General features: G+C 35.6%; 6 protein-coding genes across 6 annotated transcripts; 3 read left to right on the forward strand and 3 right to left on the reverse strand.

Moving 5' to 3' along the window:
* The first annotated feature begins 838 nt into the window (after nucleotides 1–838).
* Nucleotides 839–1,159, forward strand: LOC109004335. Its single transcript, XM_018982858.2, has one exon. The coding sequence runs from the start codon at nucleotides 839–841 to the stop codon at nucleotides 1,157–1,159; it is 321 nt and encodes a 106-aa protein (XP_018838403.2).
* Nucleotides 1,160–9,660: 8,501 nt separating this feature from the next.
* On the forward strand, nucleotides 9,661–10,793 carry LOC109004324. The gene is made up of 2 exons (XM_018982849.2): nucleotides 9,661–10,597; nucleotides 10,753–10,793. The coding sequence occupies exons 1-2, from the start codon at nucleotides 9,661–9,663 to the stop codon at nucleotides 10,791–10,793; spliced, it is 978 nt and encodes a 325-aa protein (XP_018838394.2).
* Nucleotides 10,794–22,309: 11,516 nt separating this feature from the next.
* LOC109004437 (growth-regulating factor 4-like) lies at nucleotides 22,310–27,429 on the reverse strand. The gene is made up of 4 exons (XM_018982984.2): nucleotides 26,933–27,429; nucleotides 25,669–26,026; nucleotides 22,666–23,075; nucleotides 22,310–22,590 (listed from the first exon to the last, which is right to left on the reverse strand). The coding sequence occupies exons 1-4, from the start codon at nucleotides 27,189–27,191 to the stop codon at nucleotides 22,583–22,585; spliced, it is 1,035 nt and encodes a 344-aa protein (XP_018838529.1). The 5' UTR covers nucleotides 27,192–27,429; the 3' UTR covers nucleotides 22,310–22,582.
* A 17,141-nt stretch (nucleotides 27,430–44,570) lies between these two features.
* LOC118344782 (protein FAR-RED ELONGATED HYPOCOTYL 3-like) lies at nucleotides 44,571–45,455 on the reverse strand. The gene has a single exon (XM_035686176.1). The coding sequence runs from the start codon at nucleotides 45,453–45,455 to the stop codon at nucleotides 44,571–44,573; it is 885 nt and encodes a 294-aa protein (XP_035542069.1).
* Nucleotides 45,456–45,534: 79 nt separating this feature from the next.
* LOC109004316 (protein FAR-RED IMPAIRED RESPONSE 1-like) lies at nucleotides 45,535–46,809 on the reverse strand. Its single transcript, XM_018982838.2, has 2 exons — nucleotides 46,233–46,809; nucleotides 45,535–46,130 (listed from the first exon to the last, which is right to left on the reverse strand). Exons 1-2 carry the CDS (start codon nucleotides 46,807–46,809, stop codon nucleotides 45,535–45,537), a joined length of 1,173 nt encoding a protein of 390 aa, XP_018838383.2.
* A 20,751-nt stretch (nucleotides 46,810–67,560) lies between these two features.
* LOC109004307 (protein CDI-like) lies at nucleotides 67,561–69,404 on the forward strand. Its single transcript, XM_018982828.2, has 2 exons — nucleotides 67,561–67,794; nucleotides 68,332–69,404. The coding sequence occupies exon 2, from the start codon at nucleotides 68,361–68,363 to the stop codon at nucleotides 69,129–69,131; it is 771 nt and encodes a 256-aa protein (XP_018838373.2). The 5' UTR covers nucleotides 67,561–67,794; nucleotides 68,332–68,360; the 3' UTR covers nucleotides 69,132–69,404.
* Nucleotides 69,405–72,089: the final 2,685 nt, after the last annotated feature.

Consider the following 72,089-nt stretch of genomic DNA (forward strand, 5'->3'; position numbering starts at 1 on the left):
AGCCAGGGGAAGTCTTGGACCTGTACCTATCAGTCTCACCACTTGTGGTGTCCTCAGTATTAGTTCGAGACGAAAGGGCAAACAAAGGCCAGTTTATTACACCAGCAGGACTTTTCAGGGAGCCGAGGTGACATATCCACGCATAGAAAAACTCATCTTTGTGTTGGTTAGAACAGCCTGACTACTGTGGTCATACTTCCAAACTCACCCCATACGTGTCCACATGGAGGCACCTGTAAAGAAAATCCTTCAGAGGCCAGAAGTATCAAGTCGATTGGTCAACCGAGCTAAGGAGGTAAGTGAATTTGGCATCGACTACGTGCCAAGGATCACTCTGAAGGGGCAGGTGTTGGTAGACTTCATGTCTGAGTTTACTGGGTTCCCAAAGGAGCCACAATATGAACTATCCTTGAAGCCCTGACATGTCTTTGTAGAAGACTCGTCATGCCGGGTTGGAGGGGGAGTGAGGGTGTATATTATTTCGAATGAAGGAGTGGAGTACGACTACACCATCTGACTGGCCTTCAAAACTACCAACAATGAAGCAAAGTATGAGGCATTCTTGGCTAGATTGATAGTCGCAGTATCCCTCAAGGTCGGTGAAATAGAGGTGAAAGCAGATTCACAAGTCGTGGTCAATCAGGTGGAAGGAGAGTTCGCAGAAAAAAATGAAAGACTGAAAAGGTACTTGCAGGAAGTCGAAAGAAGACGTGCCCACTTTTAATACTTTCAAATTCAGCAGGTGTCGATGGACAAAAATCATAATGCCGATAGACTGGCTAGAGCAAGATCAAAATAGGAAGAATATTCCTTGCCTGAGGAAATTGTAGTTAGAACTATGGAAGTGCCCACAATAGGAGCTGAAGCTTTGGAGATAAATGCAGAGATACCTGGTTGGGCTGAAGAGATAGTCAGGTATTTAGAGGCCAGCAAGTTGCCAAAAGATAAAGGGGAAGAGAGGAAAGTTAGAAATAGAGCAATATGGTTCACCCTGGTGAACGTTGTGTTATACAAGCGGGGTTACTCAAATCCCTTCTTGAGATGTGTATCACAGGAGGAAGCGTTGTACATATTGATAGAAGTGCATGAAGGAGTGTGTGGGAACCATTTTGGTGAAAGATCATTGGCGGTGAAAGTGATGAGGGTGGGGTACTACTAGCCCTCACCCTTAAAGATGCAAAAGAGTTTGTCCAAAAATGCCAGAAGTGCCAAGATTTTTCCCCAATACCTCACTGTCCGCCCGAACAACTTACGCTTATGACATTGCCCTGGCCTTTTATGCATTGGGAAATCGATTTGATTGGGCCTTTTCCCCTGTGAAAGGCGGGGTGAAGTTTGTGGTGATAGTGGTAGATTACTTCACCAAGTGGGTGGAAGCTGAATCCCTGGACGGAAAACAGCACCACACGCTTCTTGTGGAAGGTTGTTGTGTGTAGATTCGGGATTCTCCAGGTAATTATATCAGATAATGGGCGGTAGTTTGATTGAGGTCACTATCGAGGTTGGTGCTGGGAGCTAGGCATTGAGGTCAGGTATTCTTCGCCAGGACATCCACAGTCTAACGGGCAAGCCAAGGCTACTAACAAGGCTCTGCTCGACATCCTAAAAAAGAAGCTAGCGATAGAAGGGAGAATGGCCTGAGGAGCTTCCAGGAGTATTATGGGCTTACCGAACCACGGTAAAAACCCTGACGAGGGAACCCCCCTTCTCCCTTACCTATGGGCATGAAGCTATCTTGCTCGTGGAAATAGGGATAACCACATATCATGTTCAGCATGTTGACCCAAAAGCCAATGATGCTAGGTTAGAAGGTGAACTCAAGTTTTTGGAAGAAAGAAGGATGGAGGCAGAAATAAGAACTGCGGCCCATAAGAGGAAAGTATAGCAGAGCTTCAATCAGTGCATCCGACCACGATTCTTCAAAGTGGGGGATTTAGTGCTCAGGGAGACAGGAACGATGAGTTAAGGATGAAGAAAAACTTGGGCCACGGTGGGAAGGGCCTTACGTAGTCGCAACCAATAATTGGTAGGGGTCTTACCAACTCAAAGATGCAGAGGGAAAAGAGTTACCCCATCCCTGTAACACATAGCATCTATGGAAGTTTTTTAGTTGAAAATGAAAAGATATTCTAAACTGATGTGCTTAATCGAGCGAAATAGTAATGAAATCTTTTAACACTTTATTTGTGTCCATTTTTTTGTTTTCTTCAATAAAGATTAAATAAAATATATGATCAACGAGAAGACCAGGGGAGCCAAGTACCATGTCTTCACGGACTTGCCTCAACCCTTGCCTCAGTCTTTGAGGTCGACGAGAACACCAGGGGAGCCAAGTACCCTGTCTCCACGGACTTGCCTCAACCCTTGCCTCAGTCTACGAGGTCAATGAGAAGACCAGGGGAGCCAAGTACCGTGTCTCTACGGACTTGCATCATCCCTTGCCTCAGTCTACGAGGCTAAGGAAAAGACTAGATGAGCCAAGTACTATGTCTCCACGGACTGACCTCAACTCTTGTCTCAGTCTACGAGGTCGATGAGAAGACCAGGGAGCAAAGTACTGTGTCTCCACGAACTTGCCTCAACCCTTGCCTTAGTCGCGATCGACGAGAAGACCAGGGGAGCTAAGTACCGTGTCTCTGCGGACTTGCATCAACCCTTGTCTCAGTCTATGAGGTCAGTAAGAAAACCAGGGGAGCCAAGTATCGTGTCTCCCAGGCCTTGCCTCAACCTTTGCCTCAATCTACAAGGTCGACGAGAAGACCAAGGGAGCCAAGTACCATGTCTCCACAAACTTACCTCAACCCTTGCTTCATTCTATGAGGTCGATGAGAAGAGCAGGGGAGCCAAGTACCATGTCTCCACGGACTTGCTTAATCCCTCGCCTCAGTCTACAAGGCCAACAAGAAGACCAAGGGAGCCAAGTATTGTGTCTCAACGAACGTGCCTCATCCCTTGTCTCCGTCAACAAGGTTGACGAGAAGACCAAGGGAGCCAAGTATCATGTCTCCATGAACTTGCCTCAGTCTACGAGACTGGACCAGAGGATCAGGGGAGCCAATTACTGTGTCTTCACGGACTAGCCTCATCCCTTGCCTCAGTCTATGAAGCCGACAAGAAGACTGGGGGGCCAAGTACCGTGTCACCACGGACTTGACTTATCCCTCTGATTAGGTCCACCAGGACGACAAAAGGAAAATCAAAGGAAAAGGAACAGCGAAAGGAGAAACAAACATCCAAGGCCAATCAACAAGGGAAAAAGATAATTTCATTGATAGTAAAATGTACACAAAGTGTAAGCAGATAGCCGCAAGGATGTCTAAAGATACTTGGATAGGGGTCTTTTGCAAGGAAAGGAAATAATATATATAACTTTACAATAGAGAAACATAAATAGAAGCTAAGGCGTAGGAGCGTTAAGATCTGGCTTGGGCGCATTAGGCCCGTGATCGGGGGCATTAGAGTCAGGAGGGAAGGCGTCGGGAAGCATGTCTCTACCTAGGGTACAACCGTGCTCAAGCACGTCAGGGTCTGGAGGGAGATCAAGGGGTCGAGGGCTATTAAGTGTGCCTCGAGGGCTCTTAAGTCTGCTTGAGGGTTTTCCAAAATGTGGTCTCGCATCCTCTTAAGGCCTTCAATGTATCCGTACGACCAAGCCTTGTCGTGAATGAACACAACCGACCTCAGCTGCCTCTGTAAGCGGGGAACAACCTCCTAAACTTGAGATAGGTTGATTAGTATATCTTCAATGACCACATTCTGGGTGACTAACCTTTTTCTCAACTCCTTTTAACTCTTCAGATGTTTGGTCAATAGCAGTCTGGGCAGCTACCAAAGAATCTTCCCGTCCTTTCAAAGCTTCTGAAAGGGACTGGTGATCTTTGTCCAATTGCTCAAGTTGCTGAGCCTCAGAGTCTTGATGGCCCCTCAACTCAACATTCTCCCCCCGCAACTGGCTCAACGACTTTTCAAAAGCTGCCACCTTCGTAGCCAATTTATCAACCGACTCCATGGCCGAGCTCCTCACCGCCGACGCAGTCAAGACATCATTGCGAGCTCGGCCTACTCCGTCACCATGGCCAGCTTGGTTTTTAATATCTCCCGCCAGTGATGAAGCTGCTTGATTTAATCCTGGCTTTTTCTGTGAAAGTGCTGGGCTTTCACCAGCTCCAGCGCATTGCAGGGCTCACTGTGCCAGAGAGCAAAGGGTTTGGTGCTCTCATTCAACTGCTTCCTGGCCATTTACAATGAAAGCAACCAGTTGAGATGCACCTTATCTCCAACAAAAACAAACACGGGAATAGTCAGTATAGGATTCCAAATCAATAAGAGGGTAGAAAACAATAAACAAGTGGGAGAGATCTCGAAGAAGAAGTCCATCAAGGACTTGGTAACCCGTTCTAGAGATTCTGCTTGAGCTCCTCCCGCCTTAGATCAAGTGGAGAGAGGAATGGCCTAGGCTTTCTTCGAGGGATGGCCGGGTAGCTGTCTCCACATCTTCAACTGTGCCTGCGACCCTCTCTGTAGGTCTGATGGCAGGTTGGGAAATAAGGTGGCCCTCAGTGGTAGAAGAAAGCTCCTCACTAGGACTTTGAGGCCTCTTCCTCTCATTGGGGCTACGCAGACTCTCTCCCTTAATCCTCGACTCCACGGTCATCTCAATTTCAGCGGCAGGAGACCTCACAACAGGTAAGGGACAGAGGGGAGCATTCGTCTTCTTGACAACAAGGTAAGGAACCGCGGTCAACTCTGGCTCCACTTCTTCCCCTCTGGAAGTTCTCCCGACAGGCTCCTTGCAAGAGCCACCATGAGCTCGACGACAGCAGTGGCAAAAGCAGGGCCCTTTTTTTTATAGCTGGGGGTGAGGGGACTCAGGGGAAGACACCCTCTCCACATCTGGGTTGAGGCCTTTTGCTCAATCTTCAGCAGCACCCTCGAAAACTTGACCTCCGACGGTGGATTGCACTGTGGATGGAGCAGAAGGGATTATCTCTACGTTCACCTCAGGAGGAAGCTCTACCAGAGTTGACCGAGGAGGAGCCAGCTCTAGGAGGGCCCCATAGAAATGCATTGAGAGCATACTGGCCCCCCAAGACAAACTGAGCAGGCCTATCAGTGTGGTTGGCACTGTAGGGACCATGATCGTGACGAGCTCCGCGATTACGACTGTCTCGAAAGGAGGAGCAGCCGGTGCTTTTGGGATGGCAGGACTCTCTCCCTCTACCTCCTTGGTGGATTCGATGGATGGATAGAGGGGGTTGGCAGTGGGGCAGCCACAGATGGTGGTGGACGTCGTACCTCAATCAGCACTAATGATTGCCTAAAGGAAATCGAGGAGGAGACACTGGGCTGCTGTCGGCCCTAGCAACCTCCACGTGGGGTTTCTTCCCTTTGCCTGCTGGAGGAGGGCTATAGGAATGCTTCCGAATTGGGGTGGCTTTAGACCACACAGGTATGACGTAGTCGTCAAAAATGGTGTGACCTAGAAGAGGTAAAAATTCCCTTATATTTTTCTCCCCAAGAAGAACCTCCGAGAGAACATCGAACAGGTGATTCTTTACTCATTCTTTGACAAGGGCAATATGACGTAACTCCTCGGGAGAGGCCTTCGGCCATATCACTTTATCATCAAGAACTACCCCCCATTTGGCCCGAACGAGGAACTCACGGCAATTTACCTGTCCAACCGGAAATTCTCACACACAACCGGACACGAAGAAAAACTTGGTGGTCTAGTCTTTGACCTTGTAGTAACGATGTTCCAAGGAGACAAGGGCATGCATTGCCTTGAAACTGCAAATGTTCCCCTCAAGTTTTATGAGGTTATAGGTCAGAAGAACTCATAGCCAGTAAGGTCATCGTGCTCCGGGTCTAATTGCAACAAAACTCGCCACCAGAGGACGCAACAACACATCAAGATCCTCTAAGCGTTTGGGTGGAGTTGAGAGGGGGCCCATCCGAGACAAACTAGCATGTCACAGATAGGGCGAAGGAAGGGTAAACTCAACTCGCAAGAGAACATGCTGGGGAAGAGGGGGCCTTCATCAAACTTGGGTAAAATTACAAGAGAGGAAAAGGTGATTGACTCTTTCTAGCCCAGTCTTGCCTGTGAGGCATAACCCTCGTCATCGACATCCCCTTCTCGTGGTCCAGGAGTCTTTAAAACCACCTTTTCCAGGACGTGAAAGGTGGAAGCCAGTGACGGCAAGAACTCTGGGGTGACGTCTGAACGCCAGTTGTAACCAATGTAGAATTGCTCTACGGTGCAAACCTCGGGCTGGTCCAAGACTCCCTTTGAATCTTGGGTTGAACGAACTTCTTGGGAGCCATTGAGATTGAGGTTGAGATAAGTGATGGAGAAGGAAGGGAATCAAACAAAGAGAATGAGAATATTAGAGCACAGAGAGCTGAGGATGTGGTAAAAGGGGGAAAAATAGGGCAGAACCATGTTTATATAAAGGGAAAGTGACGGTTGGCCATCTACACCCATGTGTCAAATGGGGGATGCGGAAGGGTTCAAATATTGTGAAACATATGACACGACGCGACATGGGAACCAAATGGCACATCAAAATAGGTCTAAAGAGTCTAGTTGTTCGGCTGAGAAGGGTAAAAGCGTAAAAAAGGAAAGGAGAAGAGAGAAGAATAGGCAAAATTAAATTCCCATCGAACCAATTCAATGAGAATTAGTGGGTAATGGAGAGGGTAAAGAGGCCCTGTCCAAGAGTCTGAGATCCCACGATCTAAAGGAAGCCCATCGGTCTAGCAAAGTGAAGATAACGGCCTTTGGTGGGCTTGTCCCACCAAGTGGGCTTGTCCCACCAAGTGAGAGGCATGTTCGGCCCGACCAAAGATTAATGAGACACCGATAGAGGTTGCCAAGTGTAACATACGCCAACCTGTCAGCTGCCTTGAATAATCACCAGCATGTGGCTACTAGGAAGTGTGTGGGAGAAGCTATAACCACCGTTCACCTAGGAAAAGCAAGGTGGGCGTCGCCAGGACATGCCAAGAAGGAGCAAACTCCTTAAGTCCCTAGAAAAAAGTTGCTAGGAAGCGTGTAGGAGAGGTAACCATGACTCCTACCTTGAGGAAGGAAAGGTGGGCGCCGCCGCAACAGGATGAAAGGCAACTGAAATGATGGTTGTGAAGCAGTAGCCATGGTAATGCATGCTGAAAGAATAACTATGGCTCTCCCCTCGAAGAGAGATAGGGACTCGTCAGACCTGATTGAGGGGTCACCAAGACATTAGTCAGTGCTCAACGCCACATTAATTATTTTCCTTAGGGTATCACGCCTCCAAACTGATTCACGTGCACGAAGCATGAGGCACAATGGGACAACCCCTTGGGATGAAGCAACAGTACTTCAAACTACCTAGTATAAAAGTCCACTCAAAGTATGATCAAACTCACGAAAGTAATGGGGAAAGAAAACACTTCCTAAAAAGAAAAACTAACTTAAGTATTGGAGGGTCCCCTGACCACCCCCAAGCTCCCTTCTTTATTTGTATGTTTGCAGGTCCTTTAGTTCACCTCCCAACTATCCGAGGAGTCCTCCTAGTATGTACAAAACTCGTCCAAAATAGATATGGATTTTTTTGTCACTTTGTGATGTGTATTCGCTTCAACACAGGGTTTGAGATTGATTCTCTTATGGGTCATGCGTAGATTTTGATATAAATTACATATTGGCGTATTTGACTTGCAGAGCTATTGGGGGATACTTGAGAAAGTGGTATTGCAAATGGAGCATCGAACAGTTCTTGGTGATGGATCTTCTGTGAATTTAGTCAATGAAGAAGATGAGGAAGATTTTAGGAGTTGTTGCGAAGATGAGGAAGTCTGGAAGGAGACTGAAGAATCTGTGAAGGAAGAGTTATAAGACGATCTTGATGAACTTTCGGTGAAGATATTTTAGAGTTTCTAATTTGGGAGAGGGCGGAGTCGTGGACAGGGAGGGAGGGATGGAGGGAACATGAGGGATTGGAATTTGTTGCACAATTAATTATTGTATTTCTCAAAATAAATAAATGTCATACTATAAATGTCATACTTGAGTGTTATTTTTGTTTAATGATTTATTAAGATATATAGTTTTTGTTTAATATATTTTTAAAAAAATGTAAAGAATGAGAGTTTATATGGGACGGAGAGAGCTAGGCTTCTCGTCTGAAATTAGGGAAGAAGGGTTGGGGTTGTGTTTTAGGTTTTTGGACTTTAGATATGAAAATAGATAATGTTACAAATTAGTTTGTGCTTACCAATTGGCCTATAATCTTTTCTTTTCTTTTTTCTTCCAAATTGGCCTATAGCCTATAGGGTTGTGTTTGAATTGAATTGTAACTCTAGTTTTAAAAAAAGAATGGATTGTACATTTTGGTAAAGAAGTAAATCATTTTGGACAACATCATAAAAAAACCTAAACATCTCCTCCATTAATCTCTAGAATGAAACAACGGCATAAACCTTTAAAACCTTCTCTTATCAAACTTTTATGTGTTGTAATTATATAACTAGATAAAATACTGACTTGTATAAAGCTATCATTTTTGTTAACTTTATATTAGGTTTACTTTAAATTCTATAAATCCATGACTTGTTTTAACTTCGTATGAATTTGTTTTCTCACTTTCTCATTTCACATTTATTATCAATTTTATTTTTTATATTTTTACAATTGGGCACGCCCCTTACTAGTATGTATATATATGTGTATACATATATATATGTGCGTACACACATGAATAGTGGATACAATCTATCCTTCAAAGTGGGTTTTCCTTTCTAATAATGATGAGGCAATGTAACACCCGGCCCAGCCAAGCCCGCTTTACAAAAATTTTGAGTTTATAGGTATGAAAAATCCATTTGAAATTTTGAGTAAAATTTTTGGAAGAGAGTATGGGCCTAAACTATTTTTGACGGATTATAATTTTTCTTTTTTGATAGGTTTAAAATCTTTTAATGGACCAAGTAGTTTCTCACTCGAAAAATTTATGGAGCTATTGTAATTTTTTTAAGTTGATTTAAAGTATTAAGAGTTAACTCTCCGGACGTTACAGTTGGTATCAGAGACAGGTTTGAATTCTGTATACTATAAACCTTGGAGGTTTAGATATCTGTGGGATTAGGAAGAAATTTCAGATTTGAGGTTTAGAATTTTTAAAGAATAAAAGATGATGAATGAGAGTTAAGGTTTTAGAATTCTTGTAGGCGCTGGGTCATGACGTTGAGGAAATAATTTTTTCAGAGTTGTGGTGTAGACATTTGTGGGCTATAGGATGTGATTTTTATGGGTATTTAGGGTATTAGAAGTCTCAGGTGTTAGACAAGATATTTATGGAATTTGAAGGGTAGGAATTTTTATAGATATTCTAAGATGTTCATATGGTTTGAGGTTCAGTTCGGTTTTGTAGATCGCACATAAGGCTTTTCACAGGATGAAAGGTTTAGAGTCTGGAGTTTTATAGAGTTACTACTGTTGCTTGTACAATTTTTTTATATGTACTTATGTTTGTTTTAATAATATCACCATTTGCTTATTTTGCACAAACCCTTTATCCTTGTTATATATACATATATATATATATATATATATATTTTTTAATAATCCAAGTTGTCAGGATGCCACCTCGTCGTCGAGAACGAAGTGTATCAGGTATGAATGCGACAAATGATGAATGGGGATGTACCATAGAACAGTTTAATCGAATGCATCCTCCCACCTTCGATGGTCGGGGCGACGCAACCTTAGCAGAAGACTGGATCCAAGATAATGAGGAGATACTCCGCGTTATAAACTGCACGGACGTACATAAGGTTCTATACTCTGCTTTCAAACTAATGGGAGAAGCAAAAAGATGGTGGATTTCTAAAAGAACCATCAGAGAAGCGGAAGGGACGAAAATAGTCCGTTGGCTGCACTTCAAGCAGATCTTTCTGGAACGCTTTTTCCCAACCTTTGTTCGAGACGACAAGGCTATGGAGTTTGCTAATTTGGTACAGGGAGCTATGTCAGTACACCAGTACTCAGCTAGATTCATTGAGTTATCACGCTTTGCTGCATATTTGATCCCTGATGAGGAGAAGAAGGCTCGTAAGTTTGAGCAAGGGTTGAATGAAAAGATTTATGAACGAATTGTGGGCTTTCAAATTCAGAACTTTTTAGAGTTGATGGATAAGGCCACAGTATTTGAGTGGAGCCTTCAAAGAAGCGCAACACTACTGGAACAAAGGAAGAGGACTGCGCCACAAGGGTCTCAATCTGCAGTGGATCAAGGGCCGTGGAAAAAGAGAAATGATGGGAGCAGCTTGGGGCAAAAGCAAATGCAAGTAAATCAATCGAATAGCCTCTGTAAGTTTTGTAATCGTGCACATACTGGAGAGTGCAGAAGGGAAATGGGGGCATGTTTTCGATGCGGTAAGACTGGACATCTTATCAGGGAATGCCCTTTGCTGCTGACAGACAACAAGAAGCCTAACCCACATCCAGGTTCCCAACAAGCGAATCAGGGTAATAATCAACGTAGAATGGGACCGGCCCAAGTGTTCGCACTGACATATGAAGATGCTGAGAATGACAACAATAAGATCACAGGTACCTCACTCTATTTTCTCCTTGAACTCTTTTTATTTGAATCGAGATTAGTTGTGCTTGTATGGAACTGTTCTAATAGGATAGCTTAGAATATTAAAGTTTGTTTGAGAGTAGATTTTCTAAGGATTTGAAATTTATGAATCGAGGTTATTCAGGATTTAAGCTTGGAGCTTTTGATTATACTATATTGTTTTAAGAGTTCTCTGTTAGTTAGTTGTAAATGCGGGGGTTAGTTCTCTTCCGAGGTATGAGATTCAATGTTTTTTAGGATTATAAGTTATTAGAGTGAGCAGCGGAAACGTGGTTTGGTGAGTGATATGATAGTTTGAGATTTTATTTTTTTATATTTGTACGAGGGTCATGAATTTATGTAGAGAGTTAAAAATTGTTTTAGGTTTTTAATTGTATTGTTGAGGTTTATAGTTTAAATATGATCTTTCGAAGTGCAATACAAGGTGCGCAAATAAGTGTGAATGATTAGATATTTGAACTCTGCTTTAGGTGTAGCAAATTTTGAGGACGAATTTTTTTTTTTAGGGGGGGAGGATGTAACACCCGGGCCCAGCCAAACCCGCTTTACAAAATTTTTGAGTTTATAGGTATGAAAAGTCTATTTGAAATTTTGAGTAAAATTTTTGAAAGAGAGTATGGGCCTAAACTATTTTTGACGGATTATAATTTTTCTTTTTTGATAGGTTTAAAATCTTTTAATGGACCAAGTAGTTTTTCACTCGAAAAATTTATGGGGCTATTGTAATTTTTTTAAGTTGATTTGAGGTATTAAGAGTTAACTCTCCGGATCTCTAGGAACGAGACGTTACAGGCAAAGCATTTATCAAAGGAAAATAGGGAATGGGCTACCGAAAGTTTGGTGAAAGCTACGGCCTATGATGTTCATTTTCCCTTCAAATCTCACGGAATAAACCACATGCAAATTTCCATCCTATCTACTCCCTCTATTTTCCTCTTTAATCATAAAAAAAAAAAAAAAAACATATCTCCTACAATTTATGATTAAATCTAAATGTTACGCAAGAAAAACATATAAAGTTACTCACAAAATATTATTTTTCTTCTAGTTAACCATAAAATTAAATTTATTGCTTCTAATTAAATATCGTGAACTTCTAGAGATTGACTTAAGTGATAAAAGTCTTAGTTTTGGTGGTATGCTCTCTCTAAGATTTAAGGTTCGAATCCTCTCGACTACAAACAATCTCTATGAGTTATTAAACTGAAAGATTATTTCCAAATTAGTCAGAACGCTGTTTTCGAGCATTAGTATAGATAAAAGAAAATTTAATATTGTCAATTTGTTTCAATGTGTCACACAGACGTGGAATCCACTCACACATGGTTTTTCTATTTGTTTGCAAGTTCGAAACTGCCTTTTCGGCTATTAAATAACCCTGTCTAGTGGTCCTCGAATTGCCTTATTGATTACTTTGTTAATGTTTGGGTTTACAAGTTAACATCAATATCTTTGAAGTTGATTTATATATATATATTATATATATGAAGACTATTACATTCATAAAAAAATTATACAAAAACAATCTTACAAATTTACGTGACTTTATCTGATTTGTTAGATCTACTTTTCAATAAAAATAACTTTATAATCTGACGAACCATATCAAGTCACGTCAGTTTATGAAATTACTTTTATGTTATCTCTTTGTGACTAGAGTATTTTCCATATATATATATATAAATATATTATATATATCTCCACCCAACAAGCCTTTATATTAGTGATAATTCATATTCTCGTCCTAATAATATATTTATTCGAATCTGTACAAAAATCTTGTATTAATTGTTATAGAAATCACATGACCTGTTTCTCTCTTTTGATTCTTTGAAAACTGATCAACCAAATCCAATTCAGCTAGACGCAAAGCATCTCTATTTCTTCGTCACTTGTTTTCAGTCTTTTTTTTTTTTTTTTCCTCACATTTCATAAATAGATTATTGCGTGTGCGGTTAAGGACGTATTTCGTACCACCACCGATGAACTCAAGTAGCTTGCACCAAAAGAAGTGTAGAGACTTGGTATATTGGAAACATCTCTAATACCTAAGTCAGTATTTATGATAGAGAAATATAAAATCAATAGGGTCGTAAAAGTTACCTCGAATTAGCAGTCAATGTCAACTATATAGACGCTTACTTAACCAATAAGAATCATATAACTGCATAATCTTCTCTGATAATTTTGGATGTTCTAATTTCTTTTCATGTGAGTTTTGTATTTATTTATTTTTTTTAAAGTGACTGAACCATATTTACATACTCATAACTGTAAATATCATTTCTCATCATGTCTTAGATAGGCAATAACCATAGAAGGAAACATCACCATTGGCGAGTATCTCGGATCATCTATCCTTTTTAGGAAGGTCTAGAATTTTCTCGGCGGTTGCATCATAAATCCACAGTTAATAAGGTTGGAATTTATCAACATGGGGTTATACGATGCGGCCCATTATTCCTCATTTGCTAGGCTTGTGATATTGTATTGTGTTCATGGGCCTCTGTAAGATGGATCGGGCCTCGTCCGAATGGGGAGATCTCTGTCCCTCCATTCTAATGCCTCCATTTTCTATTTTTTACATTTAAAAAATTTAGAAAAAAATACACATAAAAGCCCTCAAAGCATTGTACAATTTAGGCTCATAGTCTAAATTATCAATTTTGACAATCACCCTCACAAATTACCAAAAGAGTCGCAACGAATCCCCTTTTTCCAAATTATCTCTAAAAATTTTTGAAAAGAAAATATGATTCTATAATTAAAAAATATTAGGGCGGAAAAAAAAAAAAAACAAAACGTTACTCAAAAGAGAAAAAATATCATTTTTTATAATTTTTTATTTTATTATTTAAATCTTAAATGAAGGGTATTTATGTCAAGTTTTTATCTAGAGGTATATTGAGTTTTTTTTTTTAATTTTGGGGAGTGATAATTGATATTGATAAACTTAGGAGATGAGTGCAACATGTACTATAGTTTGAAGGGATTACACAATTGTTTTAAAAAACTTAAGTTGGATATGAAAAGTAAGGTCTTCATTTATATTGTTGTCATGGGAATTTAGTATCGATGCTTATTGTAGTTTCAACTTCAACTTTTCCACTTTAATCCATAAATAGTTGAATGTTTTCACTAGAAATTTTATGTAAATGGAATTGTGCTTACCCTCGTGATTAGGGGTGTACATACCGGATTTTTTTCCATTTTGGTAAGGAACCTGGAAATCCGAGGGTTATCCGCCCGGATCTGATTACGGATATTATTTAACCGATTATCCGTAACAGAGTGTTTTTTTAATTAAAAATGACTTCGTTTTTGCACATGCAAAACGACTTTGTTTTGTATATACAAAAACTAGTGTTAAAAAAATATAGTTAAAACTGGATACCGGTTACAATCCAAGTAAAACCGGATACCCGCTCGAGTTGTAACCTATTTTACTCGGGTGGGTATCCGCCCGGTTTTAAAATTCGAGTACGGGTCCAGATATTCCTGGATAGTCGGGTTCATATCTAGATGCACAGCCCTACTCATCATATAATAATTGTAAATTTTTATAAAATTTTGGGTCATATTTTGGGTTTGAGTTGAGCTCTTATGTTTAGGTAATGAGAGATGCAAAATTGTGTGAATAATAATAAAATGATCTGTAATTAATAGTGAAATAATTTGAATTAAGATGTTTTATTGGATTTTAGAAAATGAGAGAGAAAAAACTTAATAAAAATATTATAAAGTTAATTGAAATTTAAAAAAATTATATTGATTTTTGTGTTCTGTTTGAAAGTTTAGAAAATTGATAATGATTAGATGAAAAAATTTAAAATTTAAAATTGAAAAGCTTTTTCTGTTTGAATGATATTGGAAAGAAAATTATAAAAAATTTTAAGATGACATGACATGTTTTCAACTCATGATGAATACCAAATCCAGGGGTTGATAAGAAACTGGATTTTTTATTTATGTTTTTATTCAAATTTGAGGACGTCAAGTAAAAGAAAGATAAATTGAAGTGAAAATCGAGTTGCAGGGCCCTCACCAGTTAAACGAAAAAGCTTCTCAAAGAACTCTCTTGAGCTAAATTCTTCGAGGACGTCAATTCCATCAAGGACAAGCTCAAGGTAGGCCTGTGCACATGGCCGACGATCCGATTGGCCCGATTTAATCAATCCGATCCATCCGACATATTACGGTTCATTAGAAGGTCGGTTCCCCAACCTGCCAAGTGCCAGTTTGTTCTTCGGGTTTTAATTCGACCGACCTCTGTAAATTTGTCATTTTTTTCTCGGAACCTCCAAGTCCCATGGATGAGAGCCCTTGCCTTCTAACTCACAGTCAACTTCTAAGTCAAACTCCCTGCTCACTGCCTTCGTCTGATTAGCAGGCTTGCAGGTGTAAGGGATTCGTATCGTCTCCCAGTGCCTCTTCATCGTCCATCTCGTCCTCGTGCGCGGCAACTTCATCCTCTAGGACCAGCTCTCCGTCTACCCCTCCACCGGCGGCAGAAATTAACTAAAGCTCTCCAACTTCCATGAAAATTCCAGCCCCTTAAGTTGGGAGATTCCTCCTGGGTACGTTGGTATGTCGAAGGTAACATATTGGTGGAAGAGATCATGGGTTTTGTTGTGAGGATCATTTCTCGGCAATCAAATCCATTTCATTAGACAATAATTCACTCTCCGGCAGCGTTCGTGCAATCAAATCTCCGAGTTCTGATCATATAAAATGGCTCTCTTTCTCCAACGTTAAGCTTCTCTCTGCTGTCGTCGTCGATTGATTCTCTAATGATAGGTACTGCCAAAATTCGTAGTCACTCTCCCTTTCTTTGTGTCTCTCTGCTCTTTAGGTTCTATGTAGTGTTTTTTTTTTTTGGAAAGTATGTAGTGTTTCTTTAGTTGCTCTAACAAGAAGTCGGGAAGTGCATAGCTTGCTGCTCACCGGCCGATCTGGTGGAGTACGAGAAAGTCCTGAAGCTGTTCTTCGTTCCCGTCTGGCGGTGGCGTGGGAAAGAGCCCCTCATGCACTGCAACAATTGCAACCTTTTCTTCCCTCCCTCCTACTCCCTGCCGCCGTCGCCAGCCGATTCGGCCGTCCCTGACGTCTTGAGGTGCAGGTTCTGTAACAGGCCGGTGGAGCCCGAGTTCAGTTTTTGCCCCTTTTGTGGATCTGCTCTGTGAGCGTCCTTGTTATTTTGTTCGTTCGCTACCAATGGCTTTACTGTGAAATGGATGTGGGTAGAGGTGACAATGAGAACTTCGAGTGTTTAGGAAGTGCTCAAAATTAATAAAATTGGGTTCTATTTAATAAAAAAAAAAAAAAAAGACGCCAGAAAGTGATTTTCGTTTTTTCAAAATGATCTATGTCGTTGTTTGTACCTTTTCAAATTTCTTTCAGAATAGAGAAGGGCTTCCAAGCACTATATATATATATATATATATTAAAAAAAAAAAAAACCCCGATCTAAATGATTCGGGTCGGTTCGGGTTATTTTCTATGGCAATATTCGCGGGCCAAGTCGGGTCGGGCCAAAGATTTCCTTGGATGGGCCAATGTGCAGGCCTAGCTCAAGGAGCTCGATTGCCTCAACTAGACCCTCCGTTGCTCCCACGAGCAAAGCCAGACCCTTCAAAACGCCAAGATCCGCCGATCGGACTACAGAGGGTCCTAGGCATCTACGCGGGCTTTTTTCACTGAGGAACAATTATATTGGGGATCTATTTGTGATTGCGTTCTTGATGGTGAAATTGAACCGAAAGAACGAGAACTTCTCTTCGTCTCCGTCATCCCCAAGAAGCCCTTCTTGATCCTCACTATCTTTTAGTGCTCTCTCTCTCAACATTGAAAAGGGCCAACGTGGAAAGGCTCTGCTACCCCACAACAGATCTTGTTCCCTTTCGCAGAGAGCTAGCACAACGTAAAGGGCCTCGAGCTAACGGAGAAAGTAGTATCGTAAACAAACCTTCTGAAAAATGTATATCCTCATCCCAAAACAGCAAAATTTTACCACCCTCTTCTGAATTCGAAACAAAATTTTAGAACTTCAATCTTTGTGCCCAAAATTTCAGATTATTGTCATCCAAGAAAGGTTCCATAATAGCAACAATACGAGGCTTAAAATTCTTCATAATATGAGACAAACGATTTTGAGAAGTACGCACACCCCAAATATTCCACGTAAGGATATTAAATATAATTAAAAGTGTTTTTTGGAGCAAGTGGTGACTCCACGAATCACCCCAGGCATCCTTTTTTCGGATTCCAAAATTTTCCTAATTGTGATTCCCATCTCCGGATCAGAAGCATAGTCCTTTCCGGCAATGTTTTCAGCCTCCAACATGCCTTCAGAATCGGACACAACAACAACATTTTGCCTCTTACTTATATTTAATTCCTCTTCATTTTCTTGGTCCATTTCATCAATAACATGTTGTGCAACACATCCCAATTCATATTCCAAAATTTCATCCACCATTTTTAAAGAACTACGTGGAGAATGCTGATTAACAGCCATATTCAAGTAAGTTTCACAAGGAGTAACATTTTCCTCTAGCTCCTCAATAGGTTTCTCAACTACATGCACTTTAGATAATACCAAAGGACTCTGCCTATTATCCGCATCTATATTCCTCAAAATCCCTTCTTTAGAGACTTAAAAAACTCCAACATTTTCCTCACAAACATTCTTCCTCTCCTTAATCTTATTAAGAATATTTGTTACATTTGTTTATGCCAGCTGTTTTAGGCGAATGCGGCTGGACTTGTTGGATGATATTAGGAGTTTTGATTGTGAAGGAAGGTCTTGGTTTTTGGCAGGAGATTTTAATATTATTTGAGATGATAATGAAAAGGTGGGGGGTGTTCATCCGGCTGCTAGGGTGAAATAGGATTTTAATAATCTCATTCATGATTGTGGTTTGCTAGAGATTCCTTTTGAGGGATCTAAATTTTCTTAGTGCAATAGTCAAAATGGGCGTCGAGCTAGACTGGATAGAGTTCTTGTTAATCCATCGTATCTGAATAGATTCCAGCATGTTAAAATAAAATATCTTCCTCGCACTTCCTCTGATCATAGTCCTATGTGCACTGAATTGCTACAGTATAGTAGTTTTTCAAGCCCAAGCCAGTTTCAATTCTAAAGAATGTGGGCATCTCATGATGATTTCCTTCCTCTAATAAAGAGAGTGTGGGATTCTCATATGAATTGTAATGCTTTGAAACAGGTGGCCAGGAATTTATATAAGCTCAAGTCTGCTCTTAAATTTTGGAATGTGTCAACTTTTGGGCGTGTGGAAAAGGAGTTACAATTGGTGGAGGATCAATTGGTAAGCTTGGAGAGTGAGGTTGCTGGAAATTATTCTGAGAGGGCTGAAAATTAAATGTTACATCTCAAGGCAAAACATCAGTTATCGTTAGATAGATAGGAGATCTTATGGAAACAGAAATCGCGGATTCAATTGTTGAAGGAGGGTGATGCGAATAGTAGGTTCTTTCATATGAGTGTCTTGAATAAAAAGAGAAGAAATATTTTTACTTCTTTAACCTTGCAGGATGGGTCTTCTTTAAAGACTCCTAAGGAGATTCATGTTGGTGCTATTAATTTTTATCAAAAACTTTTGGCTTTCGAATCAGTTGTTAGGGATGAGGATGTGTTTTCTCTCATTCCTAAGATGGTTTCAGAGGAGGATAATGAGGCTTTCCTTCAGTCTCCTTCTATGAAAGAAGTTAAAGAGGCATTAGATTCTATTCTAGATGATAGTTGCTTGAGGCCCGATGGTTTTTCGGCATCATTTTTTAAAGTGGCCTGGGATATTGTTCAAGATGATGTATGGCAGGTGGCTATTGAATTCTATAATGGATATCCTTTATCCACTTTCTATGGTGCTACGAATTTAGTCCTTATTCCAAAAGTGGATAAGCCGAATAGTTTCACTAAATTCAGGCCTATTAGCTTATGTTGTGTGGTTTATAAGATTTTCTGAAAGGTTATGGTGAATCATATGGCTCCTATTTTAAGTAAGTTAATCTCATCGGCTCAATCAGCTTTTGTTAGTAATCGTAGTATTTTTTTTATAATATCTCCATTGCACAAGAATTGGTCACTGGTTTGGATAAAAAAGTTCATGGTGTGAATGTGATTTGTAAAATTGATATGGAAAAAGCGTATGATCGGGTGAATTGGTAGTTTCTTCTTCGTGTTTTGAAGGGATTTGGCTTCTCCCTTAGCTGGTGTGGCCTCATTCTGCAGTGCATTTCCTCTCCTACCTTTTCGATTATGTTAGATGGAATTTGTAAGGGTTTCTTCAAAGCTTCCCGTGGTATAAGACAAGGTGATCCTCTTGCACCTTATCTTTTTATTTTATTGGAAGATGTACTTTCTTGATTATTGGATTCTCAATTTTGTATGGGCACCATTAAGTCTTATAATATTTCGAGATCTTGTTTGAGAATTTCACACCTTCTCTATGCGGATGATTTACTGATTTTCATGAGAGGTGACAAACGGTCCTTGAGGGGTCTTTTGAATATTTTGAAAACTTATGAATTAGTTTCACAAAAGATCAATGTAGAAAAATCAAGTTTGTTTTGCTCCAAAAACATAAACTATGCTAGAAAACACCAGATGTTGGAAGCTTTGGGCTTTAGTGAGGGTAAATTTCCTTGTACTTACCTTGGTGTGCCGTTACATACTGGTAGACTTACAGCTTCTATGTTGAAACTGCTTGTTGAGAAAATAAAAAAGAAGGTTGCAGGTTGGAAGAGAAATCTTCTTTCCTCCGGTGGTAGATTGGTGCTTTTGAAACATGTCCTCAATAGTGTGTCGATTCATGTTCTGTCTGTGCTTAAAATTTCTCTGATAGTGTTTACAAAGATTTAACTTATTTTATCATAATTCTTGTGGGGTTCCAAAGAGGGGAGAAAGAAAAAAGCATGGGTTTCTTGGAGGAAAGTTTGCCGACCAATTCAAGAGGGTGGTTTGGGGGTGAGATATCTTAAGGAAGTACAAGATTCACTTTTATTCAAGTTTGCCTGGAAATTGATTGTTAGTGATTCTCTTTAGGCTACTTTCTTTAAAAGCCGGTATTTGATAAATGTCTCCTTTAGAAGCTGCTCAACTTTCTCGTGGATCTAGCTTCTGGAAAAGTGTAATTCATAGAGTCTCTTTACTCTTTAATAATGGGCTTTGGAAGGTTCGGGAGGGCAAGGTCAATTTCTGGTTTGAACCTTGGCATCCATCTGATGTCCTAGCTGGTCGGGTTCAAGTGATTGAGTTCCCTTTGCTACAGATTTGTGAATTATTATCTCCAGTTGGTTGGGATATTCCTCGTCTTTCTACATTGGTTGGGGTTGATTTATGTAATGAAATCCTACAATCTAATATTCGGTTGAAACAAGGTTCAAATATTTTCATATGGGTTCCTTCATCAGATGGTAAATTTTAGACTAAGGGGGCATGGAATATTTTTAGACTTCATTCAAACATTACCCATTGGGTAAAATGGACCTGGTTTAGAGGTATTCCAAGTAAAATCTCTTATATTGCTTGGAAATTCTGGAATCATGTGCTACTTATTGATGAAAATGTTAAAAATCTTAGTATTTATTTACCATCCAGCTGCCATTGTTGTGTGGATAAAGGTGCTATTGAAACGGAAGAACATTTGTTTGGGAATGGTTTTCTAGCTGAAAAAATCTGGGAATTCTTCGCTAAGAGGTTAGAGGTGAGATATAGGAGATGTCAAAGTATTTTTGATTGAGTTTTCCTTTGGTGGTCGAAAGCCAAATGCTCTTCTAAGCTGGGGATAGTGCATGGTCTTATTCCAACTATGATTATTTGGGGACTTTGATTTTTCCGTTGTAAGATTCGTATGGAAGAGGGTAAATTCACTTGGGAGCATATTGTGTCTACTATTCTATTGCTGATTCAAAATGTGTTTATAGAGTCTATGAAGTTCATGTCTTGTTCTACTCGGGACCAAGAGATATTGCAAAGCATTAGATGTCCTATCATTGTGCCGCGGGTTACTATACCTAAAGCTTTTGCTTGGCATCCTCCTGATTGTGGTTTTTGGAAATTAAATATAGATGATTGTTCGCTTGGTAACCCTGGCTTATCAGGCGGTGGTGGTGTGATTCGTGATCATAGAGGAGATTTATTTGCAGGTTTTTCTCGCCACTACCAAACTCAGACCAATATTGTAGCTAAATTTTGGGCTTTGAGAGATGGCCTTAAACTTTGTAAAGATCTATGATTATCGGATATAATAATTGAGACAAATTCTATGATGGTGCTTTCATGGATTCATCGTGGTGAATGTTTCCACTAATACTTATGGGATTTTTGGGAAGAGGTGATTGAGCTTATTCGATATCTTAATTGTTGCATTTGTCATGTCTTTCGTGAACGCAATATGGTGATTGATTTTTTTGCTAAAGAATGAACTCGTAATTCTTGTATGGATTTTCGAGGTCATAGACTTATTCTTAGAAGACTTAAAGGTTTGTTACACCTTGATAAATGATCTTTACCTTTTCTGAGATTAAAGTTTGCTTAGTGCAGGTTGCAGGGGTCTGGTGCTGTGATTTTTCACTTCCACGTTTGTTTTCTTATTATTATTCTTTGTTGAAGCTATTCAGCAAGACCAATTTGGATTATGCAGTTTTTTGTGCAGGTTTTATGCAGGTTATTTAGTACACTATTCGATTTTATCCAGATTTAGCTGGTTTAAATTGATTCAATTTGAGTTCTGTTTGTTCATATTGAATAACTGTATAAGGTTTGAGTTAGTCTATATCTTTTTTTTTTTATGCCTAGGTTTGGATTCTATGATTGTATGTAACCCCTAGGCATCTACTTGTAGCCACGGTATTCCTCCACCATAAATGAGGGCTATCAATAAAATTAAGGTATCGTCCTCTTCTATAAAATATATATATATATATATATATATTCAACTCATCTCACTTCCCAAACATGACTAAATGGATTAAATTCCTAACAAATATCACTCAAACACTATAACATTGTGATAGGATGAGAATACCATGAGATTGTCAAACATTACTCACTTAATGACTCTTTCTTATTTTCTTCATTTTCTTGCACCATATCATGGGTTCAGAATGCTTGTTGAGATCTATTGTCCTCTCCTACTTATTAACTTGTTTTTTAAATAATAATAGAGATATAACTCCGTTACAACTTTCTACAAGTCTGCTTTAAATGCAAGGTATTTTTGTAAGGATGATATATGATAACATCATTCCTTTTATTGGTAAGGATTATATATAAAGTAATACTACATACAGTCATAGAATAGACAAATGCCATGCAGTCATTTTGAAAAAGAGTGAAATCCACTATTAAAAAATTAATTTCTTTTCATATAGATTCTATATTTATTCACTTTTTTTAAAACGACTGCACGGTACTTACAAACTCACGACTGTAAGTATCATTTCTCTTATATATATTAACATCGAACAATGCTTTGCAATGGTTACTGCAAGTTTTCTCAAAATTGTATTAAACCAAACATTCTGATACTAACATTTTTCTCTCCTGATGAGCCTTTTCATTTCAGTTTCCAAACTTATGGTGAAAAGGGAATTAAGATCATAAGAACAGTACTGGATGAAAATCAAACATCATCATTTAGAAAAATATGGGAAGTGAGTGATCAAAGGCAGGACAAGAATTGTTGCTGTTTCATTCAACACAACCACAGTGTTCTGGATTTCCCCAACAAGCGGGCAGTTCTTTCTTATTCATAGCTTGAGCTTGTAAACGTAGTTTTACACAAACAGCCTTGCAGAAAACCCACAACCATAGAGCTACCAAGGAGAATGAAAAATTTCAAGGGAGTCTTTGGGCATTGCTCGGGTCAACTGGCTACAACTTGTCTGGCCTTGAATGGTACAGCTGCAGAAGATTCCAAACCATGATCCTCTCAGTTATCTGCAACACAATTTCAAGATAGAGTTCAGAATAGATGGAAATATGCAGGAAACATTCTCCTCAATTGAAACTCACCATGTGGAGATTGAGAACTCGTTCCAGAGAAGTCAGAAGTGGTCATTGGAATGGATATCGAGAGCTTCGTCGTGGAGAATGAAGTCTGGTTGGATCTCTCGTCCTCAAGACCAGACCAAGAGTCCCTGGTTTTAGGCCACTCATCAAAGAAAGGTCGAAGAGACTGACCCTCCTGTTTCACAGGCTCTCCGGAGGCAAAACCACTATTGAAAAAAGAGTGCTGGGGATAATCATTCTGCAACATGGAATTGTCACTCGATTTTGATATGGGAAATGAGGCGACTCTGGATGGCAACAGAGGCCATGTATTGTCTAAAGGTGAGTCCATCTGGAGATTCCTATTACTTCCCGATGCATCGGAGAAAAAACTATGCTCGCTGCCCACCTCAGGTTTAAGTCCCTGAAGGTACCTGTACGTTCCCATTTATAAACAGACAGATTATTGATCTAATAAAATTTCCTAGAAATTATATTTCAAAAAATAATTTCTTGAAAATTAATAGGAAACCTAGAAAGTATAAAGCAATACATTCTGAGGGAGCAATATAAAATCTGAAAAAGATTGAAAATACTCCTAGATCGAGTACCTATGATTTAAGGTGGCAATGAAATTTAACCTTGTGGGATCCATACAAGGTTCTTTTTTTTCAACATTGAATCTATAAAGGCATCCTTAAATTAGGTCCAAGACAAGAAATGAGGACTCATGGTAATTAGATTCCTCTCTGCATTACTGCATCAGTGATTGTGATGAGTTCTCAAGCTAAGAATTGACAGAAAGCATGACAATATAGATCAAAAGGCTCAGATGGCAGAAAGGAGAAGGAGGCACTTCCGCACTGGAACTATCAGAAGGTGCAAAGGGTAATCTTATGGAATAATGGTCTCAAACAAGTTCCACACATGAGGGAAGAGAGAAGTTCTATTTTGTATTGCATAACTTCTCCACAAACTGAGGACATCTTGCCATAATACGGTATACGGTATACAGGTTCTTAAAAAAATATTATACATTTCCACTAAATATAAACCAAATAATATTTTTTTTATCAACCAAATGAGAAGAAAATACAATAAAAAGAATAAGGAAAAATTATTTAACCAAAAAAAGCTTTTACATGGTCAAAAGGAATATGGATTAGGTCAGAGATATAATATGCTGTAGCCGTTTATAAAGTTGAACATTAAGATAGAAAGTAATTTTTGTAGGTACAGAGGCCAAAGTTCTGAAAACAGTATGGCAAAGTTTATGACCAAAAGGATGAAAGAGTCAATTCCCCTTTTCAACTGGAAGCCATTTATCCTTTTAACATAAAATCTCTGCAAACCCCTGAGCCCACCCTTCCCATATTTCTTTTTGGATGGAGACTGCAGAGAGTCAATAAGATGCCACTAATTGGCAGGCACAGGACAATTTCAGAATGATTGTCAGATTTCTGCAATTAAGCTAACAGAGATAAACAGTAGGCAAGAAAGCAGACCAAAAGGATTACTGCTGAAAAACAAACACAACAAAAAAAAAAAAAAAATCGATTTCAAGAGAGCATCCTTATGGACATGGACATCAGGGCCCAGAAGCCTGAGCCTCGCAGAAAATCATAAAGTTAATGCAACATATCCATACCAGAAGGCAGAAAGATTTCGATCTTACTCCTGCCACACAACTTCATGAATGGGGGCCAACAAACACAAGACCCAACAGCAATTTTAATAGTAAAAGCTCTCCCAAAGTGATATTTTTGTGTATCAAAGAAGGAAGATAGGCAACAGCAGGTAGAATTAAAAAAACAACATAAGCTTGGACTATGAAGATATAGGCTGACTGATATATGGCAGGCACTAAATTGAAAGGGAGGCTACTTTTACAAATCGGAAAAATGTTCACTTTTCTTCAATTTACAAAGCAAACATGTTTAACACCCAAAATACATTTTTATCTCCCAGAAAAAAAATTCATTTAATCATCAGTGGACCCCCACCACTTTCACAAGAACCTAAAAATACTAGAACCACTTTTAACAAAAAGTAAATAAATTGAACACTTTAAGTGGACCCCCACCACTTTCAAAAACACAAAAAACACACCACTCTCTCAAAAGCAAAGCACACCTCAAAAAGCTTTTTTTTTTACATGTAATCATGCTCAAAAGTTCTAAACTCTCTATAACCATCCTTAAACCACCAAAATTCAGGAAAGGACTCAAAACATTCCTTCAACATATATGAGGCAATATTCCGACATAACAATTCTGCAAAACCAGTAGGCCTATCATTTCCGTCATTTTCTTTATGAAGAAACTGAAGATAGCAGAAATCTTTCCAGACATAGGAATGCTGAGAACCATTTCAAATGGTTGTCTGACCTCTAGAATAAATTTTACAGAAAAAAACAGAAAACAAAGACCCAGACCAAAAAAAACACTGTCAAGCACCATCTCCCTCTGTAAAAACATAAAAAATCGCTAGAGATATATCCTTATAAACATCTGGGCCCAGAACCCTGGATCTGATAGCAAAGTCAGAAGTCTCTGTAACATCTTCATTACACCAGATGGCAGGAGTCCCCAGTTTTATTCCCACCACTCAGTTTCAATAATATGGACCCAAATAACGCTAAGATCATGTGATTGTTCTAACAGCTAAGCAATTCCACAATTCTTAGCCCAAAGTAATTGGTCCAAAGACCAACAAAGAGTCTACCAATACAGATATTTCAACATAAGGCAGAAACAACTACAATTAGTTGCACTAGAACTTAAACTAAGAGAAACAGACAAAAATAGTTTTTCAACACGTAGAGAAGGAAAAAAAAAATATTAGAACGATGGAACAGTTTGTCCCTTTTTTTGGTGCTTTCAAACCACTAAAATCTCAATTTCATATGCATAAAGCCTTAGAACTTCCTTTCTCATGTAATTAATGAATTGAAAACTCTTAATTTATTTTTTTTTCTTACATTTCTAAGCAACCAAAGAAAAAGTAGAATTGCAGAGAATATGATACCTGAAATCTTTGTTTGGGATTCCATATGGGATGGAGTCCAGATGATACTGGGACTGGTTGGTTCCAGAACTGGCACCTTGGGGATTACCAAAGGCACTAAATGGTAGGCTCTGGAAGCTCCCGTTTCCACTGCTGCTTCCAGTAACAGTCGGTGATGTCACAGTAGACGATGATGACTGTGTCATGGTTTGTGATTCCACAGGCTTTCTTGAACGGTTGCGGCCACGGTGCATGTGGCGCTCACAGTACTTAGAGTCCAGGTAGGCATCTTTGGAGCACCTCCACTTCTTGCCATCAGTCCTCCTGCATCGTCCCGGCTCCGGATCCACTTTCTTCCCATGGAAGGAGCAATAACCCACTGAAAAAATATACTCGAGCGTTATATATGCTATCTATCAATAGCATTAACCAGATTCTGAAAATTCATAAAAAAAAAAAATGAATAAAATATCGGCTTACAACAACATATTATGCTAAAGTGACATAACACTTCATTACCATACCTGGATAGCATTAGCCAAAAAAAATCTTCTGATATAAACAACTTTAAAAGCAAAAGAACATGATAGAGAAAGTAGGACAAATTAATGAACTCGGGAATAATATATTTTGGTAGCAACAATCACATAACCAAAAGCACCAGGAAAAATTAAAATTAACAATGAGATATTGAAATCAAACTAAAGAACCTCTGGAAACAATTTACAATGACCTCAGCTAGATATATTTTCTTCTGATTATTTAACTACAAAACCATATGAAACGTTTTAAAAAAAAAAAAATGAAATAGAAGGAAAGCTTCCACCCATGAGTTGATTGATCAAGACATAGTCGAAGAACCCTAACTTAAATTTAAAGTCAATGAATTTCATGGTTTCACAGCTTTTTCCTCATCTGCCACATGGGAATGAAAACTAACGAAAATATCCATTTTCGGGTATTTATACTTCGAAAAGGGAAATAAAATAGATTGTAAAAACTTTTAAGAAGCACAACAATACCCTGCACATCAATGATCACTTCAACCTCTGAACTTTCAGAAACAACTTCTTCTTTTTTATTCGAGAAAAAAAAAATCCGTCTGAAACTATTCTCTATGCTTCTCTCAACACAGGCAAAGAAAAGGAATTAAAACAACGCAAAGCACCTGTTTTTAAGGTTAAAGGGGAAAAAAGATTCCTCAATTTAAAGAACACACCTGGTAACCAAATCAAACCAATAAATCTGAAGAGAGAGAGAGAGAGAGAGAGAGAGAGAGAGTTACTGGTGGGGTGGTGGAAGAACCTATGAGAAACGGACTCAAAGCTTTTCTGAATAGGGAGCACAAGATCAGGTGGCACAGGCAAACCAGCCATCATATACTTGAAGATCAAAGCCTGGTGCTCCAGCTCCTGCCATTGTGACACTGTAAAAGGTGACCTCATCCCTGCCACCATTCCTGTCCCCACCACAGTCCCAGCCCCACCATTCCCACCGCCACCTCCACCGCCACCACCACCACCACCACTCCCACCACTGTTCATCTCCACCACAACTAACTAGCACTAACCCCTATAAAAACACCTTCCCCTCCAGACCCACAAAGCTCAAAAATGGTCCCTTGAGGCAGGGAAAAGCATGGTACAGGGATCAGCCCCTGTGTCAACCATTTGGATTTGCTCTCTCAGTGTGTCGCACTCTGCTGCTAAGTTTGTGTGTGTGTCTGAAATCGTGTGTTGGGAAAGGGGGGCAGTGACTATGTGGAAGAACCCCAAGGGAAAAAGGTTCGGTCTCATTTTATTGGGGAGAGGCATTCTACTCTCTTTTACTTTACTTTCGAGTATTGTTAACTACAGTTATAAAGTATAAAGCATCATATAATCGTTTTAAAAAAAAAAAAAAAATTATGATTAAAAAAATAACTTTTTTCATATAAATTTTATATTTATTTATTTTTAAAAAAAATTATGTGATATTTACACACTTCATAACTGTAAATATCATTTTTTATTTAATTTACAATTAATTAAAATAATCCAATATCATTTATTTACATTTTTTCTCTCATGATCGGATAAACATTCTATAATATTATAAATTTTTTTAATATTGTATTTATAATTTTATTAATTTAAATTTTTTTACAGATCAAACTATGATATGTTAACAATGCGGAGGATGTTTCTTCAAAGCCAACTTGTAAATATAATTTTTCATACTAAAAATATAACATAAATAGATCCAAAGGAAAATAAAATTATAAATACAATATTAAAAAAATTTATAATATTAGAGAATGTTTATCCGATCATGGGAGAAAGAATGTAAATAAATGATGTTGGATTATTTTAATTAACTGTAAATTAAATGAGAAATGATATTTATAGTTGTGTAAATATCATGTAATTTTTTTAAAAAATAAATAAATATAAAATTTATATGAAAAAAATTATTTTTTGAATCATAAATTTTATTTTTCTTTAAAGCGATTATATGACGCTTGTATACTTACAAATCAAACTATAACACGTAGATAACGTGGAAGTTGTATCCTCTACCGTCCACACTATATAACTAACATTGATTTTTTAACATATGAGTTTAATTTGTACTTTTTATGGAAAAAAAAAATTGTGGGATTCAAAGAGTTTGTGGGTTATTATGATTTTTTCGAGTAAAATTTAAGAACAAATTATGAAATTTTATGGTAGTGAAAAAATTTCACACTATTTTTCTGTCTAGTAAAAAATGAAAATGAAGGGCATTTAATTATTGTTGATGAGAATAAAATATAACATTTCTATTAAGACTTCGTTTGGAAGTTGAACTCATCTCAATTAATCTCAACTCATTATTATAACTTTTTTAAATCTCAACATAAAATATAATAAACAATTCAACTTTTTCAAATTCTAAAATAATAATAATAATAAATAATAATATTTTATCATCTCAACTCAACTCAACTCAATTCACTTCAACCTCCAAACTCATCCTAAATGAACTGAAAGCAGATTTCTTTGGAAACATAAATCTGCATACATTTAATATTTTCCAAAGCAGGGAATTATTTGAAGAAGGTCTGGTTCTCTCTCTCTCTCTCTCTACCCTTTATTTCTTCCTGCAAAACTCTCATTCCTCACTTTCATTTAAGAGCTACAGATTGGAGATAGATGGACATGAGTAATGTTAGATGGATAGTCTTTATGGTGAGTTTGGTTGCTAAACTCATCTCAACTCATCATTATAACTTTTTCAAATCTCAATACAAAATATAATAAACAATTCAACTTTTTCAAATTCTAAAATAATAATAATAATATTAAAAATAATATTTTAACAATATTTTATCATCTTAACTCAATTCAACTCAACTCACTTCAACATCCAAACACACACTTAGAGTGCGTAAATTTTACACACTTTGTTAAAATAAAATAGATTTTAAATTTATCTATTTTTTTAAATAGATATACAAAATTTATATATTTTAAAATTATACAAATCATTTCTCGATAAAAATGTTATATAACATTTTTTATTAGAGAAATATTCTATTCATAAAGTGATTATACAAAAATAATCTCACAAATTTACGTAGCTTGATATGATTTGTTAGATTGTAAAGTTACTTTTATTATAAATAAAGTCACGTCAATTTATGAAATTATTTTTATATAATTCTTTTATGAATGTAACAGTCATCTTCTTATCATCTATGTAAACTAACCAACATTAAAAACTTAATAAATAGTGTAAAACATACTTCACCATCTCGATAATAACTATACTTTTCTTCATGAATTATTTTACCTTGTTATTGTTAATATGCACAACTTGAACGAGAATGTGAAATTTCTGAATTTCATTAAAAAAGAAAAAAAAGATTAACTATAGTTTTTCGTATAGTGTTTAAATCAATGTTTTGAATATCGTATCCATGATCGTTTCAGTTGAAGCATTGAAACGAGATATTTCGATATCAATACCGTTTTGAAATAGTCTATATATGAATATATTATATATATATATATAAATTATATTATAAAATAATAATCTACATATAAATAAATTATATATAAATTATAAATAATCTCATATGAATTGAGGGTTAAAAAATAAAAAAATAAAAGTCGAAATATCAGCCGATATAAGCCTAAATGGCCAAAATTCTGAACAGTATAAAATAACAGACTTTTCTATATTGACTATATCATCAAAAAAAAATATATTTTAATTGTATCGATCTATACGGTACGAAATTTAAAACATTAGCTTAAATGCTTTACTCCATGTAAAGTGTGTTTTTTTGTCTTTTATACGCATATATCTACATACTAATTAATGAATAAGACAACCCAAAATAAAAGCTTCAAAAGAAAAGGAGGTCTCTCACTTGTACTTGGTCAAAGTTTTTGAATGTAAGTGGCAGCGAGTAGATACATTATAAAGGAAACTCTAATTAATCTCAAAAAAAAAAAAAAAAAAACAGTTATCAGTAATTAGATTACTCTTTTTAGGGCTTATTAAGATCTCTAATTCCCATTTTTAATGAAGCAATGTCTCCACTCCCCTTAGTTCTCTTATTTCTAAAATGTTTTGTAAACTTGAATGAGCATGACACATGATTTATTTATGGTATGTATGTCTGTATGTACATCCATCCATCTGTCTGTCCGCCCGTCCGTCCATACATATGTAGGTGTATGAATACACATGTGTATTCCAATAAATGATTTTGTAGTTAAAGAAGAGACATAGATGAGCTTAGTGATCATATTTTTCATTGTCCCTAATTAGGAAGAAACCATAAGTTTTAGTAATATGATTTTCAAATTTTTTACACATACTCAATCATTATCCACATATTCAATCATTATCCAACATAAATATGAGTTGATTACATTTTTCATTCCTCATATTATCACCTTATTATGGGTTATTCTTCTAAATTTTAACTCGGATATAATCATCCCCTAAATTTAAGGGGTTTTTTTTTTTCTCTTGCAATATAACATAAGAGAAATGTTTGTCATAAAAGTTTTTTACAAAAGTAAACATACAAGTTGACGCGACTTGATATGGTATGTTAGATTATAAAGTTACTTTTATTGTAAAGTAGATATATAGCCTATAGTATCACATGAAATTTCAAGCCAAAGTTGATACATCCATTTAATGAAGATGGGAAGTGACAAATATACTTGAATTTAGGAGCACGTAATATCGAGTCCAAAGTTTAACAGCTCATTAAAGATGGGATTGTGTACAAGTTAATAGATTCATTTAATAACGATAAGTATTATATCTACATAGAGATTTTATAAAAAAATATTTACAAACTAATATGACTTAAATGTCATATATCATATTGAGAAATGATATTTGTAATATTAGAGTATACAAGTTTTGCGCACTTCATTTGAAAAAAGTGGATAAATGTAAAATCTATATGAAAAAAAAATTATTTTTTAATGATAGACCCTAGTTTCAGAGACAAAGTCAGAATTTATGTAAATGAAGGTCATAAGATATATACAAGTTTGTATATAACAAAAATGAGATTTTATAAAAAAATATTTACAAATTAATATGACTTAAATGTCATATATCATATTGAAAAATGATATTTGTAATCTTAGAGTATACAAGTTTTGTCCCCTCCATTTGAAAAAAATAGATAAATGTAAAATCTACATAAAAAAAAAAAAATTTATTTTTTAATGATAGACTCCAGTTTCAGAGACGAAGCCAGAATTTATGTAGAGGAGGGTCGTAAGATATATACAAGTTTGTATATAACAAAAATTAAAATATTACTTAAAAGTGTGCAATATAGGAAGTTTCAAATTTGAATGTAAAATAAAAATAAAAATAATTACTTATTTATCTCAATATTCTTTCGACAGATAATCGTTAGAAATGAAACTGACCCCAAACAAGAAATTGCCAAACCAATGTCCAACATACCATTCTGATAGGATATTGGCCACCAAACGACCCCTACAGTGGGGGAATTAGCCATAGAAGTCAAGATTTCGCCTTGATATGCAATAAATATAATTCAATATTCAAGTTCTACCATTGTCAAATTTCTTTTATTTAATTCTTATTTAAACATGAGTCAAACTTCAATTTATCAACCAATTAATTATATTTTATTATATTAATAATTTATTTATTTTATCCAAGTTCGAGATTATTTGCTAACTACTCAATTTTTATAAAATTAATTCTTTTTAGTATATCTTATAATATTATCTACAAATTTCACAAATTAAAAATCTTTGATCTTTTGTAAATATTTTTAACTAGTTTATACACGCAATCAAATAATTATATTACACTCATCCCATATATCTAACTATCATGCTAAGGAGAACCTTATTTGACGATTAAATTTGATAATCATACATAAAATTGGGTGCTTAGTTTAATTTTCCTTTTTACTATCAGGGGTTTCTAGAATGAGTTCTCCTACTCATCGTCTCTGCACCACACACCTGCTTAGATAATTAAGTAGGGATGATGAGTAGAATTTTTAATTTTTTTTTAAAAGTAGCATATATGAACAAAGAGAGCAATAGTTTGAGCATGTAATTTTGTCTGAAATTGCATAGTTCGGGTACTCAGGTATTCTCAGAATATCTCACTATTATTTTTTATTTTATTATTAATTTTTATCTATTTTTTATTACTATTCATTGCTATTTAATATTCTATCATTATTTTATTATTATTATTATTATTCAAGAATACTTGAAAATACTTAACTTAAAATTCATTATTTAAAAAAAAAAAAAAAACTTTCATAATTAGTTAGGCATGTCAACACAGACATGAAGCCAAAAAAAAGAACAATCAAACTGCTGGACAAACATCATCCTGGCTCCACCTAGGATGCCCATCATTCAATCCAATGCAACATCAAGTAGCCTTAGCAGAACCTCTCAAACCCTAATTATTTGTCCCCTCACCCACCCACTGCTACCTCTTTACCTGACAGCAACCACTCGTGATGGGCTGGTTGAGAGTCGAGACCATACCCAGAGGCCCAAAACCGCCAATAGCCGGTAAACCAAAAAGAAACCAACCGGTTGCCTGCCGGAATGCAGGTGACATCTGAGATGGGGGGCTCACAGATTGGCAGGCAAGGTGGGGAAGAAGATAAAGAAAAATGCCAAAGGTAAAAAGTGGGGTCCAAAACTTTCACTACTTTCGGGTGTCTCTATCATTGTATTTGTGGGACTGTATATCAGCGCTATGGCCATTCATTCATAATCCCTTAGGACCACAAATCTTGAATTAAGCACCACCTCTATACCTACCTTTATTCATATCTTCTTGCAGTTTTTTGTGTTTTTTTTTTAATAGAGCTTTAGCAGACACATGTCCCACATCTAAAGGGTCTAGTTTCGATAAGAACTAAAGAGAAAATTCTCTAATCATAAAAAAATTACATAAAAATAATCTTATAAATTGATGTGATTTGTCATATTATAAAATTACTTTTATTATAAAGTAGATCTAACAAATCAGATGAATCCACATCAATTTATAAAATTATTTTTATGTAATTCGTTTGTAGATATAACAGTACTCTTTCTATTAATAAGTTAGTTATTAATATACTCTTGTACCTGTAAAAGGTACAAAGAAGATGGTTTGCTCTAAAAAAAATGGAGTTATTTTGGCCAAATATCAGTGCCATGGGAAGAACTGAACCCTAAAAGTAATCCTAAATGGTCTGATGTATCTTTTGGCATCTTAGTGGCAGTAGATGTACTTAAAAATTTGGGAAGTTTTGGTATGATCAGTAAATGTCATGGGAGACAAACTTTGTGGTGCAAGTTATGCCACAAATGAGGGTGTTTGTAATTGTAGGTACAAGATTGGATTTGTCTTTTTGATCAGTACAGCATCAAACACTACACATATACACACACACACACACACATATATATATATATATATGTCATATACAAGCTGGCAAATGAGAACCCTATAAAGCTCTCAAATCCTAAACAATAAAAATCCTAACCCAGACAGTAATGAAAAGCCAAAGCCTGTCAATTATTCTTCTGATCTCATATGGGTTTATCTTTTGAGTACAACCTCCTGAGAGCACAAAAGAGTTTCCAATCTTTAAGATTTTACCTCCTGAAACCGGCCCGCACGCATAAACGTACAGATTCTCCACCATTTCACCATGAAAGAACTTCTTCTATTCTATCTTCAAAATCTGCAAAATGACATGTTCTTTCCAACCCGGCCAAGTTGTGTGGGGGGAAGAGTAAGACAGTCTAAGGAAAAGAGTGAACTGACCTTTCACCAACCATGAGTAGTGGCCCATTAGCCACCACCCAAAACTAGTACAGCTAGCTAAAGTGAAAAATGAAACCCACTTTTGAAAATTTGAGAGAAAAATAAATAAATACAAATAATATAATGCATGCTAGGAGTGAGTACATGTATATACAGACTCAAGGACTGATCATCAAATTAGCAGAAGATGGTTTTTCCCTTTTTTATTTTGGTAGAATGGACAAAACACTATTTCCATAAAGCAGTGTTTGAGCAATAAATGATCAAGCTAGCTCTGCTTTATTTAAGATCATGGAATACAAGGCAGAATAGTGACATTAACAGTCCATGTCCATGTGCAAGGGTAAGTGGACCCAGCATCACATGTTCTTGGTGGTGTGGTGATGAGGAAGAGAAATGCATCTGTGAAATGGGGACAAAGCTGTCCAGCTGGGGGGAGAACTGCATGCATGGAGACATGGGAAATTGCCCATCTAACTACTCGGGTTTATTTGATCACTGCTTAGAAAATGAGGGTTTCTTTTCTGGTTTTCAGAAGATTAATTTTAGAAGTACTGCTATAACTATAAAGAAATTTTAGAAAAATAAACTCATTAACTAGCGTAGTTTCATGTGATACGTTAGATCTACTTTAAAATAAAAGTAACTTTACAATTTGAAACTCGAAACTCAATATGATGGGAAAAGAAAATATTCTTATAATGAATAGGATCGTACAATTAATAAAAAAACACATACATAGGTTTATGATTGCTTCCATTTCGAAGCTCTATTTGGGTCCATACAATATTTTCGGATATCTTCAATGAAGCATTTTAAAAGGATATGCATTAAAACTCTATCTTATGGACCAACCGCACACAAAAACTAAATAAACAAAAGATCTTATGGACCACTCTATAGGACAATTATCATATCCGATATCTAGTGATGTTGGGTTGTATATATACATATGTATGTTTGATGAATTTTCATATCAAATTAAGAGTTTGATTTGATTATTATCCTTAGAAATTTGAATCCTAATCCAGAGATCTGATTCACATAGCCAAACACTCCTTTCATGTTTATTGTTTTAATATCTCAATAGCAACCAAGAAATTAAAGGATCTATCAATAGCCCTACTACAGTAGACGAGACAGATCTTTCAAGGCTTTGTCAATAATGCAAGTTGTCCTGTTTTAGATGTTGGAAGACTACCCACTTTCAATTGAAGGTCATATAAAAAGATGACCTTCATTGGTAGGTATTTGGGCCAACATACAGCAATGGCATTGAAGTTAGTCACATCTCTCTGATATCATTTCATAAAATCCTCTCTTCAATCTAATTTTCCACATTCTCACGTGAAGAAAGCAAGAAAATGGGGGGTGAGAGGATGACATAATTGAGGAAGAATGAATGAGTATGGTCATGAGGTTGGCTTAGCTGTTTCTCACTTCTCACTCCTACCCTTTTCACACTCATTAACCTAATTAGCTGTACTACCCAAAAAAAAAAAAAACTGAACCCAATCATGTCTGCCTAAACCACAACAATCCATCCTCTTAAAGCAACCATCATTGCTAGCTTGCAACCATTCCTAAGACCAGATTTAAAAGTTTGTATAGAATCAGGAAATAGATAGTACAATTTGGAGCATAAGAACCAATCTAGTTGGGTCATGTTTCTCAGTTAATGAGTGGTTTAGAAAAGATGTTCAATGGAACTCTGAAATGAGAAGGATTGGAATTAAGTGATGAAGTTTTAATAGATACTGCTTATGATAAGGTGAACTTCTGTGATAGCATTGCACATTACTAGCAAATCTTAGCAAGGCCTATGAGCTAGAATAATTCGACCCATTAAGATGCTAAAATATTAGTCAAATGATTTTTTTTTTTATCAATTTAAATTTTTAGAACGGTTGGTTATAAAATGAACTAAGGTCCAGTCCGTCAGAAGCCTATTGTCAGAGATAGAGCAAAGGAAGAGATAAGGTAAAAAAAATTGTTGATTAACATACAAAATTGTGAAAATGGCATAAAGCAAGTAGAACTTAGCTACTCGAAAGAAGGAATAAGACTTCTATAATAGGAGGTGACTTCTACAAACATGGGAGTATAATCTCTGCACTCGTGAGCCTTTCTCTCTCCAAATTTCTATAGGGACAATATCTTCTTGAATCTCTCATCAATTCTATTTTCTTCATTGTATTTAGAACAAAGTTAGGCCTTGAGAGATTGTAAAATTACCAAACATAGTGAATCTCGCCCTCAAACAACCTGTAGTCGTAGGCCTTTATACATTAACAAGAACAATTGGTGATTTAATATGATATCAGAGCGACTAAACCAAATTTAGAACATGGTTTTTTTAGTCAGAGCTTTTTTCCAATAGTTTGTAATTTAACACTCACATAATATTTACAAGCCTATAACTCGCGCAATGTGCGAACCGTTATTTATGCTGAATTTTATAAATCTAAATAGTTTATTATACATAATCACTACCACAACTATTAAAAAAACGTATATCAAATATATATAAAATGGAGCATGCATATATAAAAGAGTTCACTTTACCAAAAATATTTACATGAAAATATTAATCATTTGGCAGGAACATTCACTATAAATAAGAAATGTAAGCGAGGTTCATACCCAAAAAGAATCAAATGTCTTGTTGCTTTTTCTTATGTCAAACTATGTTCAGCCATGCTGCATGGAGACATTTCAGAGTGAACCTAATCTTCATAAGCAACTGAACCTCACGTTGGAATCCATTAAGAACCTTCATTTTCTTTGTTGATTTAACTTCGTCACGTGGCAGTGTTAAAGTAGAAGTTAATTTAATAGGAAAAAACAAAACATCTAATTTTGATATTATGCACTTGCTTATGCTCATGGGTCTGAGTGTATATATAAAATATATATATATATATTTGTGTGTGTGTGTAAAAACAAATTTGGTTACATGCATGCATTATTGTTGTTTTCAGCATCTTAATTGCCAAATTATCCTGGAGGATTATTAGCTTTAATTACTTGGTAAAATGTGAAACAATAAACTGCATGTGGTTGCGGGAAGGGCCACATGCATACAAATTAATTTGTTATATGCAGTACTGACTGTTTAGTATGATTCATCATTCTATCTACCTCCTCAACATTTTCCAATTTAATATTGGGACATGATCTGATATACATCAGTTTGGTGCTTGGAGACAGAGTTCGGGATAGTTGGCCTTCGATAATTATGTATCTTTATGAAGATTTTCTTTGGCAAAAAGCATTAATTTTGTTTTTTAACGGTAAATAAATTTTTATTGATCAAAAGGGAGACAAAAATGCCCAAGTATACAGGACATATACATGAGCAAGTTTATGCCTAGTTTAGAGAAACAAGAAAATCATGAAAAGTCCTACCATGAAAATCAATTACAATCGACCAATGGAGTAAAGTATTGAAAAATAAAATTCTAAGCTCTTCCATTGATCTCTCTTGATCTTCAAAGCATCTTGCATTCCACTCCCTCCAAATGCACCACTATAAACAAATAGGTAACATCTTCCATATAGATGCAATTTGAGAGTTGCCCCTAATACCTCTCCACAAGACTAAAAAATCACATACCCTTTCCGGCATCACCCACGCTAATCCCACTCGTGCTAGGACTTTGGTCCACAGGGACATGGCAATCTCACAATGATGGTCAGCGGACTCCCCGCTCTTCTGACACATGTAACACCAATTCATAGCTATAAAGCCACGTTTCCTTAGGTTATCTATGGTAAGAATCTTTCCCAAAGTGGCTGTCCATACAAAAAAAGCTGCCTTTAGAGGTGCCATTGTCTTCCAAATGTTTTTCCATGGGAATGGGGCTGAGTTGTGCATGTTTAAAGAATAATAGTAAGAGCGGGCCGTAAAAACTCCCTTCTTAGAGGGTCGCCAATATATCTTGTCTTCACATTCTCCCGACACACAAATGGAGTACACAAGGTCAAAAAAGGCTGAAAAGTCATCCATCTCCTAATCTTGGCTGCACTAAATTTTTTTGATGAAGTTGTTGTTGTTGTTGTTGTTATACTTTTGAAACTGGAGATCAAGGACTCAATGAGGGGCCCTCAACACTTAAACTGGGAAGTGGAGGGGTGCTGTGTTGTCCAAAAATAATGACTGTAACAGAGATGTAGGTGAGGGTGCATAAAACATGTATCCAGTATACTTGGGTGGCACCTTTTGTGAGAAAAACCATGAGGTGGGCTATGAACTAAGAATAGAAATCTATCAATGAAATATATAAAGAAGTTAACACCGAGCATAATCCCTAATAAAGGACTAAATTAACACCTATGTGAGCTAATCTAGATCAATATAACCATGATACAGCCCCATTATGGCTAAAACTCACGTTGAGGAAATCACATCTATGAAGTAAAGGATGAGGAAAATGTAAAAGAAAAAATTATTATTATTTATCTACTTTTTTTGCAAAACAGATGGATCATTAGTGAGTTTAACCTCAAGGCTTTCTCCTGGAAACATGCATGCCATTCTATGTAAAAGAGTCCAATCAACAATACCAATCAATCTATAGAGAAACTTTTTCATAACCAATCTTCCAGGTGGATCTTGGGTACTAAGTGAAAACACCACTGACTTCTGTTTCAGGCTAGTGAGACCCTGTATCAGATTTCAGGCCTCATATTTCCAGATTTCTCTAAATTTTCTTCCATTTTGTGTTATGTTCATATGTTGTTTTATAACAAATTAATTTTCAGTTTTCCCAATCTATGGACACAAATCTTTTTATCTGATCAGGTTGCAAGTGTTCTTAACATATTGGATAATGAATTGGTTCGGAATGTTGGAGTTTACATCGTAAGGTTGGTCTCTATTATCCAGAGAGTTAAAGGCCACTGTGTGTGTCGAATAGGATATATGGTGACTTTAATTAATGTAAGAGATCCCTAACATAACACACTACCCAAACCTACCCACAAACGAATATTGTATAACACAGAGATCAAAACCAACAACAAAAATTACTAATAATATTTATATGAATATGAAAGGAACCGCTAAAACAGTGAGGAAAACATAACACTTTAAAAACCCACCCCCAACCCCAAAAAAGCTCACACAACAAAAAGAAAGAAGCATGAAAGACCCTTCTTTCAAGAGGGGGTAGAAAAAAGAAAGAAAGCAGCCAAATAAATCAGTAACAATTAACTACTCTGGTAAAGACTCTGAGATTTATACCTTTAAGCTAATCGAAATACATCAAGCAACAACGATGAGACTAAGGCTAACAGTCCATGGTGTAGATCATTACTTAAGACTCACTTAACCCTTAAATATATGAAAAATAGATGAAGTAACATTTTACACATAAACCTTAAGAACATCAGTCTCCAACAAAAAAAAACATACATTTCCAACCTTACAAACTTTTGCAAGATTCTTTAAAGCACAACTTACATCCAAAATCATAAGGAAACCAAATCTTAACAGGTACCACTACCTGGTATGTATAGAGTTTCAGATATAAATTAGCAATAAAAAACCCCAAACCAACATTTGTATATATTCATACAAAACTATGAATAATAACAGCCAAGAGATATCTAAGTTGGCACATTTTCCACCATTAACTTTCCAAGTTCCTCTATCCATGGTACATCCATTAAATTCATTATATGGCGCCAGTTTTAAGACCCACAAAGCAACTTTTAAAGTGGTACGGGTGTAAATCAGGCACAAATAGAAAATTAGGCCAAGGTTCAGCAATATTACTTGTGACAGCATGATGCGAGGAAAAAATAAGAGGGTAATGCAAAAACTTCTTAGAAAAAAATTACAGAAAGTTAGAAACTGAGAATTAAAGACAACTTGCTGCAAGTAGAATAAGCAGAGAAGTCTTAGCAAACTACCGCAAGCCAGAAAGACCAAAAATTAATCTACTCTCGCAATAAAACTGAACAAGTTCGAAAGATAAATTTTTATATCTGGAAAAAATAAGAGGGAAATGCAAAATCTCTTAGAAAAAAATTACAGAAAGTTAGAAAACTTCTAACCACATTTTCCATCGCTATACATCATTATCGACGTCTCGAGCCATTTGAAATAGGATTTTATCAAGGTTCCGATTGGAATCAAATGAGAGAAGAAGAGGGGGGATATGGTTGATAGAGATTATCGAACTGGGGCGGAGAACTTTTTGAGTGAAAAGGCTTTACGAGATTTGGGAGTGGAGGAATCGAGGGTTTCAGAAGGTGGTTCCGTTCGAGCACAGACAACTTTTGTCTCGGGACTCCATCGAGATGTTGTCTCGCAGTGTCCTTTCGGCTACCGATCAATTCCTCCCGGAGACGGTCCAACCGCTGGGGGTGCATATCTCGGATTGGCTTCTTTGTCTTTACCGATTCAGCCCGGATCGGCTGCTTCATCCCGTTTCGCCCAGGATTGCCAGAATCGTGGAGTATTGTTCGCGTGAGGAGATGGGTGGAATGGAGTATCAAATTCCATTTATTTCTATGTACAGAAGGAACGAGAGCGACATTGAAGATCCAGACTGGTCTTTAGCGAAATGGCACTCCTGCCAACACTTTTCTTGAAAGAATTTTTTGAAAGAACGTGTTGGTTTTTTTTGTACAATAAATCTATCCCTAAGCCGGCTTAACCCACCAACACCACACACCGTGACGTGGCGAACCCGGTCTGGTCGCCACGTCACGGTTTCTCCCGAACCCGTGTGAACCTTTCATTCCTCCCGTTCCTCTCGTCTCCCTCAGTTTCCCTCAGGACCCTCTCTGTGAAATCGCGCTCTCTCTGACCGCACCCGTCTCCCTCAGCTGCCCTTAGCTTCTCTGTGTGAAACGAGCCGCACCCACGAAACCTTCGTCAGCGTCTCCCTCAGCTTCAATCCTCCTGTCTCCCTCAGCTTCCCTTAGCTTGTCTGTGCGAAACGACCCGCACCCACGAAACGACCCACACCCACCAAGCCTTCGTCCCTTCATAGAGTTCCCTCCCCCGTCTCCCTCACTTCCTTCCCTCTGTCCGTAACCCACCAAAATCGCAATCCATAGGCGATTTCTCGACCCGCGCCCACCAAAATCGCAGTGTTGGTTTCTCAACATTTTGAAGGGAACCGAAGTAGTTCCTTTCTCAACATTTTGCAGGTTCTGACCTTTTTTCCTTTGTCCACATTTTGCAGGTTTTCCAACTCCAAATCTCCCCCATTTTGCAGATCGCCAGTCGAAAGAAACCCTAAATAGTCGAGAAAGGAACTTCGTTTTCATCTGGTGCGCATCTTCCACTCCACGACGGTAAGGTCATTCTGTCCGAATGAATGGGAATGAAAGTAGTAATTTCATATTTTACTGATTCGTTTCAGCTTGCTACCCAATGATGCCGAAACAATGAATTTTATGGGTAACTCATGTTATTGAATTTTATGCTTGTGGATGTGGTTTGATTATTGAAGTATAAATTTTTAGATATGATTAACTCATGTTATCATAGGTAATTGAGTTATTTATGTACATAGGGCTAATTGTTCAGTTTAATAGATGATCAATAGCTATTGTTTTAATTTCCATGGAAAAGGGGAGACGAAATTCTGCTTGTTTGAATATGTGAAAGAAATTATGCTAGAGCTTAGGTGAGAATTTTGTAAATAGGGATGCAACAAAGCTATGCTCCATCATATTAATATTCCAGTCTAGACTCTAGCTAGTTTGCATGATGGTTGCTACTGTGCTACAGTGAGTGATTAACCAATTGTCTTGACAAGAAGGGTCTCATGCTTGTACATGCTCGATCATATTAATATTGGCATGAAAATATTGTTCTAAGTGATTGGCACATGAAGTCACTGCAAAACAGAACTTGGCATGTAACGAATTAAGGGAGGACACAGGTCAAGTTCCATAACGTATCATCAAAGCAAAAGAAAATGAGAACTAGTATTAAAGAAGAGAAAAGAAAAGAAAAAGTAATTATATTTTGGGTTGGGAAAGATTAATGATGGGGTTTGAAGTTTTGTTGACCCTTTTCAATGGAGGGCATGATGATTATAAGGGAATTAGTGGAGGGTGGAGAGAGGCAATGAGGGCCACATGATCTCCCACTTTGATTTTGCTCCTCAGGTGGATCACCAAGAAGGGAATCCTAGGAATGGTGTTTTCACATTGGACGACAGGGTTTCTTTTTTATTAAGGGATAAATCAACCTCCTTCGGGCAGGGGCACCATTTGCCTCACCAAAGCTCCCCCACCAACACATTTAAAAAAAAAAAAGTAGTTTAATTTGTGGACAAAGTACTACTACTGCTTACAGAGCCCATGTCTGGATTAATCTCAAAAGATGAGACAGTAATTATGGTGATGCCAAAGCAAATATTACTCACTCGTACATGAGCAGATCAATATCGATGACAACGTAAACTTTCTGAGATTAATTGTGGCATTAGGTGAAAGAAAAAGTATCTTCAACACTTGCTGAAAAAGTATTGGCAACCCCAATGCTAGAATTCCAACATTTCATTTGTTTTAGGTCACACGGGTCTTAGTTATATTAAGGGGTGAATGAGTGAGAGGGGGAAGTGGCAGATAAGGGCTATGGCCCGAACTTATGATTATTTAGTGCAAAAGATATGTTATACATTCTAATATGTTGCCTCTATATCTTGGTAAACACTTTTTTGGTTTTTGAAACGTCAGGTTTTGGTATTTTCTTGTGCATTAACTTGAACATCTGAGTTGCTTTCAATAAAATAGCACATATTTTTTTCGTTTAGACTTCTATGATTATACCCAATTAGTTTTATGGTGCATGATTTCCTAGTTATGTGCAGTTGAACTGCTGTAAATAGGGATGCTTAGGTGAGGTTTTAATTATTACTTTGAATTAGGAGGGTAAACAACGAACTATGAACAGTGGCACTCACAGTTTTAAAGTATTATTATTATTATTATTATTATTATTATTATAAGTTTATTATTATTATTATTATTATTATTATTATTCATGTTGTGTAGTAAGCATAAACTCAGTCGTCCATATTATTATTTGAATATGCTCAATGTTCCATTTAGATCACTTATGGCCTCGAGTCAATCATCATGTGTTGATGATGAGTTGCAAATGGAAGCACCAACTTGTTGGTGTGGCTTGAAAGCCCCATTAAAGACCTCCCATACTAGCAAAAATCCTGGAAGGAAATTTTACCCATGTCCGAAGTATAACACGGTAAAGCATATGTTTTATCGTAATTTTGTGTTACTTTTTCTGTTTGTCATATTTAACGTTTGCGGAATTGACACATAAACATGCAGGGAGAAGCAAATTGTCAATTCTTTATATGGGCAGATATACTTGCACTAGTAGAGGAGAAAATTCGCACAAGAGAGAATGCAGCTCGAAAAAGAGAGGACGATTTATTGCTGCGTGAGTATGAAGTTCAGAAAAGGAAAGATAAACTAGTTGAGAGAGAGTGTGTCCTTTACAAGCAAGAGGAGAAAATTGAAAAGCAGCCCGTAGAGAATAGATGTGCACGGATATTATTATGTACTTATTGGGTGTTATCAATTGTAATAATTTTTGGTTGGCTTTGACTATAAATGTATTTTGAACAAGTTTGGATTAACTTGTGTTAATAGTACCTGCTTGTATTAATGAATCCCATGCCCGAAATTAATGAAGTATGATCCTTATTTATTCACAGGCTTACTCAAAGTTCACACAAACAAGTATGGTACTTGTCTAATGTAAACAATTTTCAAAGTTTCCAAAATAACAATATATGCATGGCTGGAATAAATAACATGTATGCATGGCTGGAACAAATAATACAACCAGTCTCCCAAACAACCAGTCTCCCAAAATACACAATATTCTCAAGAATAATACAACCAGTCTCCCAAAATAATACAACCAGTCTCCCAAAATACACAATATTCTCAAGAATAACACATGAACCTCCAGTCTCCCAAACAGATATATAAAAGCTATTTTTCCTGCCAAAATACACAATAATTCTCAAGAATACCACATGAACCTCCAGTCTCCCAAACAGATATATAAAAGCTGTTTTTCCTGCCAAAATACATAATATTCTCAAAAATAACACATCAACCATCAATCTCCCAAACAATATACATAAAATCTGTTTTTCCTCCCAAAACACATACTAGTCCCTCAAATAACACATAAAACATTACAAAGACCAAACTACTATCTTGGATATTACAGTCTCCCAATCCGTTTGTCTTCTTCTTCGAGCACCTACTCATTGTCAGGTGGCGTTGGTTGTGCGACGGTACTGCATTGTGTTAGAACAACAAAATCATCCTTGCCTGCACTTTGTATCTTAATAAATTTAAGATACCAAAAAAATAATCATTAGAAATTGCTTATTAACTAAGTGGGGAGCAATATAGCATTTATACACAGAAAAATGTATTACCTGACCACTTTCTGGAGCTTCCGAGACCTCACATTGCTCGGATGTATCGTCAAATATTTTCCGACGTATCTAAATAAATTTGAAATGCAGAAATACACATCAACAACAAGTAGAAATATTAAAGTCGTAGGAAGAAATATGACGTACTTAATAAAAATAAAGATTTCTTACCTGTTTATTCTTTCGCCTAGTCACAGCCTTCTCCACAGGTGGGACCTTCCTTTTTGTTGGCGGACTCCCTTTCCCTCGGACAACATGTGGGCTTAATATTTTCTTACCCTTGTCTGTCTGCACAGTCTCTGCTACTTTTGTTGAACCGGACTCTTGTGTTAATCCTTTAAATTTATTCTCAAACTCATCCAAGTGGAGCATAAATGCAGTAACATGGGCATCACTCGACGATACACGGGTTGCTAATTTGGAACATCGTTTCACCACAAGCTCATACCTCCCTGAATTTGCATTTTGTCGTAAGTCGTCGTAGCTACTTTTTACCATTGTGTATCTTCTCTTTAAATCCTTCCTCCAACGATTCAAGACATACTTCTCCGGTAGCGCATGAATCTTATTCATCTGACAAACGTTCAATGCATGTCTACAGACAATTCCTCTCATCTCAAACAACGCACAGGTGCATTTCACATCAACCTCCTCATTGTTAAAGTAAACTGTGTACTTGATGCTCTTGACATGGTCATCATTAGTTGTAATTTCATCTAAAACATCGTAGGTGGAAATGCAACCTTCCTTGCTGATAAGTATGCAGTTACATAAAATCATTCCCCACGCCTCTCGTTGGACTTCTTTAAATTTTGCGTTCGTATACACGGATTGAAACTGCTTTTCAATGCGGAATGCGGAGGAACATGGGATGGTTTGGTTGGACGAATTGAAATCAGCGGTCGTCTCGAGCTCTACCTTCTTCCGCAGTGCATTGTCAAATTGATCGATGAATTCTTTCAACGTTGTACCGGAATGCACAAAACCATCGAAAAAAGCATTCATGCTTTCAGAACGCTGTGTGGTGCTCATGCCAGCCCAAAAAACTCCCTTAAGGTAAACCGGTACCCAAAACGACCTCTCATTGTACAACCCTTGCAGCCATGCATTTTCACCTATACTTCTTAATAAATTGCCCCCACTTCTCCTCAAATTCACCACATGTATGTGAATCATATAGGGCATTTTGGATGGCAGTTTTCAACCATGCATTGAAGGCAGCGTGAGATCCCAATTTCTCAGGCAGTTTTCGCATTATATGCCATAGACAATATCTATGGCGAGTGTGTGGGAAGACCACTGCAATAGCACTCTTCATTGCTCGGTCTTGGTCTGTTATGATCGCTTTTGGAGCGCGACCATCCATGCACTCCAACCATGCCCGAAACAACCACACAAAAGTACTTGTGTCTTCGCTTGAAATCAAGCCAGCCCCTAACAATATAGACTGTCCATGATGATTTATCCCAACAAATGGAGCAAATGGCATACCGTATCTATTTGTCAGGTATGTCGTATCGAAGGTGATCACATCTCCGAAATACTCGTACGCTGCTCTACTCCGTGCGTCAGCCCAGAACACATTTCTCAACCTCAGCTCTTCATCCACATCAATCACATAGACAAAACCATCATTTTGCAACCTCATCCTCTTGAAGTACTCAGTAAGTGCTTCGCCACCACCTTTACCCAGCCTTAATTGTCTAGCTTTGTCAATAAAATTACGACAGTCTTTTTCTTGAAACTACAGATTCTCGAACCCCCCCGCATCAACAACAAGTGCTCCGAAATTCTTGTTCATTCGAATACCTGCCCTGTCATTCAAATCAAGCATCCTCTGACTGTATTCGTCTAAACACTTATGAGATCTAAAGAATCTAGACTTTTGTGGGCTGACAGTACTATGATTATGGCCAATCTCAACAGTGGTCACCACCCAACTACCCTCCACCAAGTGAGCATTTATCCATGCCTTACAATCCGTTTTAATAGTTGGGCATGGCCTCGAGATATTACTATGGCTAGGATGGTACTTGCCACCTCGTGCACACCCAATAGTCAAATACTTCACCCTTCCATTAGCCTCTCTCTTCGTCCTTTGTGTTATAACACCAAAACCTTGTTGTTTGGCATATCTCATGTAATAAGCGATAAGCTCATGATCAGTGGCAAACTTCATACCAGGTTTGGGCTCCTCCTCAACTCGGTCATTATCAGACTCTTGTTGAATTATGTCATCAGCTTCTGTCTCTGCATTACTTGCGGGATTTTCAAAGCTTCCCATGTCCTCTCCGGTACTCGACAGAGGGCCATCCATTTGTTTGGGATGGCCCGAGTCCTCCGTATTAGTCGACGGAGGGCTTGACGTTGTTGGAAAATGTGGCATTGGCGGGGGCTTCAAGCATGCACGGTGTTAGAACAGGTAACAACAAACACATACAAAAAAATATATATATATGAAAGGAATAAATATACCTGGTTCGTTTGTTGAACATGGCCCGAACTCTCCGCATTAGTCGACGGAGGGTACATGAAAGTTGCTGGAAAATGTGGCATTGGTGGGGGCTGCAATCATCCACGGTGTTAGAACGGATAACAACAAACACATACAAAAAAAAATAAAAATATGAAAGGAATAAATATACCTGGTTCATTTGTTGAACATGGCCCGAACTCTCCGCATTAGTCGACGGAGGGTATATGAAAGTTGCTGGAAAATGTGGCATTGGTGGGGGCTGCAATCATCCACGCTGTTAGAACGGATAACAACAAACACATACAAAAAAAAAAAAATATGAAAGGAATAAATATACCTGGTTCGTTTGTTGAACATGGCCCGAACTCTCCGCATTAGTCGACGGAGGGTACATGAAAGTTGCTGGAAAATGTGGCATTGGTGGGGGCTGCAATCATCCACGGTGTTAGAACGGGTAACAACAAACACATACAAAAAAAAAAAAAAAAATTTAAGAAAGGAATAAATATACCTGATTCGTTTGTTGAACATGGCCCGAACTCTCCGCATTAGTCGACGGAGGGTACATGAAAGTTGCTGGAAAATGTGGCATTGGTGGGGGCTGCAATCATCCACGCTGTTAGAACGGATAACAACAAACACATACAATATATATATATATATATATATATGAAAGGAATAAATATACCTGGTTCGTTTGTTGAACATGGCCCGAACTCTCCGCATTAGTCGACGGAGGGTACATGAAAGTTGCTGAAAAATGTGGCATTGGTGGGGGCTGCAATCATCCACGTTGTTAGAACGGATAACAACAAACACATACAAAAATATATATATATATATATATATATATATATGAAAGGAATAAATATACCTGGTTCGTTTGTTGAACATGGCCCGAACTCTCCGCATTACTCGACGGAGGGTACATGAACGTTGTTGGATACGATGTCATTTGTGGGGGCTGCAATCATGCACGGTATTAGAACGGGTAATAATGCAGTTCAGGGAAAAAATTTAAAGTTCACACATTACTCAACCTGACTACCCCATGCGTATGTATATGAATTTGGATATGCATTTGGATGCATCATAAATGGCGGATAGTAAGCATTTCTTGGACAGAGAGAGACCTACAATACACAAATAAAAAGACATTAACTAGTTGAAATTGAGACACCTTCCTTTTATGAATGACCAGTGTATCATACCTGAGTCGGTGGAATTGGTGTAGAAGGCCTGGGTGGCCTTTTATCTTCCTCTTTATCCATCACGCTATTTCAACTGAATTTTTAGATCAACATTACAAGAAAAAAAAAGTAATCTAACATTCATTAGATCGACATTACAAGAAAAAAAAAATAATCCAACATTCATTAGATCGACATTACAAGAAAAAAAACAAAGTAATCCAAACATTCATTAGATCGACATTACAAAAAAGTAATCTAACATTCATTAGATCGACATTACAAGAAAAAAAAAAAGTAATCCAACATTCATTAGATGACATTACAAAAAAGTAATCTAACATTCATGGGGTACAACATTACAAGAAAAAAAAAAAAAAGTAATCCAACATTCATTAGATGACATTACAAAAAAGTATTATAAAATTTTCTCCTTTGAACTTAATAGGTATGATGCAATCACACTAACACTTCTCCACTTAATCCAATCAAATCTTATCTTTTGAGTAACATCCTCCTCAATATCTCTTGAACACCAAGTTTTACTATCCCTGAATCCCTATTTCTATTTTCATAAAATTGCACTGTATTTACTCAATTTTAGTCCTGCTTGACTTAAAACCTCTAGGTTCTAAAATATCCCAAAAACCTCCAACTTAGAGTCCTTAAATTGAGTTAGGAAGCTTATCGATAACCCATACTTCTCACACTGGTTAGTGGTTACAGCTCTGTCACAGTCCTAGCAAAAGACAATTGATTCTCCAATATTGTTGTTTTGTGTCTTAAACAAAGCTCAATCCTGTGAAAAAACATGCAGCTCTAGATATTTCGTTTTTTTCTTGTGTATAAGTATATCAAGGTGTGCTTTTCCTTCACTCGTTAGGCATTTTTTTGGCACTTTGAGTTAGATTTTTGAAACCTACATTTTTGCTATTTTTATTCTCCTCAAAGTTTATTTACCTTGACCATCTCAACTCTTCATACAAACCCACTATTTCTACTGTTAATCCGTTACCAAGCTCTTTTAAATTCCCTACACGACTTTCACTTAACAAATTATATATGAAAATTCCTCCATCTTTCTTTAATCCCTTTTCCATTCTCCTTGTCTTGAGCAAGTTTATAGATATCCCACTCTTCATTCTTCATCCCCAAATTTGCTGTAGTTCATCATATGCCTTAAATCTAACCTCTTGAATTGCCTTTTTGGCTTCCTTCTTTGTCAATTTATATTCTTCATAACTATACTCGTTTCTACATTTACAAATTTTTCTAACATCTCTTTTGAACCTACCCGATGACCTCTGCATTCTTCCACGAAGTCTCCCTAGATGACCTGTGTCCTTTAAATTCTCCAAGAACATATTTGGCTATACAACTAGCCATTTCATTGTTACATAATATGTTATCTTCATCATAAATCCAATCTATTCTTATAAATAACTTCTCTCACGTCAACACTTAAAACCTGGGTTTCCCAATCTCTCTTTCTTCTTTTCCATCTTCTAACATTAGCATCTAGTATCACCTATGATATTTATATTAAAATGAACAGATGGCATTTGGACATTTTGCAAATAACTTTTGCTCTGTCACAGCAGATACCTCTCCTCTATTTTCTATTAAAACTAAGTAGAGAAGAGAATGAAAGTCGTCTAAACAACACCCAAAGAATTAATAATACAAACTACTTTCACATTTAAGGATTATGTTCACTGCACCAGTAAAGTAAATCATGCCCGAAACAACAAAAACCTTGCGGGAACAGGACAACGCAGACGGCGGAAGCAGGACGGCTCACGGCAGACGGCAGGCTGCACGCGGACGACGGCAGGCTGCACGCGGACGACGATGGAAGATGCGGAGGAACCAAGCGGGAGGAGCAGACGCGAGACCGAGGGAGGCAATTTCGAAATGAACGATTTGGGAAAAAAGCCGGATTCAGTTTCTGTAAAACGCGTGCGTTTTACTGTAGCATTAAAAAAAAAAAAAAATCCACGTCGGCAGTGTGTGGTGTTGGATACTGTAGGGGCTTGAGAGTAGAAGAACTCTTTTTTGTATCCCTTCGATAGAGTAAAACGTGTATAATTTGTAAATTTCTAAGCAGGTTTGGGATGGAATAAGATAAAAAGTTCTTTATCTCGTCACATTTTATCATTATATTTTTTTAAAATTTTTATATAAAATATAATAAATAATTCAATTTTTTAAATTTTAATTTAATTTTTTTAAATTTTAACATAATAATAATATTAAAATATAATATTTTAAATTTTTAAATAAAATATAAAATTTTCATCTCATCATTCAAATCTGAAACAATCTGGATGCCAAGTAGGAAGTTAAAACTTGACTTTTATATAATTAAATAGATTCCCTCGTATATAAATTTCACAATATAGTATCAGTTTTAGGTGTTTAACTTACTATTGCATGAGATATTGTAAATGAGCAATGCTATTCATAAATCTCACACTATATGCATCTACTTAAAAATTAAAAAATCTTCACAACCTCCTAACATTTCATATTCTATATTATTTTTAATTTTTATTATTTTTTTCTTTTATTAAATATTTATTATATGAATAATGAATAAATAATTTGGAATAGTTTAAAAAGAATAAATTCAAAAAAAAAATTTAAAAAAATATTAAAAGTTTAAAAAATTTAAAAAAGTGTGGAATGTGAAGTGTGGTGGAGATTGTGTAGCAAAGCTCAAAAAATAAAATGTCTTTCTTTTTTCTTGTGGGGTTGTGAAGTGATGTGACCCAAGGTGATGTTTAAGAAGCCCATGCGTTGGTGGGCTTTGCTTTCACAAATGAAGGCTGGATCTTGTTGAGAGAATAAAATAGAGCTTTACCATACAATTTTCACCACACTCTATACTTCACAATTTTTTAAATTTATTAAATTTTTAATATTTTTTTAAAATTTTTTTTTGAATTTATTCTTTTTAAATTATATCAAATTATTTATTCATTATTCATATAATAAATATTTAATAAAAGAAAAAAATAATAAAAATTAAAAATAATATAGAGTGTAGAGTGTTAGGAGGTTGTGAAGATTTTTTGTTATTTTTTCAGCAATTTATCTTACAAGAGAATAAATGCTTTCCGGGTGTTTGACGTGGATCACTCTGAAGTTGCAAATGATCATCCAAATCTCCTTATAATAACTTTTAAAACTTAAAAAAGATAGGAAAATATTTAGAATTGTCCATATGAGTTTTTAAGATGATATTAAAAATGTTCAATAAATATTATGATATTCTTTTATATGTTTATCACTTGCTCTAACTTAAGAATTTTAGGGCTATGCTTGGATATAAGAAGTGTTTTATCTCATTGCATCTTATCTCATCTCATCATTACAATCTTCTTAAATTTTTACACAAAATATAATAAGTAATTTAACTTTTTTCAAATTCTAAAATAATAATAATATTAAAAAATAATATTATAATAATATTTTATTCAACTTTCATCTTATCTCATCTCAATTCACTATCCTCTTGGATGGGACATATGTGTCTATCTTCCACTTTAGATCAAACACGTTTAAGGATTTCAATCTGATTACTACCTATCTACCCATTCAAACTTTAAACTTCATAAAAACTTTATAAAACTTACTAAGAGGATACAGTAGTTTAATTCAACTTTGTCATAAAGGTGTGCCCATAATAGGCACCCCTTGCTCTTCATCTGTCCAACCATTACGGTTGGCATATGAAGTGGATTAATAGCCACTTTATGGGCCTTGATGGCTGGCTTTTATGGTCCGTCAGAGGTTACAGTTACATGGTTATTCTTGGCATAAATTAGAAAATCTCTCTCAAGTATAGTTCTCTGCAGTTTTGATATTTAGAATGTAAAGTATGGTTGCTTTGGTCTTACCACACTTCACCATCGACAATGATGATTTTGGACGAATAACACCTGTAAAAAACATCCTTGGAACAACCATACTAGATTCAAGATTTACCACTCGAGCTAACAACACTTCCGCTATGTGTTTTGATTAGTATTTCTAACAATGGTATCAGAGCTTAAGCCGATTGTTCTAGATTTCATTTTTTGTTGTAATATTTTGTTGACCAGTTTCTCTTGGTGCTCCATTGGTGTATGTTGGAATTTTGTCTTCTTCCTATATGCTTAAGGCAGCATAATTCTATTGAATGGAGCGTCGCCGCTTGATGACTAGCACTGTCCAACCTCCATAAAGGGCTGCTTGACAGATTGACAGAGCAAATGAGAGGCAACATTGTTCTGCAACATTGTTCTGCCACGGCACCGTGAGCACCATCCAATTACATCGTTGTCCATGGTGTTGCTTCATCGAGGGTGCTGCACGGTGGGATTGGGCAACGGTGTTTCATTATTTATTTGTCAATCACTAGTGCCACGTGATGCAAAGTCGATCACCATTACTACAATGCCACATGGCAGTGCAGTGCAGAAAGGGTGCTATGCACTCTGCAACGCACACCCTAGAGAGTATAGCGACGCTACAGCGAGTACCGCACGCAGTAGAGGTGGAAATATATAACATAACTCATGAATCCAACATGAACACAATACGAAATTAGCGGGTTTGAATTTGATATAAATGGGATCGAGTAAAAACAGGTTGATCCGTTAAATCACAATTAATAAACGGGTTAACCTGCTTAACCCGGGATCAACCTGCAATAACTCGTTTAAATTTTATTCCAAAACTACAATTTTATTATTGTTGGGTTGTAATACTGATATTTCTTATTATACTTATATTTTTATTGTTGAAATTGTTATTTTGGACCTATGCTCATTTTTTGTTAGTAGGTGGTCTTATTGTTTTTTTTAAGATATTATGGCTACTAATAAATATAAACTTTAACTTTTATGTGAGATTATGTTAATCAGGTCAAATTGATTATGTGGGTTAATTCAACTCATTTACATAAAAAATACTGAAATAAATCGTGTCATGTTGATCCATTTCTAATTAAATATTAAATAGGTTAAAGTGGGTCTTATCATGTCACCCGTTGTTTAAATGGGTCATGTTAGGGTTTGAAAATCTAACATGTTTAGTTTAACAAGTCGTATTCAGGTTGACCCATATAGTCGAATGCCGACTTGACATGACACAAACATGACTTGCGAATATGAATTGCCACCCCTAGCACACAATGCCATATGCTCATGGCAGGGGCACACAACAACCTTGAAGGGTGAAGGCCAGGCTCTCTTCTAGGGTGACACGGCCACAAGCTACACACTACCACAAGGGGCACCGTTGGCTAAAAGCATCAGCTTGCACATGAGGCATTGAGGTGTTCACCCATGCTGAAGACACAGTGCATTGCATTGTGTTTAGCATAGGGATGCGCCCACCATGGAGAGCGACTGGCTCTACTGAAGGCAAATCTATGCGCACCTTGACACAGACACTGTCATCTACTGCGCGTAGAGGAGCATGCAAGCTCCACGGTTCTCCATCATGTGGGGATGCCTTGAAGGGCGGCACAACACCTTAGGCATAGTAGCGTGCAAATATTTTTCCTTCTGTTACATTGAATAGTAACCGAATTGAGGGAGGAAGAAGATGAAAGATTACAACTTGTGTTTGCGATCAAAACAAATTTGGATTGTGGGCTGGAAAATGAGTTAGGCCATGTTTAAATTTATTTTTGGCTTGGCTTGTATGTATGAACAAAAAATGGTCTAGTTTTGGGGCCCAACATTTGAGTCGAGGTGGCCTACACCGTAAGGATAGTGGCCCGTGAGCTGAGCACCTAAGAGGGCAGCCCACGAGCTTTTTGTCTTGGTCAAGTACGCTATATTAAAAAAAAATAGATTCAAATTTTTGTTAAAGGCTGGACTATTTTTTGTGGTCCAACAAGAGGGCCCATGATATACTTGTTGGCAATGGACTTGTTAGCATGCATGTTTGGGCCAAAGGGTCGTAGCCTAGTGTGCCGGGCGCACAACCTATCCATGCTTTGTGTTCTCTTTGGGTCTAATTGGGGCAAAAGACCTGGATAATGTTTTGAGCCCAAGACTTCATACACCATGTCCATGAACTCAACCATTGGGCTTAGTTTTTAGTTAGAATGTTTTGCTATAACTTTTTTATATTTTTCATATATTCACCTAATAGTTATACCACATATATATTTTTTTAAATTCGTAAATACTTTTTTGCATGTGATTATGATTACTGAATACATACATGTCATGATATTATGAGATCATTTTTGTCACTTTTGTTAGGCATTTTATTTTCTTTTATGTTATAAATTGCTTAAATTATTATTTTTTGTGAATATTAAATATTTGAGAGAAATGTAACCATTTTTTTGTACATGTATTATGATTGCATGTAATTGTATGAACTTATTTAATCACTAGTATTTGTTAGGCCGAATTTAGAAATTAGCCTTTAGATCTTTTGAAATGTGATAAAATAGACGAGCAAGTAGTCTGAGTATGCATAGTCCATGCTTATGATTGGACCAACATATTTCTTCAATCTAGAAGAAATTATTATTTTTTACATATTACTATCTCAATAAACTTAATTTAACTTAGTGGGAGAATAAGTGAGGTTGATTTGGAATTAATCTCATGTACGATATAAATTTGCATAAAAATAAACATATAAATTAATAATTAGGCATTGTGGTACAAAAGATGATTAGGAAATTTAGTGATTTTTTATTTTTGTGACGCGTATTAATGATTTATATTCCAATTTAGATTGACATGACAAATTTCTTAGATATGTGTTCAATTAAATCTACGTAGGAAAGTAACTTTGAGATAACCGAGAAGAAAGTCTAGAGATTGGGTATGTGACTTATATGGTGCATCAATATCCTCCATGAGCAATAGTTGGAAATAAATGACAATTCTTATAAATGTCAGATAACCTTATACGATCATTATTATAAAAACATGTAAAAATCCTTGAGTAAAATTATAAGTGTGATCCATGCACTACAATTTTCATAATAGTTGAAAGGATTACCTAAAACATAAAACTAAACTACTATTTTGCTTTTGAGGATTATGTGGGTAACAGAGGAAGTACACAAAGATTAATTGTTCTCATATTTGAGGTTGATCATTATAATCTTAAAACAACTTAGATGAACTCATAGATAAGCATATACTTTCTAAAACTTGTAATTATATATGGCTATTGAGGCCATTAAATATGAATGTGCAGTAAAAGTGTTAAGGACATTTCCGATTGTCACATTCATTTTAAATTTTTTTTTAGTGAATCTCTTTGTGGTATTAGTGGTGGCAATCTTGCTCAAGTTTTCTTTCTTTCTCATGAGGACAACTAGATGCTTGCAGATATATGAACTTTTGAGCACCCTTTGAGAGTAATGTGATACCAAACACCTTGAAGGTTTGCATGGTAACTACGAAAAAATCTAAATAATTAGGTAGACTGAATCGTGCCTAACAAAAGCTTGCTTGTGGTTGCACTGATGCAACATAGGTTTTAAGCTAAGATAACTTATCGTAAAATTTCCTCTCTCCTATAGTGAATTGAAGAATAATAAAAAAGGAGCAATTTCCTCACTCCTACAGTCAATTGTATGAGTTATATGATGAGAACAATTATCTTACAGTGTTATAACTTGCTAATAATAGAGTTATAATTTAATTATGGCACAAAGTTGTTAATACATCACACTTTGATTGATGTAATATGAGTTTGCAGCTTTAATTCAAATATGTTGTCCTTAGATTAAGTCTTGTTTGGATTCATAAAGCATCTCAATTCATCTCATCTCATTTTATCTAATCATTATAATTTTTTCAAATTTCTAAATAAAATATAATAAACAATTCAACTTTTTTAAATTCTAAAACAAAAATAATATTAAAAAATAATATTCTAATAATATTTTATTCAACTTTTAACTTTCATCTTATTTTAACTTGTTATCCAAACCTCCTATAAGTTCATTTGCCTTTTAGTAAAGCTGAGTGATTGTGTGATTATTTTGTGCAAATGTAAGTTCAACTCAAGATGGAAATATAGAGGATTTAAGCTTGAATACTTTTTGGTCGACTTAAGAAAATTACTCATATTTTTCGGTGAGGGTGGGGTATTATAGATTTTATTAACACTTGTTTTTTGGAAAAAAAAAATGTTTTATCTCACACTATCTTAATATTAATATTTTCTAATTTTTTTTATTAAAGATCACTAAAAATAGTGGAAGTATACCTATGACTGAGGATGTATCATTAGTGATAGTGACTCCTAAAATTTACTAGAATATAAGATCCTCATACTTAGTGTGGTAGTAATATAACAATATTTGATTATTTTGTTCAAATGTAAGTTCAACTCAGATGGAAATATAGAGGATTTAAGCTTGAATACTTTTTGGTCGACTTAAGAAAATTACTCATATTTTTCGGTGAGGGTGGGGTATTATAGATTTTATTAATACTTGTTTTTTGGAAAAAAAATGTTTTATCTCACACTATCTTAATATTAATATTTTCGATTTTTTTTTATTAAAGATCACTAAAAATAGTGGGAGTATACCTATGATTGAGGGTGTATCATTAGGGATAGTGACTTCTAAAATTTACTAGAATATAAGATCCTCATACTTAGTGTGGTAGTAATATAACAATATTTGATTATTTTGTGCAAATGTGAGTTCAACTCAAGATGGAAATATAGAGGATTTAAGCTTGAATACTTTTTGGTCGAGTTAAGAAAATTACTCATATTTTTCGGTGAGGGTGGGGTATTATAGATTTTATTAACACTTGTTTTTTGGAAAAAAAAAATGTTTTATCTCACATTATCTTAATATTAATATTTTTTTAATTTCTTTTTATTAAAGATCACTAAAAATAGTGGGAATATACCTATGACTGAGGGTGTATCATTAGTGATAGTGACTCCTAAAATTTACTAGAATATAAGATCCTCATATTTAGTGTGGTAGTAATATAACAATATTTGATTATTTTGTGCAAATGTAAGTTCAACTCAGATGGAAATATAGAGGATTTAAACTTGAATACTTTTTGGTCGACTTAAGAAAATTACTCATATTTTTCGGTGAGGGTGGGGTATTATAGATTTTATTAATACTTGTTTTTTGGAAAAAAAATGTTTTATCTCACACTATCTTAATATTAATATTTTTGATTTTTTTTTATTAAAGATCACTAAAAATAGTGGGAGTATACCTATGACTGAGGGTGTATCATTAGTGATAGTGACTCCTAAAATTTACTAGAATATAAGATCATCATACTTAGTGTGGTAGTAATATAACAATATTTGATTATTTTGTTCAAATGTAAGTTCAACTCAGATGGAAATATAGAGGATTTAAGCTTGAATACTTTTTGGTCGACTTAAGAAAATTACTCATATTTTTCGATGAGGGTGGGGTATTATAGATTTTATTAATACTTGTTTTTTGGAAAAAAAAATGTTTTATCTCACACTATCTTAATATTAATATTTTCGATTTTTTTTTATTAAAGATCACTAAAAATAGTGGGAGTATACCTATGATTGAGGGTGTATCATTAGGGATAGTGACTCATAAAATTTACTAGAATATAAGATCCTCATACTTAGTGTGGTAGTAATATAACAATATTTGATTATTTTGTGCAAATGTGAGTTCAACTCAAGATGGAAATATAGAGGATTTAAGCTTGAATACTTTTTGGTCGACTTAAGAAAATTACTCATATTTTTTGGTGAGGGTGGGGTATTATAGATTTTATTAGCACTTGTTTTTTGGAAAAAAAAATGTTTTATCTCACATTATCTTAATATTAATATTTTTTAATTTTTTTTATTAAAGATCACTAAAAATAGTAGGAATATACCTATGACTGAGGATGTATCATTAGTGATAGTGACTCCTAAAATTTACTAGAATATAAGATCCTCATATTTAGTGTGGTAGTAATATAACAATATTTGATTATTTTGTGCAAATGTAAGTTCAACTCAGATGGAAATATAGAGGATTTAAGCTTGAATACTTTTTGGTCGACTTAAGAAAATTACTCATATTTTTCGGTGAGGGTGGGGTATTATAGATTTTATTAACACTTGTTTTTTGGAAAAAAAAAATGTTTTATCTCACACTATCTTAATATTAATATATTCGATTTTTTTTTATTAAAGATCACTAAAAATAGTGGGAGTATACCTATGACTGAGGGTGTATCATTAGGGATAGTGACTCCTAAAATTTACTAGAATATAAGATCCTCATACTTAGTGTGGTAGTAATATAACAATATTTGATTATTTTGTGCAAATGTGAGTTCAACTCAAGATGGAAATATAGAGGATTTAAGCTTGAATACTTTTTGGTCGACTTAAGAAAATTACTCATATTTTTCGGTGAGGGTGGGGTATTATAGATTTTATTAATACTTGTTTTTTGGAAAAAAAATGTTTTATCTCACACTATCTTAATATTAATATTTTCGATTTTTTTATTATTAAAGATCACTAAAAATAGTGGGAGTATACCTATGACTAAGGGTGTATCATTAGGGATAGTGACTCCTAAAATTTACTAGAATATAAGATCCTCATACTTAGTGTGGTAGTAATATAACAATATTTGATTATTTTGTGCAAATGTGAGTTCAACTCAAGATGGAAATATAGAGGATTTAAGCTTGAATACTTTTTGGTCGAGTTAAGAAAATTATTCATATTTTTTCGGAGAGGGTGGGGTATTATAGATTTTATTAACACTTGTTTTTTGGAAAAAAAAATGTTTTATTTCACACTATCTTAATATTAATATTTTCTAATTTTTTTATTATTAAAGATCACTAAAAATAGTGAGAGTATACCTATGACTGAGGGTCTATCATTAGTGATAGTGACTCCTAAAATTTACTAGAATATAAGATTCTCATACTTAGTATGGTAGTAATATAACAATATTCTCTGGTCATTTAAAAACTAAAAGATAATATTTGTAATATGGATCCGCCAAATGTATTGAGTACACATAGTAGAAGTCCTAACATAGGATTTTAGATTCACTTTATTTATATGATCCAATATTGGGTTGTTGATCTAATTGACAAATGAAAAATGGAGCTGATAGAGGTATAAATTCATCTTTAGGCACTAATTGAGCTATTTTTAGATAACCTTTCTTCACATTTTTACTAGAACCTTTTTAGAATGAGTTAAATGGTTGATTCGTAGGAGAATTAGATGGTTAGCTTTTGTGAGCCTATTCAAAGTGTACGCCTCATATGGTCCATGTGCTACCCATTAAAGGAGCCATTAAGCCTCATATGGCATTCAAAGTGCATGCCTCATATGGCATTTTTGTGCTACCTTAGGATATAATCATCATCCCACTCAATTCAATTCTTATGATTAAGCAAAATTAAGCAAAATAAAGGTTTTTCTAGCCAAATCAATTCAGCAAAATAAAGGTTCTTCTAACAAAATAAATTCAATATAATTAAAGGATTGCACTTTCACCAACAAATTACAAAATAAATCCGAAAATACAGTAGTAAGTTTCCTCATGTATCCAAATTAAAAAATAAAATACAAATAAAAATACATTACCAAGAGTCTAGATTACACAAAACAAACATATATTGCCAAGAGTTTAGAGTAAACAAGAATTACAAAAATACGGCTAGGCCATATACGCCAACTCCAATAGTACATTCAAACAAACATTGCAATTTTATTCAAATAAAGCAAAGAACCATTAATTTAGATTAAAAATTATTAATTATATCAATTTACTATAAAAAATTTTAGAGGAAAAAAATGTAAAAAGATGACTCACCTTAATCATCTTTAACAACTGAAACAAGTTTTGAAGAACTTCAAACTTTTTCCATGAGCTCTACACAAAAGAGAAAAAAATGAAAGTTGAAGTATAATAAAACAATTTCAAAATATTATATGCGAGATAGAGAAACTAAAAAAATGTGCAGGAAGATATACATGTATAAAAGTTCTCAAAATCCTCAACATCATCCATTAAACTGCAAATACTAATCGGGGTAGCAAAATAACGAAGCCATTTTTATACACAAATAAGGGCTTATATCATAATTGGAGATAGGCTATTGCAGAAAGAACCAAGTATTCGACTTGTTGTGCTCAAAGCCAACTCGAAAGCCACTGTAGATACTGCAACTGCAAGAACATCTCGCGCAACTTTTGAAAGCATGCGGCATTCAATGGAGTTAACTTTCTACCAAACTAATAAGTTGAATTTAACATCGTCTTCTTCACATTTTTCAGACAAATACCTCTACACTTCGGATTTACTTTTCAAAGAGTTTTCTGAATCCAAACACTTTTTAGATTAAGGGCAGGTTTGGGGGGTGGGATGAGACACAAAATTCTCATCTCATCTCATCTCATCATTACACATTTTTCAAATCTCCATACAAAATATAATAAACAATTCAACTTTTTCAAATCCCAATTCAACTTTTTCAAATCCCAATACAATAATAATACTAAAACATAATATTTTAAACACTAAAATAAAACACAAAATTCTCATCTCACCCTCCAAACTTGCCTTCCCTTAAATGATCTCATATCTTCTACCCGACTAGTTGAACTTGTAATACTAGTCCCTCCCTTGCTTGATTGGCTTATAGTTTGGACTTGTGCCCCAACATCATCTCAGTCGTTTTCACAATAACTATTGTATAAATGAGTCAATACATCTTTAACCCGGTCCACCAACATAGCAACAATCAAACTATTATCAACATACATTTTTTTGAAACAAAATTTAAAATATTGCAATTTATATAAAGGATCAAGAACCAACCGAACATATAACAAGGGATTTATTTTTTCAAAATTACCCTAATACTTTTCAAATTTAGACCTCATATTACATGCCATTTACCTCAAAATATGCGGCCCTTCCACACAATCCATATTAATTGCATACTGAATTGTTGTTAGCTCCAAGAAGAAGAAAATTGCAAGTGACATAATTGGTACCCGAGAAATGCAAGGTTGCATCATAAAAAAATTTAAAAAACTTTACATACAACCTACTATTAGCCCAATCGTCCTTGTTTGGAGGCCCTAACTTGAATACTATTCCCTTACTCAACTCACTAATACTGTCATCATCATCCTCACTATCATTCTCTCTAACATTCTTAACATATCCCGAATCTTCCATCTCTAGTCATTGAAATGCTATTTGAGACTTTTCGGCCCTATCCAACATCATATAGGTGGAGTTTCAACGAGTTGTTACATCTAAGTATACATGAATTTTACACGTAATATCTTCATTTTCACAATATTGCTTAAACATGCTCCACCTTTGTCAAGAAAATTTCACTTATTTCAGAGACCTTCTAATTCTTGCAATTGATTTGATCTAATTCCTTCAACCCATCCCGAATAATCAAGTTCAAGATATGAGCACAACATCTCATATAAGAGTTGTACAGAAACCGACGCAACCGGCCGCTGTCGATGCAAACTGACCAGAACCGATGGTGAACCCACCGGCGTACGGTGGAATATTAAAGAAACCGATGTTCAGCAGTTCGGTCCCGGTTTGAGGCTGGGCTAGACCGCTGAACCGAATGATATCATAAAACTTTTTTTTTTTTAATATACGCTAATTAAAACGACGTCGTTCCACTTAAGTTTAAATGGAACAGCGTCATTCTATACCTATATGTATACGATTAGATAATAGAAACGATGTCGTTTGGTATTAAACCAAACGGCGTCGTTTTATTTAGGACGTTAAAAAAAATTATATGTCTGAAACGTCGCCATTCCACTTAAACTTATATGGAACAACGTCGTTTCGGTATGGGGTCTTCTTCTTCCCCAACCTTCTTCCATCTCCTGTCTCTTCTACAACTCTTTCTGTCTCTCGTCTACAATTCTCTAACTCTCTCTCTCTCTCTCTCAGTAGAATCTCACCGATAGGAGAACCGACGCCGATCGAGAACCGCCTTGATCGGTTTCCTCCTCCCCATCGACCGGTTACGATCGGTTGCTCCCCTAGTTTTTCAGACGTTGGTCGGTGTCGGTTTTGCCCAAAAATCGCGCCGACAACGTCGGTTTTCACCCCTATCTCATATACAAGAACTCATGTTCCAAAATCGTATAATTTATATTCTTTATCTTTCATTTTATATATGAAATTGCCCCATTATTTGAATTTGCATTATCGAGTGTAATTGTAAATATTTTTTATCTCCCCCATTCAAGTAAACACATTTCAATTTTCTTATCAAGTTTTCACCCTTATGGTTTTCCACCTTACAATAGTTGATAATTCGTTCATGCATTTTTCAATCTTCATCAATAAAATGTGTGGTGAGGCACATGTAATTAATACTATATAGCATATATAGTTAATCATATTTATATAATTATTTATATATAGTGGATTACTAATAGTATTAGTATTAGTTTAGACATAAATATTATAGTATCATATAGTGATATAGTATTTGATTATAATTTATGTATGTTAGTGATAATAATTAATATGCTAGCAGTTACATATATGCTAGTGATAATATATTATATGAGGGTTACATACATTTTTTATATGAGTGTATATGATCAAATGTAAAGAAATATATTTTTAAAAATGAATATATATTATAATTTACTATAACATAAAATATATTTATCCTTGATATATATAATTTATATTAATAACATAAGATCAAACAAATGTTCATTTTTAAGATTAAATATTCTATGTTATATTAATTTTATGTTATAAAATTAAAACTTTTAATGTGATATCAAATATTATATTAAGGTTTATAAGATTAATTTCATGTTATATCAAATATTATATTAATTTTATGTTATTTGATTATTATGAATAATAGGATTTTAAAATTTAATCTTATATTAATTAGCAATTTAGTATATAATATAAAATTATTTTATATATAATTATATATTATATATAAATTATATATAATATAAAAAAATTAATATATATATATACGAACCGGTCCGATCTGATTTGGTCCTGTGCTAGAAAAAGGAAAAATTGGAGCCAGACAGGTTTCAGATCAATTCACCGGTTTTTTTTTTTTCATCCCTATTCTCTGGTGCTTGGATAGCGAGCAAATGGAAGGGTTCAAGTTAGTTGCTTAGAAAGCAACTAGACTAAGATTTATACGGTGTATTCAGACTAGACATACGCTATTTTGGAAAGAAAATTCCACTATAGTATGTATTTCATACTAGATATACTTTTACGACCAATAGTATATATGAGTGAATGGATCACTGCTTCCTCACTGTGTGTGTCTTGTAAGTCATAATTGATGACCTTAATTTATTTATGCATGTAGAAGATCTTTGACCGTATCACGAGATTCAGGTTTTAGTGTCTGCTACCTTGGCATGTTATCTATGACCATAAATGATCCAGTCTAAAGAGACATTACTGGAAAAGCGTTTTGACTAAAATTGAATGACATGAGGGTGAATGAAGACTATTTGGTAGCACATAAATATTGTGTTTGTACTCATTGTCGGCAAGTCGTGTTGCTTTTTGAAAGTTGCGACATAACTGTAGATACATCTTGTTTAATGGAGATTAAACATTGCTCTGAGTCATGTGGACTCAAGAGTGAATATGAATTCTTAATTTGATGTGATCAAATGAGTCAGGGTATAATGACACTTTTTTTGGGATGTTACTATGTTGATCTTCTTTTAGAGAGATTTGGTATAGTGCTCCATTTTTTTACAGGTGTGCTTAGTGGTCACACAGCTTATTTGCCAGTATGAATAAGATTGATAACATATTGAGAGATGCAGGCTTAGGGCTTTGTCCACTAAGTACGAGTGAAAAATGTAATAAATGATTGCCCATAGCTCTTCATGTGCCCATCTATTACGATTGGCATATGAAGTGGCTTAATAACCACTTCATGGGCTTTGATGCCTGGCTTTTAAGGCCAGTTTGAGGTTACAATTATATGATCTATTTATATAACCCCTCACCCCTTTGGGTAGATGTATTCTTAGCATAAATTAGAAAATATCTTTATGAAATATAGTTCTCTTTAATTTTGGTATTTAGGCTGTGAAGTACGTTAATATTTATTTAGTCTTACCACATAGCACATTCCACCATCGACGAGAATGATTTCAAACGAACAACACTCGTGAAAAAATTCGTAGAACAACCGTTCAAAATCCAAGATTTACCACTCGAGGTAACAAGGTTTCTTCTTTGTATTCTAATAAGTATTTCTAACAAACTTCATATCTTTTGGACTGAAATATATTATATGAAGAGAAATACTGATTTTATAAAAAAAAAAAGATTTTACATAATGCAGCTTATAAATCAATGTGATTTTAATGTGATCATTTAGATTAAAGCCCATTCCATTTCCTATAAATGGCAGAAAAAATGTATAGAGAGCTCGTAATTTTTCTAGTTATAAGAAAAAAAAATCCTTATGATCGTTTCTCTTAGGATGGATAATTGAGGCCGATTTAAAGTTTAATCTAAAGCGAGGAAGTTTTTGAATTAAATTCTTTAACCGCACGTTCAAATTATTGATTGTATATTAGCAGAGGAGGATCTTGCATATCATTAATCACTACTTTACTTTTACAGAATTTCTATACAAGAAATTCCTTGTTATATGTCAAGTGTTGGCATTTGTCTTAGGTCATAAGGCTATATATTGGCTATAAATATACTCTTTAAACAAGGTCTAATTACAAGGATCTAGAAATAATGATGTCAAAATTTTGGTGGAGACAGAAGAATAAGGAGAACAAAATTCATTGGGTTAGTTTGAGGAAAACGTGTGAACCTAAGAAAGATGGAGGAATGAAGTTTAAAGATCTCAAAGTGTTTTGTGTGGCCCTTCTTGCTAAACAAGGTTGAAGGATTATGTGTGAGGAATCCACTATATTGTATAAGATTTATAAAGTAAAATATTTCCCCAACACAGATTTTCTGGAAGCTTAATTGGTTTATTCCCCATCGTATGCATGGAGGGGTATTTGGGAAGTTAAGAAAAGTTTAAAATTTGGATGTAGAAGTAGGGTGGTAAGTGGAAGTGATATAAAACCCTGGATAGATTACTGGATTCCTAACCATAGATAGTTGAAACAAAGTGTTAATGAGGTAGGTTTGGATATTAATCAAAATGTGGAATACCTCATTGATAAGAATACATGTTGGTGGGATGTAGAGAAAGTGAACTAGCTTCTTCCAGCTCAAGTTGTAACAGAGGTGTTCAAAATTTTACTAAGTCCAGGTGAAACATGGATAAGTTAATTTGGGAACCCAAGTAGAATGATATGTATAGTGTGAAAAGTGCTTACAAACTGTTTCGATCAATGGAAAAAGAAGATAGGCAAGGTGAATCTTCTAATGTAGAAGAACATAATCAGATTTGGAAAGTGCTATGGAAGTTACAAATACCTAACAAGATTAAAGTTTTTGCTTTGAAAGCTTGTAAGAATTGTCTACCAACAAAAGCAAACTTGAAGAAAAGGTAGGTCCTGATGGAAGACATATGTATATCTTGTGGTGATGGTGCAGAAGATGTTTTGCATGCATTATGTCAATGTCCCAGACTGAGATAGTGTTGGGAGAATCAAGACTTATTTGTGCAATCTAAGGCAAATTTTATTGATTTTGGTGATCTAGCTAGGCAAGTCCAAGCTAGAGGCAGTAAAGAGGAACTGAAGAAATTTTTTCTCATTGCCTAGGGATTCTGGTATAGACTAAATCAGAAAATATATGAGAGTAAAGACATTCGACGTATTACAGCAATATACAATACACTATCCTTATGGTCTGATCATAAAGAGGTTAAGTGTGTGGAAAAGAAGAGCAAAGGAATTTGAACACCTCCTCCACAAGGATCCCTGAAGCTTAATGTTGATGGTGTCATATTCCATGATCAACAAAGAGCAGGGGTGGGTGTAATCCTTAGAGATGAGAATGGAGAAGTTCTATTTGCAGCCAGTAAGAAGGAGTTGACAGTTAATGATCCAATAAAAATTGAGTTGTTGGCAATTTTAAGAAGTTTGCTTGCAACTATGTATCCATAGTGGGATTACTAATCTGTTGATAGAAAGAAATTCTTCAGTATTGGTACAAACTATTCAAGACAATGGAGTTTCTATGTCTCTTCTTGGCAATGTGATTAAACAAATTCAAGAGAAGATGAAGATCTTCCACCAATGCAGCATACAACATGTAGGACAAATGGGAAATGAAGGGGCACGCAAATCGACAAAGCATGCTTGGAATGTTGATGATCTAAGTTGAGTCGAGGTTGAATGAGTAGTGAGTGGTCAAACCTCATTTGTATAATTCTTATTATGATACAAGTTGAGCTTGAACTTTTATCAAGTTGGATTTTACATTCACGAATCACTCCTTTAATATTCGGGTGAATTTTGAACTGCTTTATTTAGATAAAATACATTATTTATATTGTATTTTATAACTATGATTTACTATAATCTCTTTGAATGTTTTAAATATTCTCTTTATATATAGAGATAATATTGTAATAAACAATAAAGAGCAATGCTATACAACCTTCTCAACCTTTACACATCATATTTTTTTTAATTTTAATATTTTTTCAAAAATTTTTTTGAGTTTATTCTTTTTAAAATAATTTAATTTTTCTATTTATTATTCATATATTAAATATTTAATAAAAAAATAAAAATTAAAAAAAATGTGGTGTGTGGAGGTTGTGTGAATGGTAGGAGATTGTGTTGATTTTTTCAACAATAAATATAAAGTTATTGGAGTTTATATGAACTTTCACAAGTCGAGTTAAGCTTTGTATGAGTTGTATCGTTTAATAATGATCATAATTTTATGTTTAAGAATAACTTATTTAATAAACAAATTGAGTTGAACTCAAGCGGCTTATCAAGTAGTATTGTTTATTTACTGTCTTAATTACAGCCGACACAAAAGGCAAATATCACTATTGTCCAATTATAATTGTTAAGATGGATTAAAAATGGATAACTTAATGCAATCTTTTTAGAAAGATTTGAATAGAGAATGCATATTCCAAGTGTTTTGATAGTTAACAAAAAATATATATATTTATATAATGTGTCAATTTTAAGAGAAATGATAGTTGTAGTCGTAAGTATACAAGTACCGCACAATTATTTAAAAAAAAAAATGAATAAATACGAGACCCATATGAAAAGAAAATTAAATTTTTAATAATAGATTCTATTTTTTTTCAAAACGACTGTACGATATTTATGTACTCCATAACTGTATATAACATTAGTCTAATTTTAAAATTTAGAGAACAGTATAAAAATAATCTATAAAAAATATTATAGGTTATTATAATAATCCCTTGAATTCAGGTGGCTGTTTTCTCAGCTACAAATTTGTGGGCAGCTTAATGGTAAATTCACGAGCAAACCATGGGCATGGGCTTTAGCTGATTATTTTACTACAAATTTGCGTAAAGCCGTGTCTCTGCGCGTCACAGCTCAATCCTCGCTTTTACTCTCTCTCTCTCGATGCCCCATAAATAGAACAGGCTAGAATTTTCTTGGACCACATTTTCCTAGAAAGTCCAAGGAAGAACTAGAAACAGATTCGGATTATTTTTCTTCTTCAAGATCTCGGATTTTCGATCTTTAGGTACTCTTTTCTTAAATTGTGTTATTCTTTGCGTATCCATTGTGTTTAGGTTTTAGTTTTGCTACATTTTCTCTATTAGCAGTTGGTTATTTATATGTCTGGTGTTCTCCATGATTGGCTTCCGTGGTTAGATTCGATATTTACTTATTCAATTTTTTGCAATGCAAATCACCGAATAATTTTATGCTCATGTACACCAATTCTTGCAGTTTGTTCTGTCTGGTTACCTATTAACTGGAGGAAAACAAAAGAAAATACTTCTGAAAATTCATTGATTTCTTGTTAATTGGAACTCGAAAAATTAAGGTTGAATGCAATTGACACGGAATCGATAATTGGGATCTGTTCAATTTGCCATTTTTAAGCCAAATCAAGGAATATAGTGTCCGCATTTTCCTTTCTCTTATCTTCCTCCAATTTCTGGGAAACCAAAGAAAAGAGTACCTATCTTCGAATTTATTGTTGCTTGAAATTTCCATAATATTTGTCGCTTCATTGTTTTTCCGAAACGTTGAATTGTTTTGTTATTCTGAACAGTGGGGTAACATTTTCATTTTTCTGCTGAGATGAGTTTGAGTAACGGGAACGTTCACTCGGTGATTTGTAATGGAGGAGATGTGAACAAGCCCTTCAAGATCTTCGTGGGTTATGATCCACGCGAGGATCTTGCCTATGAGGTGTGTCGGCATTCGATCTTGAAGCGGTCCTCAATCCCCGTTGAGATCCTACCGATAATACAATCGGATCTAAGAAAGAGCAGTTTATATTGGCGAGAACGAGGCAAGTTTGAGAGCACTGAGTTCTCATTTTCTCGATTCTTGACTCCATACTTGGCCAATTTTGAGGGTTGGGCAATGTTTGTCGACTGTGATTTTCTGTACTTGACAGACATTAACCAATTGACGGATTTGATCGATGACAAATATGCAATTATGTGTGTTCAGCATGACTATGCCCCAAAAGAGTCGACCAAAATGGACGGGGCAGTACAAACAGTGTATCCGAGGAAGAATTGGTCTTCTATGGTGCTGTACAATTGCGGACATCCCAAGAACCGGGTTTTGAGCCCCGAGGTAGTGAATACACAAACCGGTGCTTTTCTTCATAGGTTTCAGTGGCTTGAGGATGACGAAATTGGATCGATACCATTTGTTTGGAATTTTCTTGAGGGCCATAACAAGGTTGTTGAGAATGATTCCACCACTTTCCCCAAGGCAATACACTATACTCGTGGAGGACCATGGTTTGAGGCTTGGAAGAATTGTGAGTTTGCAGACCTGTGGTTGAATGAAATGGAGGAGTATATGAAGGAAGCCAAGAAGAAAATTGAAGAGTAGAATGAATCAGACCTGTGTCATGTTGTATTCTTTATATTGTATGTGTTATGTCAGTCCTAAAGTTGATGATAAAGATTTCTTGGAGAGTAGAACCATAGGCATTGCAGGCATATATGTAATGCTTTGTGGCATTCTTTGCACCATTCTCTACAATAGATACTGCAGGCATATATACACAATACACTTGATATGTGTTGAATGCTGACTTGTTTAACTATCCATTCAGTTGTAATTTTCAGATACTTATGCAATAGAATTAATTCTTTTAATGAAATTTTCAGTACCTTTGCAATGGGTTTTTCTTTTCAGCTATGTCTGCCATTATTATCATTATTTATGATCGAAAGCATTTTTCATTTCACTGCTAGCTGTTTTGAACCAACTTTTGGTCTTAGATCTATATGTTGTAGTTGCTGTCTGTATGGCTGTCCCAGCTTTTGTTTTTGACAGACAACTACAGTGAAGAATGACTTACACTGGCCAACCATTCTGAATGATGACTTCTGCTGCCCCTTTCATAATGCATAGTTCATTCTGGAATGGAAGTTGGACAGAGTGGTTCTTTTCTTTTAAGAAAATCAAGAATCAACTTAATTATTATCTCAGCAAGCAAATGTTGCCTACTCTTTATCATTTTGCTTACCTTGAATCCTTCAAATGCCATAAGAGTGGATGATTTGAACATAATTTTCCTCGAAAGTCGATATGTTAATTTCAATTGAATTGCTTCACATGCATGCTCACATGTAATGCCAGCTCTGCATTTGATTGTTGCTAGACAAGTTGGCAGGGTGTTGGGAAAATCCAAGGGATTGGCCTAAGTGGTGAAGACCTTGGACCTTGGTCTTGGAGTATCACTCATTTTAAGGTCCAATGTTCAATACCTCATGGGTATAAACAATCTTTTGAGACCATATCTCCTTTAAAAAATCAGTGATTTAATCAATTTTGTGTAGGAGAACTTTCGAATGTGTGGTGCATGAGATCGGAATTTATTTTGTAGGGGTGGTTCCAAGGGCCTGCCTTGGAGAGGTTCCCAACATTAAAAAAAGATGGTAAGGTGTTAGGAGGGACTCGGATCATGGCTACGGAAGAAATCTGCTGCTGGTCCTTCTGGTCTTTGGAGTCCCTTCCTGTTATAAGTCGTTTACTGGGTTCGCTAATTAGAGTTGAGTCAAGTTTTGTTTTGGAGCAAGCTCATCACTGATTCTAGGTGTACAAGTCCTGTACACTATTTGGAAAAAAAATAGAATCTCATAAGGCCTAGTTTGTTTTGAGAAAATATCTCATCTAATTATTATAATTTTCTCAACTTTCAATACAAAATAAAATAAATAATTCAATTTTTTCAAATCTTAAAATAAAAATAATATTAAAAAATATAGTCTAATAATATTTTATTCAATTTTTTAATTTTAATTTCATCTCATCTCATCTTATTTTTAAAAATAAACGAGTCCGTATTAATACGGCACTCATACTAATCACATGACGGCATGAGTCAGATAATAACTGTACCTTTTTTTTTTAAAAAAAAAAAATTGTGGACTTCTGAATCTCTGATCACGTGATGATTGGTTCTTACATGATAAATGAGTGTTAGGCCAAAATTTTTTGTCAAAAAAAAAAAAAAAAAAAAAATATTGAATAAGAGGACCACTTTAAAATGAGTCGTTTGTATGATGCTGCCTTGTCACATGCAGGTTCGAATCTAGGTCGGGGAATCATTTGTTTGGTCAAACGTCATAGCTCACTGAGATATGATACCATTTCATATATTTAAATTATCAGTTTTTTTTTTTTTTTTTTTAATGCAAGGGATGGGGTTTCAAATTCAAATTTTTTATTTGGAAAACTGGATGGTCATCAAATTTTTGACATTTAAATTATCGGTTGATCAATAAAGAATTATTTTTAAGATATTTGTGACTTTATTGCAAATCCAATTTTCTCTTATGCATCATTCCAATCCTTTTATTACATTTGTGTCGGAAAACCTTCAAACCGGATGGGATGGTTTTCTTACCTTTACGATGCTACCATGTTAGCATTTGGTACTGGGTTTCCACCTCCGTTATTAATAAGAGAGACCCTTCAAACCGGATGCGGTGTGAATGTGAGTTTTACACCCACAAATAGGAGGGAGACACGCCACGCCATATTCCCATTGTTGTTACCATGAACCCTTTTTACAAGCAAAAAAAGTCCATTTTTACATCTCTTACCTCTAGTCTCGCTACCGCTCACCACCTCCCTTGCATGACGCGGGCCAATTTTGGCTGCCATGTCGGATGGCCAAATGAGTAAGGCGGGGGATATCGCTCGCCGCCCCTTGTCTCTACCCACGATGGTCGATGAGCACCCCACCAACATCTCACCTATTTGTCATAAAGCAGCGATAATATTCTAGTGTTAATGTTGTGAAGTTGATATTCGAGTATGGAATAGTTTCAGTGAGAAGTTGATCTTTGAGTATGGAATAGTTAAATTATCAAAATTGGTCCTGTTTATTGTCATTCTGTATGTTTAATTTATTTTTCTCTGTTTCTAGTCCATACAACTTTGGAGTGACTCTGGAGTGCGTCTGTATACTCCATAAATGTGTCTATACTCTGTTTCTAGTTCATTATTTGTCTATTGTCATTCTGGCCGTGTTCATAGTTCTTGAAATAACCCACCAAGCCAACCTGGGTACTCTCCATCATCTACCAGCCAGTACACTCCACAAATGATCAATAAAGATGATAGGAAGTAGTCATTACAAGTCTTGCAATATCCATTATACAAAGACAAACACAAAAAAACACAAACACATATGGTCTAAGCTGCCAAACACATATGGTTGCAATATCTATACAAACATGCCTGCAGTATCTATACACATATGGTTGTAGTATTTATACAAACGAGCAATGCTAGGTACAGTCCTCATTTGGGGACTGCATGTGCAGGCCTAAG

The sequence above is a fragment of the Juglans regia genome, chromosome 16 (genome assembly GCF_001411555.2).
Source record: "Juglans regia cultivar Chandler chromosome 16, Walnut 2.0, whole genome shotgun sequence".
Classification (NCBI taxonomy): Eukaryota; Viridiplantae; Streptophyta; class Magnoliopsida; order Fagales; family Juglandaceae; genus Juglans; species Juglans regia.

Bases quoted from the DNA above. Each gene is read 5' to 3' on its own strand.
- LOC109004335 (XM_018982858.2), top strand. From the start codon at position 839: ATGGAAGTGCCCACAATAGGAGCTGAAGCTTTGGAGATAAATGCAGAG.
- LOC118344782 (XM_035686176.1), bottom strand. From the start codon at position 45,455: ATGAGCACCACACAGCGTTCTGAAAGCATGAATGCTTTTTTCGATGGT.
- LOC109004324 (XM_018982849.2), top strand. From the start codon at position 9,661: ATGAATGCGACAAATGATGAATGGGGATGTACCATAGAACAGTTTAAT. The intron at 10,598-10,752 runs GTACCTCACTCT...GAGGTTATTCAG, and splicing joins TGACAACAATAAGATCACAG to GATTTAAGCTTGGAGCTTTT.
- LOC109004316 (XM_018982838.2), bottom strand. From the start codon at position 46,809: ATGCCACATTTTCCAACAACGTCAAGCCCTCCGTCGACTAATACGGAG. The intron at 46,131-46,232 runs GTATTCGAATGA...TTATTGACAAAG, and splicing joins TGATTTGAATGACAGGGCAG to CTAGACAATTAAGGCTGGGT.
- LOC109004307 (XM_018982828.2), top strand. From the start codon at position 68,361: ATGAGTTTGAGTAACGGGAACGTTCACTCGGTGATTTGTAATGGAGGA.
- LOC109004437 (XM_018982984.2), bottom strand. From the start codon at position 27,191: ATGAACAGTGGTGGGAGTGGTGGTGGTGGTGGTGGCGGTGGAGGTGGC. The intron at 26,027-26,932 runs GTAACTCTCTCT...ATATTTTTTCAG, and splicing joins GTTCTTCCACCACCCCACCA to TGGGTTATTGCTCCTTCCAT. The intron at 23,076-25,668 runs GTATCATATTCT...GGGAACGTACAG, and splicing joins ATCCCAAACAAAGATTTCAG to GTACCTTCAGGGACTTAAAC.